Source organism: Cervus canadensis, chromosome 13 (assembly GCF_019320065.1).
Source record: "Cervus canadensis isolate Bull #8, Minnesota chromosome 13, ASM1932006v1, whole genome shotgun sequence".
NCBI lineage: Eukaryota > Metazoa > Chordata > Mammalia > Artiodactyla > Cervidae > Cervus > Cervus canadensis.
Window position 1 is genome coordinate 6,663,594 of NC_057398.1, and position 72,089 is coordinate 6,735,682.

General features: G+C 46.0%; 1 long non-coding RNA gene across 2 annotated transcripts; it reads right to left on the reverse strand.

The window, feature by feature from the left end:
* Positions 1-1,375: 1,375 nt before the first annotated feature.
* On the reverse strand, positions 1,376-60,225 carry LOC122452482. 2 transcript variants are annotated; one of them, XR_006272713.1, is made up of 7 exons: positions 60,015-60,225; positions 57,593-57,647; positions 18,939-19,070; positions 18,791-18,832; positions 18,202-18,326; positions 1,679-1,897; positions 1,376-1,517 (listed from the first exon to the last, which is right to left on the reverse strand). It is a non-coding gene; the product is annotated as an uncharacterized LOC122452482 (long non-coding RNA). The 2 variants fall into 2 exon arrangements; XR_006272712.1 differs by lacking the exons at positions 18,202-18,326; positions 18,791-18,832; positions 18,939-19,070; positions 57,593-57,647; positions 60,015-60,225 and adding an exon at positions 2,657-3,088.
* Between the last annotated feature and the right edge of the window lie 11,864 nt (positions 60,226-72,089).

Genomic DNA, 72,089 nt, shown 5'->3' on the forward strand with positions numbered 1-72,089 from the left:
GTGTCTCCCCACTGAGAAAATATAAGACCAATAATGCAATTCTGTGGGAAAGAGGGGACGTTGGTAGACCATGGCACTCAAAGGAGAGGATAACTTATTTATAGTCAAACTGGGAAAGATTTGCAACTTGACATGTCTTCTATGCTCATCTTTTAAAAGCTTTCGGTAAATGCTAATATGGTGTTTAGCTAGCTATAAAGAGAGCTATAGGAATTGATTAGTGCCCTCGGGGAGTTTATGGAAGTAGTGTGCTTACAAATTTTAACAACCAGTTCTCCAGCAGGGGGATAAATGCCCTGTTTTCTAGCTTTTGCTGGTTTCCATGGTGTAAATACTCCCTCAGTGGTTGATTTTAAGCTCCAACATGAGGAATGGGGAAGAAATAGACGCCATCAGGTTTTGTTAGCTAATATGAACTCACTCAGAACATGGACACGAACGGCATATGGTCTAACACACTAACCCGAGATAAACAGAAGCTCCTGATCAATCGACTGATCGACATCAAATGGAAAATCTTTAACCAAGACCAAGAGGGAAGCGTGTTTTAGGGGTAGCTGGGAAAATGCATGGTATCTATATCCCCCTTTCCACTTCCTTGGAAGCACAAGATATCTATAAAAAGTCAGAGCCTGCAAAGACTGCAGATAATCGAGACCCACTCCCTATTCCTCCACTTACAAAAGGGGACCTGGTTATATACAGCCTCTGCTCCAAATGTGCCACTTTTGTGGATAGATCTAATTTCCTTACCATTAGGTTGGGGGTATTGAGCAGGAACCTTGCAAAATGAACTACATTATTTTCAGAAAGAAAATCAAGCAGAACTTATTGGGGTCCTCCAAGCACCCATGGGAGAACAAGTCTGTACAGTTGACGGTGGGTGGGCGAAGGTGCCGTCAGGGTGAAGGCACTGGCTGTGTCTGAATTTGTTATTCAATGACTTGCCCTGAACACAAGCTTTCTTGCAGAACAGAAACAAACCCACAAGTCTGCCAGGCTCTGGCTGCCCTAGCCTTTGAATCATTGGTGAGAAATAAGCTCTGTCTAGGAAGAAAAAAAAAAAATACATTCCCATGTGAAGAACCCTAGCAGTAATTTTCTGGGCGGGAGAGCTACTGCTGTGTCTCCTGGGCAAATGTAATGGGATTGCAAAGTCTTTGGTGCTGAGAAAGCTCCAGCTTCTTCCTGCCTGTGATTCATGATCCCTGAGACAACGATGAGCAATGAAAAGTCAAAGGAACATCAAGTGAAGCTAGATTTAGGAAAATAACACATTACATTTAAATATCCATATATATTTAATCTGTGTTTAATAATGCAAGGAATACATTACTCAAGGCTTAGGCAGATTCCACATTGAGGTTAGTTACAGAACAGCCTGGCTTGCTAAAGTCTCCCAGCCTTGGCACCACAGGAATGAAACTTCTGGAGGAGTGAAGCATGTCGTTGCAAACCTGGGGCACTGCAGACATGTGAACAGGAGGTTTGTGGAGGTCACCACGAAGTCAAAGTTGCTGCAGAGAGGAGAACTTGGGGTGAGCAAGAGAAACCTAAAGCTCCAGTCTCTGATCTGACTGATTCTTTCTCCCACCCTCTGCAGGGCAGGGCAGGGAATGGGAGGTAACATCATGGAGGGGCAAAGGGACTAGGGTCTCTACTCCAGCGATTATTTTACCTCCGGTCTCCTCTCTCGTCCGTGGCTTTAATTCTAGACCACCAGATGGGGAATGGCTGCGTGGGCCCCAGGAGAAAGTCAGAGTAGTCCCCAGGGTGCAATGCCAGGCCTCCAAGACTCTTGCTGCCATCTGGAGCGGGGAGGCAGGTGAGTGTACTGGAGGATGAAGGGGGAATCACGAGTGTGCCCAGGCTTCATTGCCGTCATGCTCCTCCAGAGCTGGAAAGGGAACCAGTGGGAACATAGCATCACATATGCCAAGTGGCATCTGGGACCTGGAAAGAAATAAGGGGCTGGGCTGCCAAAAAGGACAAGAAATCCTTCTGCTTTGATTTGACCATCGCCCAGTATAACAATGATAAAGCCTCAATTACTTTGAGCTTGTCATGACTTCCTTATTCGTTTGGGGGGGACTCTAAGTCCTTGACAGCCTCAACTAAGGCAGTCTGAAAAGCAAAGTTACAACAGGAAAGGATCTCAAATCATAACCCAATCTCCCAATTTTACAGATAAGAAGACTGAGGCCCACAGAAGCCATGCAGCCCCTCCAAGTTTGCCTAGTCAGTGAGTGGACAAGCAGGATGAAAGCCCAAGTCTCTCACTCCAGGGATCTGTCCACGCACTCCTCCGACCCTCCTGTGAAGCCCTGCTATGGAACTAAATCACTAAGTCATACCCGACTCTCTGCGACCCCAGGAACTGTAGCCCACCAGGCTCCTCTGTCCTTTGGATTTTTCAGGCGAGAATACTGGAGTGGGTTGCCGTTTCCTCCTCTAGGGGACCTTCCTGACCCAGGGATCAAACCCACGTCTCCTGCATCTCCTGTGGTGGCAGGTGGATTCCTTACCACTGAGCCGCCTGGGAAGCCCATGGGTTTGGGTGGTCTGCAGAAAAGGAAAGCCAATGCGCCTTACATACCAGGCACTGTGCTAAGGGCTTGAGTGTATATTATCTGCAAAAGATTAAATACTAACATACCTCCACAGACGTTTACAGCCGAAAAGAAAGCTTGGCTCTGATTCTGGCTCTGCCAGTCTTCACCTGTGTGACGACGGCTCGGTCACTGTGCTTTCCTAGGTGCCCTTTCTCCCGTCACCTGTAGGACCCCCACAGGCCATTCACAGACTCAGAGTGAGGACTAGTCTGGTCCAAAACAGAAAGGAAGGGGCGAGGAGGAGGAAAAGTAGGCTGGGGACGTGGACAGATGTGACTCTCATAAACACCCGGAGGAAGCAGAACTGTGATGAGCGTCCAGCTAGGAGCCCATATGTATCCTTGAGGAAGCCGTGAAATACCTCCAAGTCTGTACTTGGGAGCATCCTCACTCCATTCCCTGTGAGAGTCTTCCCACAAATCAAAACGGTCCAAGCTCTTCCCAGAAAAAAATTGCAGGAGATGCAGGGACCTAGGTTCTTTTAACCTTCCTTCTAAGAACTGAGTCCCTAAAGATTGAAACCATCTGAAACTTCCTCATCCCCCAGGGGGCTCCTCCCTTGGAGGGAAAGCAAATTACCTCTTTATGTCATTTAGGTTAAGTACCACTTTGAGAAGCATGCTCATTCTAGCAGTTGGCACTTGGAAAAAAAAAAAAAAACATGAGTTGTGACTCACTAGTAATTTTGAGCCAAGTGTTTTGAATTGGCTCAGGGCAGGTAAATGGCCAGGGGGCTGGATAGAGAGGGGTGGAGAGGACTCACGTAGATGATGACCGAGATCTACCCAACTCAGGTCCAAAGAGGCAAGTACAGGGGAGACTCTCAGAACATATGCTCCTGTTCTTATTGTGTCGCTGCCAGGAGCCTCCTAAATCATTGTGAAATGGCTGCTTTCTGCTTGCCTCTATCATGTATTATGGGGCATTAATAAATAATGGGAGGTTGTAGGACCAAAAGGCGGGAAAACCCAAAGGGAAGGTGATGGAGAGGCATAATTTAACAAGTAAATGAAAGAAGCTATTAAATCATAGTTAAATTATGTTGGCACTGGCAAAAAAAAAAAAAAAAGTTTCCTGCTGCAAAATGCTTTCAATAAAAGACTGAAATTTCTCTCCTGGCTGACAAGAGACATCTCCCAATCATAAGGATAGGAGTCTGCGGCCTGCGGTTTCTTTAGATACAGCGAACTTGGGCAAGGGCTCTGAGGATGGAGAGTTTCATGGAGTTTCTCAGTACATACTTGTTCTAGCATGAGTCCACGTTCAACATTTGATGCCCCATCTATGACCCAACTCTTGCTAGTGGCCTCAGGAACCAGTTTGCTAGTCGATGTCTATTTTTCCATTGATTCCCTTGGGCATATTTTGGGTTTCCCACCCTAAAGGAGGGAAAATTGAGGTTACCAAAGTTGTGACTTAAAAATAACTCTTTGACTGTACGTTTAGTGTTCTACCTTCTCAATTACCATCATATCCATTAACACTTTGAGATTTGCCATAATGCTGCTACAACTCAGCAGGGAAACTATATCCGGTTTATCTCTGTGTGCCCAGAGATAGAAAACTGCACATTTTATGAAACTGAGTCAGATGAATGGAGAGATGTATCATACCTGGAGAGGTGGGGGAATGAATGAATTCTCATCTTATAGCTGAGAGGCTCGGAGAGTCTACCCGGCTTGCCCAAGACTGAATGATACAGCATGGGAGTTGTAACCAAGCAGCCACACTTTCAAACACTCAAACCTGTGCTTTTTCAACACAACACGTTGTCTCTCTTCAAGGTCACACGGTAAACTAGATCAGAGCCTGGACTCTCACAAGCAGGAAAAGAACACATTTTTCTCTGTTGGGGCTGTCTTTCTGATTGTGGCATAGACTGCTGTTGAGTATTTGAAGGACCTTGAGGGTCTCTCTATCTGAAGGAAGCTTCCAGAATCCTTTGGCAGAAGAGCCACACAGAAGCCAGGCCACTGCACAGTAAGGCTCTCCCTTTCCCTGTTTCCAGGGATGTTTGCTTGGGTGTTGGCAGGGAAACTTGCTGCCATTCAATTTCTCAGACATGCTCAGGCCCCAAGCCCCAGTGGGAGAAGTGTGTGTATCAACACGCCAGGGGAATAAAGTCATGGCAGAGTAGATTTGTTTGGACAGGCAGGCTTAGCAGTCTGACAGGGTGTGCAAGACATCCATGCTACCCTGCATTTTAAAAAGGAGCTACTTGGCAAACATATCAGGTAGCTAGGGGATAAGTTTATCCAGGGTTCCTGAATGGTCGAGGGTACAGGGGTTGGTTGGAGCATCTTTCATGAAGGGGCCTCTGAACCTCTCTCCAGACAACAGCAGCTGCACCGAACTATGCTTCGTCAGAGAATCTTTCCATCAGGGAAAAAGATAAGAAGGTTACCTAGAGGCCTGCACTCACCAACAAGAAGCTCTGCTGTGGGCTTCAGCATGGGAGAGAACCAGGCTCTAGCACTTACAACTTGCTACTTAGGTAATTTTGAACAAGTTGTCTAACCTCTCTGAGCCTCAATTTCTTCTTCTTTTAAATGGGACTATTTGAACCTACTGACTCCATTAGTGTCAGATTCAGCTACAGGTGACAGAAACTCAAAAACCCCGAGGGACTTAAGATGTTAAAGAGAATAGTAATAACCTGGATGCAAGTAGTTTCAGATGAGTAGCATGGCTCCACAGGCCATCAGGGCTGAAGGCTGCTTTTATCCGATTGTCCCACCATCCTGCCACACCGTCCTATTCATACCACATGGTTCAAGACGGCTTTGCCAGCTCCAGGCACTCTGTCCAAAGTCCAGTCATCAGGCAGAAGGGAAAGCACCATCCTTGCTTTAAGGGTATTTCTCAGAAGTTCCCCATAGCCCTTCCTCTTAGAGTCCACTGGCCAGAAGTTAGTCACACAAGCCATATCTCCATGCAAGACAGGCTGGAAGATTTAATTTTTATTTCTAATGTCCATGTACCCAGCCAAAGCTCAGAGGTTTCATTTCTTATTAAAAGCAGGAGTTCAGCATCAGGGCAACAATCAATAAAGTCTCTTGTGTCTAATTTACAGGACAAAATGAAACGGTGGCTGTAAATCATCTGCTTCAGAGCCTCGCATGTAGGTAGGGCTTGGTAAATGCTGATGTCTGCTATGGTTGAGGTTGATGTACATTCACTCAGGAATAGATTTCTGTGGGAGATGCTTGGCAATGCCCAATACCTGACTTCATCCCAGGGACACTGTGTCATTCCATGAAAAATATCACTCTGATCAAAGTGAAGGTCCCAGTTAAGTCAAAGAGTGAACTTGGAGAGGGCTCAGAGGAGAGAAATGCAGATGAGTAAAGCACGGGTAAACAGTACTTATGAGAGACAGATGAAGGAAGCCGTGGAGATTTCAACCAGAAGGCAGGGGTTTTCAAAGTTGCAATATCTATTTTATCAGTGATGGCAGCCAAATTCCACTTTCCGCCACTGATGGGAAAAGCAAAGAAAAAAATATGAAACAAGGTGAGAATTGGATGATTTCTGGGGTTCTCATGTATATAAATTTTCATGCAGGGGGAAAAGATGGAGGAGGGGAAGGGTGGGTATTGTCACTGTAAAGAAGAATCGCTTTATTGGCATCTCATGGCTGGCTATCCAATAGGTTATTTCTTGAATATAAGAAGAAACAGTAAGATTGCTAGAGGAATATGGGTATGAAGGCTGTATCGCTCTCAAGGTTATTCTCCAGAAAGAAAGAGACCCAGAGAGATGGATTGATTTTAAATCATTGGCTCATAAAATTGTGTAGGCTAGCAAGTCCCAACCTGCAGCGTCGGCCTACAGGCTGGAGACCCAGGAAAGAGTTGATGTTGTAGCTTGAGTCCAGAGGTAGTCTGCCACGGCCAGGGGAATTCTCTCTTCCTTGGAAGAGGACAGTATTTTTCTTAAAGTGTTAACTGATTGGACGAGGGCCACCCACATGACGAAGGGTAATCTACTTTACTCAAAATCTCTGGTGCTTAAGTGTTAAACTCATCTGAAAAACACCTCCATGGCAGCATTCAGGGGAGTTGGTCAAATACCCAGGTACCACGGCCTAGCCACTTTGACACAGAAAATCAACCATCACAAAGACCACTGGAGTCTGATCCAGCAACAGTCATATTCAGTTGGGTAGCTCTTTTTGCGGTTAGGTTCTTTTTGCTTGAAAAGTCTTTAGTAGGCGAACAAATAGATGACAAACAAATACTTAGAAATATTTTAAAATACAAAAGATGTACATCAACAAAGGAGTCAGGCTCAAGAAACCGGTCATGGGTTTTCACTTCAGAATTGAAAAAAAAATTAAAACCAAAAACGCAGTGGGTGGGAGGTGAGGTCTTCAGCCTGGACAGCAAGGAAAAGAATGAAATGACAGGAAATGATCACAGCCAGGAAGGGGCTGACTGATGAAAAGTCTGTGACTAACTAAAGCAGTAGATGGATATTTCATAGAAATTTTAATTGACTTTTTGTCCTCATTGCTTCCAGTGGAACCAACGTAGCTAAGGGAGGAGATATAGTGAGTGAGTGAACAGACTGAGTATGTGGGTATATACGTGTTTATGTTTGAAATGCATTTAAACAAATGAAAGAGGAATAAACAGAAGGATAAGAATATCAATACTTTTAAATTTATTTTTATCAAAGTATAGTTGATTTACAATGTTGTATTAATTTCTCTTGTATAGTGAAGTGACTCAACTATGCACAAATATATGTTCTTCCTATTGTGATTTATCCAAGGATATTGTTTATAATTCCCTGTGCTGTACATTAGGACCTTGTTAATTCATTCTATATGTAATAGCTGGTATCTGCTAACCCTAAACCCCTAGCCCACCCCTCCCCCCATTCTCTGTGTCTGTGGGTCTGTTTCTGTTTTGTAGGTAAGTTTATTTGTGCCATATGCTATATTCCACATATAAGTGATATCACATGGTATTTGTCTTTCTCTTTCTGACCTATTTCACTTAGTATGATAATCTCTAGTTGCATCCATTTGCTGCAAATGGCATTATTTTGTTCTTTTGTATGACTGAGTGATATTCCATTGTGTATACACACCATGTCTTCCTTATCCATTTATCTGTTCGTGGGATATTTAGGTTGCTTCCATGTTTTGACTATTGCAAATAGTGCTGCTATGAACATAGGGGTGCTTGTATCTTTGAATTATAGTGTTGTCCAGCTTTATGCCCAGAAATAGGATGGCTGTATCATATGGAAATTCTATTTGTAGTTTTCTGAGGAAGTGGAAGTATAGTCATTCGGTCGTATCTGACTCTTTGTGACCCCATCAACTGTAACCTACCAGGCTCCTCCGTCCGTGGGATTTTCCAGGCAAAAGTACTGGAGTGGGTTGCCATTTCCTTCTCCAGAGGATCTTCCTGACCTAGGGATTGAACCCAGGTCTCCCACATTGTAGGCAGACGCTTTACCATCTAAGCCACCTTTCTGAGGAAGGAAATCAGCATGCCAGCCCAGCCTTCCCAGTCCTGGCTCCCTGAAACTTTCCCACCTCATGGATTTTCCTGGTGTTGCATCTTTAGGCTGGAATCCTTCTTCCTGTCCCTCAGCACCCCCACGGAGCTTTCCAAACCCAGTACTGTGCTGCCTTCATCACCTAGTCCTTTCTTTTTCATTTTAATTGCAAGAAGAATGAATCTGTCATAAAATACTCATTCATCAGGAAATTATAAAGTAAAAGATTTCTCCACGCTGCCCCTCCCACTGCCACTGCAAAGAACAACAACGTGACCTGTCCCCGGTGCCAGGGATGAGGGTTCGATGGACATCTAAAGCCCTCCGATCCCCTCATTTAGGTAAGCAGGTAAGATCTCTCCAGCCTCTGAAGTGCGCTGGCGCTTAGTATCCTTGTTATGATATTTTATCTTGTTCTGCATCGTGTTACAGTTGTGCTGTGCTTAGGTGCTCAGTCGTGTCCATCTCTTTGTGACCCCATGGACTGTAGCCCACCACGCTCCTCTGTCCATGGGGACTCTCCAGGCAAGAATATTGGAGTGGGTTGCCATGCCCTCCTATTATTACAATACAGTATTGCAGTTATATATAGACTTATCTTGATTGACCTCTGCACTCACCCAAATGTAACTTATCTGAGGATCCTCTGTGTTTCGCCTTTGCAGAGCATAGGACAATCTGCTCCATATTTGGTTTAGCGCATCAAACCTCTGTGAGCTCCTGCCCTAGGTCCTATTCAGCTAAGAACCAAAGAGGAATAACACAACCCAATCTTCAAGGAATCTGCAGCTTAGGTGATCTTCTATCAGACAACCAACAAAAACGTTTGTGGAACATTTGGGTACTAACTAGAATTGAATGGGCTCCCCTGGTGGGTCAGTGGTAAAGAATCTACCTGCCAATGCAGGAGACCCTGCCTTCAATCCCTGGTCCAGAAAGATCCCCTGGAGAAGGACATGGCAACCCACTCCAGTATTCTTGCCTGGGAAATCCCATGGACAGAGGAGCCTGGTGGGCTACAGTCCGTGGGGTGGCTAAAGAGTCGGACACAATTTAGCGACTAAACAACAATACAAAAGCAATAGATCCTGTGGAGACAGTACTCCTTTGAGGGAAAAAAATGCTAGCCAAAAATAGTAGGAGTACTTAAAAAGCAATCAGCAAATGTGAACACTTGACACTAAGTTCGAAATAGGTCGGGGGCGGAGGAGAGGGGGTCGGTGGTAGGGAGCAGGGAATAAGAAGGAATGTGAGTGGAGGGGGTGGTTCAGATGGAAATTCTCTAGAGGAGAGTGGCTGAGGGGGCAGCTGGAGCACCTGGGATGTTATTTATGATGCACTGAACATTGTCAACAGCATTCTTCCGGAGAATTCTGCCTGCAAGGGGAAATCATTTAAAAAGGAGACCTACCACACTGGACTAGATGAAGCCGTCTAGCTTCTAGTGGACTCCTTCTAACCCTGGAGATAAATTTCTTTTTCTGTTGCTCTTTCCTGGTCTTTGGTCATCAGCTATTGTCTGTATTTTCAGTAAGTGTAGCATATATTTAGTAAAGAGGCTTTGATGTCAGAAAGCCCAGGGTTCGGATGTTGACTCTGAGTTCACTGGGCACCAAAGCAACTGAGAGCCTGAACTTTTCCATCTGTAAAATGGGAATAAAAGTACTAACACCCAGAGCTGTTGTGAGATGAGATTTAACTACATTTGGGAAATGATTTAGCCCAGTAGGTGGCACAAAGCCTGTGGTCAATGAACAGGAGCTATTTTTATCATTAGTCCCCTTACCTCTAACTAGAACATAGTCATTTCCAAGAGAGAGTGGGCTCTAAGCTTCCAGACACTAGCCAGATTCCCACAGGCTAAGAGCACTCATGAACTGCCACTGAGGTTCCTGCTTGAAGAAGACTTCTCTCAAAGGAGATGGAAATACACAAGTTCCTATAGCAGCTCATCGTGGATGGAGCCAAGAACTGAGATGGGTGGACAACACTCTCCCACAAAGTTTTAAAGATAGTTTAAGAGCCATAAAAGGGATGGAGAGTAGGAATGTGAATGACCAAAGGATCGTTCCCATCAGAATGAAGGCACTTGAAATGTATTGTCTCAGACTTGTTTTCTTTAGTTTTTTCAAGACAGGGTTAAATATCTTCCATGGAAAGATGATATTTCTGTAAAATGTGACATTTGTGTAAGAAACCAGACCATCACTTGTGTGCAACTATAGCTATAAGGCAATGATCTGAAATCTTGAGAGAAGTGAACTCAAATCTTTGTCCTGATTCGAAGGAAAAATACTATTCCCGCAAAGAAGAGTTGAAAATAGATGATTTGTTCCAGTTTCCTTGGGCCTTACAAATGCATATTTTCATACCAAATCTCACTCTATGTACTGTATACAAGATCAGACTTAGGGAGGACGAGATCAATATTGAAACCTCTGCCTGAGATCTCATTTCTTTAATACCTTTCTCATTTCCTTTAGTGGTAGAAATAGAGCTAATCTCTGTCTTTCAAAAAGTTGTTTTGCATTTTTTGATCGGGGAGAATTAAATTGAATTAGATGGCTCTGGAGTGGTTATTAGAACCATTAGATTTGGCATAATGGATATACCTTAGAGAAAACATTTACATAAGGAAATCAAAGCTGGACTCATATTTTATCCAGTACTCTGACCTCTATTGAATTCTGACAAGCAGAATTTAGCTGAATATTTCTTAAGATGGTGCATGTAACAAAATGCATTCCCTAAGATATTTATATAATTCAATATTTCCTTTTGCTCAATAGAAAAACTGCCAAAAGACAGAGTGGGGTGGGGGGTGGATGGAGAGAGAGAGAGGTCTTTTCAAATATTTATAGACGTATTTTTCATCTGGATCCTTATTTGAATTTTACTCTCATTTAGAATACAGTTCTGACAACTCCATCATTAATACCAGTTTTGGCAATATTCCATGAAAAGACACCAGTATAACACAAAATCTAGATGTGAAGACGATTATGATGTCATATTTAAAAAAGGAAAAGAGAATTAAAAGAAGAGTCCTATCTGAAACCATCAGAAATAAAATTCTCTTTGGGATAAAATGGTCTCTTCCAGAAATGCAGCTATTTAAAATAAGATTAAAGTGGTATTTTATAAGAACTAAAGCAGAATATAAATGATCTCTCCCTGAATGAACTCAAATTTGCATACAATGGAAGGTAAAACAGAAAGAGAGCGTTTTTAGTCTATCAGACTGAAAAAACTTCTCCACTCTGTCCTACAATTTCTCAACATACACTCCTACATCAATAACATCAGGGGTCCATGTTAACAAGGAAAATTCTAGGGCTCCAGGACCTCAGAATCAGAATGTGTTTGGGGGAGAGGGAGAGATTCTGCATTTTAAACAAGCCTCCACTGATGGTGGAAACCTCTGGTTTGAAGGGTCTCTGGAGGATCCAGGTGGACCTGGACAGAATTAAGAGCAGGCTGCTTGTCCCAAGAACCACTGTTTCTACTCAATGGTCCTGAGTTCAAGCCCTTCCTATCTCTACCAAAGTGACCTTAAACTTAATCACCTAATTAAGTCGCAAGTCAATCTCCCAGTTTTCTCATTTATCAAATGGGATCATTTGTTTCACAGCTTTGAGAAGGTGATAGTCTATAAAAGTTCTTCTTTGTTACCACTAGTGTTGTTACGTGGCCAAAGATGTGATAATCAATGGTACTGCTGTTTAACTATCAACATGGCGCTGTAAAGAGAAGAAATGTAGAGATCACAAACTAAATACTGTAGCCCAGAAAATAACTAGCTAGTAAAATTCTATACAATCATCAAATGCGTGTCAAGAGTAAACATGAATCAGTCTGTTGGCACACACCGAGATGAAAAGAATATTGATGGGAAAGACAAGGTAGAATTAATTTGGGACAAGGCCATGATGATGCATGAATAATCAGACCAGGGTGGTTGCCAGGAAGTATGTGGTTTTGTTTCTCAGAGGTATCTGGATGATGAGGATTGGTGAGAGGGGAACATGGACAGGTGAGATCTGGGAACTGAAATCAGAGAGGAACAGAGACATGTCCAAAGGCTTGTGTCTGAGATGAAGGGCATTAGATGGAGGAAGGTGAGGCAGACATGGCAGTTAGAAACCACAGCAAAGGAATAATGAAGAATCCTAAGCTAAAGTTTGCTTCTAACTCTGAAGCAAATCATCAGAATGCCATGATAGATGAAATTTTTTTAAAATATTTCCCTGATCACAGATGATGCAAGCTTGTTGAAAACCACAGCCTTGTTCTCCTTTCAGGTTTCCTACAACTGCGGGAGGGGGTGGGGGAGGAAAAGAGGGCAGGAGGCAGCTATGCTTCTTCTGGAATGGGAACCAGAAACATCAGGACCAAAAGTCGTTTCATTCCAAAAGGGTAGAGCTCTGGTTTCCTCCGTGTCAAGCTCTTTGGAATTTAAATTTAAATTGAAGATTCCTGCCCTTGAATCCCAGATACTTCACTGTTCTTCCTGGAAGTTCTGTTCCGTGCCTAGCTTTTAGTCATTGTGCTCTCTTGTCTGAGAAGGCCCTTCCTTACCCCTGTCTCTGACCTTTGAAATCCGAATTATCCCTAAGGACCAATTCTAAGTGTCAATGCATCCCCTGCCCTCCTCTTCACTACATCCATCCCTCCCTTCTCTCTGACCTGTGTTCATGTTAGGCATCTGCATGAGTCTATGTAAAGAAGGTTCCTGGAAGTCAAGGATGACATCTGATCCACTATGTGTCTCTTTAGATGCTTTCTTCCATGTAGGAGGAATGCTCAAAACACATTACAATGATACCCCCCTCATCCTATATCTTTACTGGACCTCGGGGTGTTTCTTTGACCTGAATGATAGAACATCATTCAACAGACCCAACAAAGAAATAAACAGCCATGGGGTTCTCTGAACCTTACAGCAGGATCTAAAGAAGGCTGCTTCTGTGCCAGCAAGCCAGAGGATCACAGTAAAGGGCTGCCTTAACCAGAGACCTTTGTTAGGCGGGATCATCTATTATTGAAGGGCGAGACCCTAGGACTCCTGTCTGGCCTTTCTCTGCCGTCAGGCTTGCCCTTTCTCTTGCAGTTGCGTGTGGTCAGGGTAGACGCCTCCACTCACTGTATGCTGGCAGGTCTGGCCTGTGCTTGGAATTCTCTCTGCTGGTTGCCTATTGTAGGAGCTCCCTACGGACTAAAGCCATAAAACAGATCAAATCAAGGAGAGTAAAATGTGTCAAGTGTCTGAATATGGCTCCTCTAGACTCTAGAAGGAACTGGTCAAGTGCAACTCCAGTTCATATGCTTGTTTCCACCCAGGACTGGGCTATGAACATCCTAGTGAGTGAGTCCATATTAATTGGGATTCTCAAGCAGGAAAATTTGATCTCAGTTTCTGTTCTTGGCGGGCTCAAAGATTGTCTGTGATGGAAGGGAATTTCAGATCACTCAATCCAACACCTTGTTTCAGAAAGAGACAGAAGTCAGAGAGGGGAAAGGACTTCCTCAAAGGATAGAATCTATCAGTGGCAATGTGGGACCAGAGCTCTCAAGTTTTTCAGCTTCTCCATCAAGATTTCCACCTCTAAGGGAAGCAACACTTCATTTTCCCATATAAAGGATCCCAGCGGACACTTTCACATCCATCCCTAGAGGAGTCCAACTTCCCACTTGGTTTATCAACAGGTCAAGAAAACCCCCTCCATTAGAATGTAGTGCGTACAAGGAGAACTCACTTGAACAAGCAAACGTGTCCTGCTGGATCACCACTGCTTCTCCAGCAGCGAACCCTCGTCCCTGTATGCCAGCCCGCCCCCCGCCCACCAGACTGTCTTCACCCATCACCTTCTCAGAGGGTGTTTCTCCGGTATCCTTATCCACACTGTGCCGCACAGACACACACCTGCTGGTTATATCCTATCTCCGTGATTTTTCAACCTCCGTGGTGACTTTTGTGAATTGAGATCATGGGATTTGTTTAGCTTTCTGTCTTCTCATGCCAGAATATAAGCCCCGTTAGGTCAGGGACCTTCTCTGTGGTGTCTCCCACACCTAGCAGACTGCCAGGTACAGAGCTGGTACTTGGCTATTGTCTGCTGTATAAAGGAGTGAAAGAACGAACTGAAAAAGGAAGAGAAATCTGGGCTGTCAGTTACAGATAGACACAATCTGCACACAGAGGGAGGGGAGAAATCATCTTTTTTTATGGACCCTACTTGCCAGCAAAGTCTAGAATGTTAACACAATGGCCACATTCTCTTTGTTAACTACAAATCAAAGGGGAAAGGCAGTAATGTTGGGCCAAATGTTTCAACCACCTTGTCCAATTTATTCAAAGAGCGGGTATAGAATCTTAGTCCAGGAAGGATACACCATTGTTGGCACCACACACAGGCACACAGGGAGTGTGCACACACACATATACACTCACTCATACCCTCCTGTTTCCTCCACCTACTGATACCCCAACAGTTCTCAAGCTAAAACCGACATGATGCTGTTACGTATCTCAGAGGAACCACATATTCACGGAAGTCAAGAGACCAGAGAGGCTGGGCTATTGGGGAAAAATTATATTTGTCATTTTTCACAGGAAAGATATTTGTTTAGTCCAAGAACAAGCAAAGAAATGTTGGAAATTTCTTTTGCAAGGACTTTTTGACACATTCATTTTTTTTCCTACAATTCTATCCCCTCTGCCTTAGAGATACATTCAGCACTAAGATGTAAACATATTCCAAATTTCAAAAAAAAAAAGAAATAACTTTTTTTAAATAAGGAAATGCCCACAGTGTCACAATTGTGCATGAGAATACACAATTCCCATTAAGCTCTGTACATGTCCAAATACGGTGGAGAATTCAGAGGGAAACAAATTCAAATTCCAGTTTAATTTCTGTTTTCCTGTTTAGTTCCAAGCTCAGTGTGTGCTCTTATAAGTTGACAAGGAGTAACATTGCACCTATTAGCACTCGTCAACCGAAAGGAGATTGTTCGGGTTTCAATAAATGTTTTTTGAATTGGATTTAGGTTGGTGAGAAAATAAATTAAGTCAGAAATTCTTTGAGGCAAATTACATATTGAAATGAACAGTTTGATGCACAACCCCTCCATCACCCCTGGAGGGGGAAAAAAAAAGACAGAAAGAAAGGAAAAAAAGCAGAAGTCTTGCTTTTCTGAGCTGTGAGAATTTCTTCTGCTCATGCATCTGTGAACACTTTACAAGGCGATGTCTACAGTTGGATTTTTACAGCCTATGTTTGAATGGGAGCTTGCATGACATCTGGGGCTATATTTTTGGAGAAATTTCAAAGCTAGTGATTTCCAGTTTTTAATCACCAGAGTATTTATTTTCTCCCAAAGCATAATTATCCATGCCTCCACACTTATTTTCTACGGGAGCAGTGCAAAATGAAAATCAGGCTGAATTAGTAACTTGATCTTGCATCTGTCAAGGCTCGATGGCTCTTACCTGCTCCAGAGGTTGAAAGTCAGTGTGCTGACCTCACCTCACCATGTTGGAGAAATTGAACACATGGCCGTTGTCAAGGACAAGACACTCTCGGTCATAAGAACAAAAGGAATGGCAAAGGCTAATGAGAGAAGAGACCACACAACCCAGACGAGTACAGAGCATCCTGCCCCCTCTGCTCAGACCCGGGTCATGTTTGCGGCTACAGGTGCGATGGAAAGAGAGGTAGGCTTTGCACATGTTATTTTCAACATCCTCTCCTGAGAAAGGAAAAACCTCACAATGCAGCAGGCTGCTCCCCTGTCAGGGAATAAATAAGAGCTTGCTTTTCACTGTGGTTTAATCCAACAGCCTGGTGTGCTTGGAACTAAGGCAAAGAGCAGAGGCTGTTCACCCACCAGCTCACCAGGGCTTCCCCTGCCCAGCAGTAGGGGATTTGGGATTCGGTTGTTTGGTTGTGATTGTTGATTTCTTTTCCTATGCTTTGGAAGAAGCTATTGAAACTCTCAAGAGATAGCAGCCACTAGGCTTCTATCTAAGAAGGTAAGTAAGTGATTTGCCCCGGTCACACCAATAGTTTGTGAAAGAGCTTTACACGACTCCTTACATAAACCAAAGCAGGTGAGGCGGGGGAAACCAGGAAAGAGGAGAAAGCGAGGACCTTAAATTTGTAAGAGCCGCGTGACACGGAGGGGCTTTGAAACAAATTGATGGATGGTGTTTTCAGTGCCCCCCACCACCACCCCTCTCTCTGGCTTTACTTTTCACCAAGCCCTCCTTTATTCTGAGTTCCGTCTGGGCAAGTCCTGAGCTCCTGGAATGCGTCGCTGCCTTCCTTATCTGGGAGCTAATCACTAAATAGCAGGTGGCGAAGATTCTATTTTTCATCTCTCTTGCTCTTTCCCCTCCTCTCTTTTCCTCATTTCCTCAGGGCTATGAATCTCTGAATCTTAAGCAGGAAACCTCCCTGATGTGTTCACACCTGGAATACCTCCCTTTCTTTGTTTGGTGAGGAAGGAATGGGGACAATCCAGAGAAGAAGCCCTGTTGTCTTGATAGAGAAGAAAGACATCAGCATTTAAATATTAATACACACCCTGCATGCAGCAGGGACACATTCCCATCTTTTAAATCAATCATTCTTTCTTTTAATTCCTATACTCATCTCCACTCCCAGCCAAAGTCTTACAAGACAAAGAGCATTTACTGTGTGTCATTTCAGGGATCAACGCTCCACACAAATAGGTTGACAGAGGAAACAGGCAAGGTACCTTTGCAAGCCTGTTTGGGGTTGAAATAACAACTACACAGCCTAGAGGTTCCCAGAGATTAGCTTACTTTTTGTTCCTACAAATGTTAGAAGCTGACTCTTGAAGGAAGCCGTCATCAACCTCCCTGATTCCGTGGGTGTTGGGAAGTCCCAGCCTTGTTTAAGCTCTGCGTTCCGTCCTCTTCATGGACTTTTCATGTGGCCTTTGGAATGTCAATTGCTCCCATTTTTAGTTATCATGTGTCTCTAAAGCCACAGACCAATAGTTGTGGCCTACTGAACACTAAGCTCCCCCAGGGGGAAATGGAGAGCATACTGGACCCAAGGATAGAAATTTAAATCCATGATTTCCAATCTGTGAGCCCTAGGACCCATGGGGGCACCATCTTTGTGTGAATCAGCACCTATAGTTGTACATGACTCATACTATTTAGTCAAACTATGCTGATACTTCCACTGTATTCATTTATTCATTCCACAAACACACATAACGTGCATACTTTGTGTCAAGAACCGTGGTAGGTGCTGAGTATACAGTAGGCAGTGAACAAGGGGCAAGTCAACGATGGCCTTTGGCATGTCCAGGCCAGTGGTGAAGACAGAGAGTTACAGAAACACACAAAGAAAGCAATAACTCAAATTTGGGACCATATATAGATGGCACTAGTGTTAAAGAACCTGCCTGCCAGTGCAGGAGACCTAAGAAAATTGGGTTCAGTCCCGGGATCAAGAAGATCCCCTGGAGGAGGGCATGGCAACCCACTCCAGTATTCTTACCTGAAAAATCCCATGGACAGAGGAGCCTGGTGGGTTACAATGCATAGGGTCACAAAGAGTTGGACTTGAGTGAAGTGACTTAGCATGCATGCACAAAAATTATCTTGGTGATTAATAGCATTCAAGCTCCCTTAAAGGTGATAGGTTCTGTTATTAAGTATTTGTTCTATCAATGCATTCTTAAAATGTATCTTTATCTGCAGTTCTATAGATCTTTTCAGATTAAAATATGCTCTCTATACTAAAAAAGGTTGGACCTACTGACCTAAATCAGCCCCAAGAGATGTCTCTCCTATCCCAGATGAGTCAATGAAATAGCAAGAAGTGATAGTTCACCAATATTCCAACAACTCTGGGGTGGATAATTCTACCCTAAGTTTAAGTTTGCATTGCTTCACTGCAAGCTAATCTCAGAGATCTCTGTACCCCATCATCCAGGAATGCTACCTCTCTGGGGAAACCTGGAGAAATCAAGAAAGAACATTACCCACTTGGTCATAGATCCCTCCTCCCCAGGGGGCAGAGAGCAGCCCCACCTCCACTCTTGACTTGGGTGAGGTCGGAGGGAAAGTCTTGTGGTTGAGATTGGTATGCTGGGGAATTGCAGGCCTGGAGCCGCGGGACGTGACTTGTTGCTCTATTAAACACACTAGATAATCTCCTGAAACAAAGAAATAAAGCAAAGATTAAATGGGAGGATTTTCTTGTCAAGAATTATGAATGCAAAAATAACCCAGAAAATATAGCTGGATTTGAACAGGGCCCAGGCAAGATAATGGACAGGAAGCCCTGTTACACATGAGGTCCCATTTAAATCAAAAGGTACCATCAAATCTCAGTTCCCAGTGGGGCCTCTGTATGCACATTCAAGGGTAGAAATGTTCTAGGGACATTATTACTGCATTAGACCACGTGGTGGGCACTGAACCTATAAATAACATATGGTCCTTAAAATGGCTTTTATTTTTTAGCAAAGAAAAGGTAAACAGCAGTGCTCATTTGAAAGATAACTAAACAGTATTTCAGGCCTTATGACAACGGGCAGAAGACCAGCATAGGGCCAGAACCAAGTTTAGAATCAGGAGTCTAGACTTTTCCTGGTTCTATGTCAGATTTGAGGCTTACCTTGGGCAAGTCACTTCCTAATCCTCAATTCAGTTTCCTGACCTGTGAAAGAACAAAGGGTATTTCCAGCTCCTCCAGCTCTGATCCCAGGACTCATATGAGAAAGGACTTCTAGTAAAAGCCCCTGAAATTATCTGGTCACAGTTACCTTCCTGTAGCATTCGTCATAGCAGGACAGAAAATCCACCTATTTGTGATAGACCTGGGCTGTAGAATAAGATATTTCCCAAAAGACCCCAGGAGTACGTACAGATCTTCTCAAGCGGCCCCATGAAAAGACCTGTGAAAGGAAAGAGCAGAAAGTCAAAAGGTGATGGCGATTTGGGGGGCCGCCTCTATTTAGTAAGTGGAAACATAGACACGTGTATCATACATCTCCCCAGGCCCCCCCCCCAATCCCACCCCCACCAGGCCACCAACAAAAGAAAGAACCAGCCAAACTGCTGGCACAGTTAGACCACACCCGCCTTCAGCCCGGTCTCACTGAGCTCATACCTTCTCGCTGCCAGCTAGACGTGTTGGTGTGTGTACTTGCTGCCTCTCTCTGACTCACCGCAGCGTGCTTTGCGGCAGTGAACCCCGCAGCCAATGTTCCCCAGCGATCTCTGGCCTACTTCTTCCAAAACGCCGCGGGGCAGTCATGGAGCACGGAGGGGAGGGTGGGGGGTGGATCGACGGTCCCTCAGTTAGTCAACTGGCCCTTTTCGGCCCGACTCCCTCTCCCTCTTGATCCCCTGTAAGCCTTCCTGAGAAGTTACAACCTAGAAATTCTAGTAAAATCCTCCTACCTTCTGTTAATTCCATAAGGGCCTTGTAAAGAGTGAAAACTGAGTGTCCCAGGCCCCATAAAGTGGCACACATGCCACACCCTCCAAAATCAGCTATTTGAGGAAATCAAGCACAGTGAGAAGAGTATTTGCATTTTGAAGTCAGATAAACCCTAGTCAGACCAACTCCAGGGCAACACCAAACTGCTCGAAGTTCCACATACCTTGCTGTTTCTTAATTCCATGCCTTGGTTGTGCTGCCTCCTCTTTCTGAAATGCCCCACCCTTCAGCATTTCTTCTAACTTCTGCTTATCCAAACTCTCAGCTCAAACATCACCTCCTCCAGGAAGTCTTCCCTGATCCTCCCAAGCTGCAATAGATGCCCCCTTGGGGCTTAGCCCAAAGCCCTGTTATAGCTTTAGCATTGTACCTACCATATTGCTGTGTAATTGCTGTTTTCCTCTTCTAGACTATGAATTTCTTATCAACTAGAACCCACTCAACTTATTCTTTTTTTTCTCTCCATAGCTTAATGCATAATCTAGTTTGTCTGCTGAATGAATAAATTATCTGATTTATCCACTTATTAGTAGTATGTTCTGGACAATTTAATTTACTTCTCTAGGCCTGTAATTTTTCATTTGTAGATTGCAGATAACAATCCATTGCTCACTGAGATGTTGTTCAGATTTGAAAGTAACCCATGTAAAGGCCTACCACAGTGCTGCCACATAGGCATGGAGAATTAAAGCACATAGGCCATGGGTCTCCTTAGGGGATGATGAAAAGGAAAAAGAAAAAGCAGGAATGAAGAGTTCCATGGTCAGTCCGCAGCCCCTATCTCCATGGACATGTGGTCCCACCCATTTGCTCCCTCCCTACAAGGAAGCTTTTTTTTTTTTTTTTGCTTTATCTTAAATGAGAAATAGTTGGATTGTTTGATTAGCCTAGATACCTTTATCATCTTTTCCATTGACACAGAGCCCTATAAGCCTAGGAACACACCCCCCCACCCCCCTACAAACCCTCAACTCTATCATAAATAGGTCCTCCCAGTGGTGAGGTCAGGCTTACCCAGAGAGTTTCTGGTGATGTATCCGCATACTTTAGGGATGAAAAGAGGAAGCAGCAGTGGTCTGAGCTGCTGAAGACTTGGCAAGTAGCCTGACACTTGGAGGGCTTGTTCAAAGTTTCCAGAAAAGTTTCCAAATAATGGAGAGAAGCAGTTCCAGTTTAGTGGAAGCCCGGTGATCACCATGGCAGCAAGTGCTGTAGGCCTGGCCCACAATACTATGCAATGAGGACCATCCCCATCTGCCCTTAGTTCCCCCAAAATGCACACAGACATGAACAGACACACACACACACTACCTCCCTTTTGGAACTTGAAGCCCTCTCCACTAGTCAAATCCCCCCAAATCCTCTGGTGAATCAGGCTGAATCAGGCCCTGTGAGTCATCTAGAGCCCATGCAAGCCAGGGTTAATCTGTTCAATAGTCATTTATTAAGCAAGTGCCTGTGCCAGACTCCGTGCTAGGCACTGCAGACCAATGCCTTCTAGAACATTCTTGAGGGCCTTTTCCCCAAAACCACCCAAGAGGAGAAACCACTTCAATCAGAAAGTTGATGAGGCCAGGACTTACAATGGAGGTATTGCCGATGAAGAGACCTGAACTGACCTGGACGTGAACCAGTTCACCCAACTCATCCTGCAAGGACCCACAGAAGGGCACCAAACCACTTCTAGGATCCCACAGGCTGGACACCCAAGCTGAACCCGAGGAGGGCCAAGACCAGGCAAAGAGCAAAAGGAAGGAGGATTTCCCCCAGCATTGCTGCCATTTTGAAATTCAGCCATGTTCAGAGAACCAAGAAGCACTAGAATCACTTCCCTATGGTAACCTCTAAAGTGTCCTAGGATCCCAGAGGTAAAGAGGAGGGAGCGTTTTCTAGGGAAAATGACAGAGGGGTGGTGGAGTCTATTGAATTTCACAACGTGGGCTACTGTGGAGGTTTTAAAATCAGTCTGAAAATACAGTCTTCCCTGGGAGAGATAGGTTGATAGCCTCTCCACCTGAATCTGAGTCGGCTTCTGACTTGCTGGAAGTCAATTGAATGGGGCAGAAATGATGCTCCAAGACTTCTGCAGCTAGGTGGAAAAGGCCTTATAATTTCCGCCTTGTTTGCTGGAATACATGCACTCTGAGCCCTGAACCCTGAGCCACTGTGAGGCTGCCCTGGGGCTGCCATACTGTGAGGAAGCTCAAGAATGTGGAGCGGCCGTGTGTGTGTGTGTGTGTGTGTGTGTGTGTGTGTGTGTGTGTGTGTGTGTCCAGTCTGACAGCCAATCTGAGATCTCAGCCCACCACCAGTACCCCATGCCAGTCTCGTGAATGGATGAACCTCCTAACCATCACATCCCAAAGCCCTTGAATCACCCCCAGCCTTTGAGTCTTCCCAGCTGAGGCTCCAGACGTTGTGGAGCAGAGATAAGTCATCCCTGCCCCACCCTGGGTGAACCGCTGGCCCACAGAATCCAAGAGCAGAATGGAATGGTGATTTTAGGCCACTAAGTCTGGGCAGTCTATAGTGAATAGCAGGGCCTCAGCGACCCAATGATCCTAGAGGTGAGAATGAAGAGTTTTAGAAAAAAAGACAGAGGAGGGAGCAAACTCAAAAATGACACTCTACAAAAAGGACAGTGACCTGAATGATGCTGTTTGCATTGTTTTATTTTTTAAGGTAAAAGGGAGTGAATGCAATCACTCTTCACAGGTGATCCCTGGGCTTAGCTTTGGGTGGTCCAGCCTTGCAGTGGCCCTGGGGCCCTCACACCTGGTGGTCCCCAGCCTCCCATTCCATGGCCCCTCTCTCATGGCCTCTCAGGTAAGAGTGGAGCTTCCAGCATGTGAGAGGTCACCCACAGTGGGAAGACAAATGACTTCACAGTGGGACGTCAGTCCTGCAGTGAACCCAATGCGGAAGCTTCAAGTCAGAAATCAGTTCTTCACTGAAAGAGAGAGAGATCACTTCCCAATGATGCTGGTCTGGGTGGGGGCTTCTGCAGCTTCTTTCCCTTCCCACCTCCTAGGGGTGCTTTAGAAGGAGGTGACAAGGACTGGGTCTGACCAAAGGCATCCCAGAAGTTGCCCAGTTATCCCTGAGACGGTTGATAGTCATCATCCTAAAAGAGACCCTAACCAGCATTGAAAGTGTCTGCTTCATCCCAGCTTCTGGGAGTTACCTGTGGCAAAAAGCTCTTCATACTTTGAGTTTCCTCTAGTTCCACTGCTTGGACAAAGGAACACCTCACCCCTACCCCTCCCACCAGACTGCTAGGAATATTTACCCCTGTTTAAACAGCCCCTTATTAGAGCGCATGTGCATTTTAAGAAACCCCTGTGATACCCACGCTCTAAGAGGAAAGAGAGGCAGCCACTGAATGGACCCAGACCAGAGTCTGGGAGCTCACCCAGCGGTCAGGCCCCAGGCTAGGGAGTACCCAGTGGTCAGGCCACAGGCTGGGGAGCACCCAGTGGTCAGGCCCCAGGCTGGGGAGCACCCCGGGCCTCTGGAGCCCTTGAGGACAGGCTTGTCTGAACTCAATGGAGTCAGTGCAGATGAGAGTTCCCAGATCCGAAGGAGTCACCCCTGCTTTGGTTTTCTGAACAGCTCCACCTTCCAGGGGCCCACGCATGTTGTCAGAAGGCCTTTCTGTCTGTCTTGGTTTGCTCTGATTTCAATCTCCGCCTTCAACTTAGTGGCTCAATTAGACCTGAAGTCATAGACTCTTTGAACTAGAAGGGACCTTAGAAACCACTTAGGTCAACCCCCAGGAAGGGAGAGGAACTTTCTAGGATCCCACAGCAAGGGTTCTTCAGCGTCAGAGTTAAAACCAGAACCAGGGCCCCTGGCTCCCAAGCCAGGGCTGTCTGTACACTGCCCTTCTCGAGGTCAGACTACCCAGATGGCCTGCTCCCTGGAGAGTATGGATTCAGAGAAACTGCTTGAGCCCCTCCAACCCCAAGAATCCTGGATTCCAAAGAGCCTGTCTGCAAGAACCAGTCCTCCCTCCTCTCCTCCCCACCCCAATCCCAGCCTCCCAAACCTCTAGACTATTTTGGAGGTAAGCAAAAGCAATCAGCCAAGGCAGAGTTCTCTTTAGGCATCCTTAGAATGAAAGCTCCTGGTTACTTTCAAAATTAAGACTTTCCTACCCACCCCTCTCTCCCTTTCCATTCTCCTCCCGCCTTTGCTTTTGATTTCATGTCTGCTTTTCTGTTTCCTTAGCTACGTGAGGCATTTCACGCAGCCAAGCTTCCATATGGGCCATTTCCTGTAAATGCAGACACTGTCCTGGACATACCAATAAAACTTAATTTTGATCAATGTGCTGATTGGGGATTTTTCAACACATCATGTCCTTTGAACACATTTTTGAACAAAGTGAAATACCAAGAAAAGAACAACATGGTTATTCGCAGACAATGGAGGAATCTCTTAGACGTAAATGTTATAATAAAGGGACAGGCTGTCCTATACTATAACTGTTTGGGTAAGCATCTGTTTTTCCCACTGGAACTGACTCCCAAAGAGTTTATATCATGTCTCTTTTCAATTCCACATGTCTCATAACCTCAAACTGCTTTTCACATACAAGGACCTCTATAAATGTTTGTTAAATTGAATCTATTTTTTTAATTTAGTGAGAACTTACTATGCAATAGGCAGAGGGCTAGATGTTTTCACAGCTTTTTAAAAATTGATTTTCGTGACCACCCATCAGCGATTTCTTGCCACAGTCATGATGTTTTACAAACCAATCTAACAATTCTGACTCCTGTTTCAGTCTGCAGAGGGATTTCCCAAACCAACCAAGCAATTCTGCAACACCAGCTGGAGGTCCTACAATTCAGCTCACTCCTGTCACTCTCTACCTGGAGACAGCGTCAGATCTGCAGATTGAGGACTCAGCCCCACACAACTGTCCCCATGTCAGACGTCAATCACAAGCCCAGGTTGTTACCTGGGCTTCTGACTGCCTGGCTATAAATCAGAGGTTCCCACAATCCCCTACTTGGGTTCAATGCTAGAGCTGCTCAAAGAACTCAGAGAAACATTTTGCTGACTAGATCACCGGTTTATTACAAAAGGATATAACTCAAGCACAGTCAGATGGAAGAGATGCAAAGGGCAAGGCATAAAGAAAGGGCACAGAACTTCTGTGCCTTCTCCAGGCACGCCACTCTCCCCACATATCTAAGTGTTCACCAGCTGGAAGTTCTCTGAACCCTGTCCTTTTGGGGTTTTATGGAGGCTTCATTACATAGGCATGATTGATTAAACAATTGGCCATTGGTCCAGACTGATTCAACCTCCAGCCCTTCATTCCTCCCCAGAGGTCAGGGGGGTGGGACTGAAAGTTCCAGCCTTCTAATTACGTGCCTGGTTTTACTGTCAACCAGCTCCCATCCTTAGGTGTTTCCCACAGGTCACTTCATTAACATAACAAAAGACTCCCTTGGAGCTGCCCACACTTGAGAAATTTCAAGGGTTTCAGGAGCTCTGTCCCTGGGGGCTCAATGATAAAGAATCCACCTCCCAGGCAGGAGACTTGGGTTCAATCCCTGGGTCAGGAAGACTCCCTGGTGGAGGGCATGGCAACCTACTCCAGTGTTCTTGCCTGGATAATCCCATGGACAGAGGAGCCTGGCAGGCTACAGTCCATGGGGTCACAAAGAATCTGACATGATTGAGCAACTAAACCACACAAACCAAGATCCTCTTTGGGCTTCCCAGGTGGCCCTGGTGGTAAAGAACCTGCCTGTCAATGCAGGAGACATGGGACATGTGGATTCAATCCCTGGGTCAGGAAGATCCCCTGGAGGAGGGCATGGCAACCCATCCCAGTATTCTTGTCTGGAGAACCCTATGGACAGAGGAATCTGGTGGGCTACAGCTCTATGAACAGAGGAGCCTGGCGGGCTACAGGCCACAGGGTCGCAAAGAGTTGGACAGACACATGCACATCACACACCCAAAAGTTTAGTAGCTTCAAACAGTCCCCTTCTGCTGTATCTTGTCGGTCTCCAGGGTGGCTCACAGTTTCGCTGATCCAGGCTGTGTTGGGTCAGTCTTGGTGAAGCAAGTTGATGCACCTGTGATCAGTTGGAGGGCAGCTGGGGAAGCTGATCTAAGCTGGCTTCAGTTGGGGTGGCAAGGATGATTGGGACCTCTCCCCACATGCCTCCTCATTTTCCAGCAAGCCAGCCCAATCTTATCCTTGGAGTGGAGATAGCAGAGTTGCAGAAGAGCATGCAGAAGCATGCAAGTTCCTTTGAGGTTTCAGCTTACAACAATTTCATCTTCACAGTGACCACACTTTATTGGTTAAAGTAAGTCACAAGACCACTTTCAAGGGCTGGGGAAATCAATCCCATCTTTCAATGGAAGGAACAACAAAGTCATGTTGCAATGCATGGAAGGACTAGGATTGTGGTCATTTTTGTAATCAATCCACCACATGAGCTCAAGTTTATTAATAAGATGAAGGGGAAAATGGAGAGAGGTTAAGAGATTTATAAAGCATGTTATTAAGCTGCATTGTGGCAGTGGTGGCACAACTCTATGCATTTACTAAAACTCACTGAACCGTACCCTTAAAATGGCTGACTTTAATGGTATGTAAATTATTCCTCAGCAAAACCGTTTTTAAAAACTGGAAAAAATTAAAAATTTATTGATGATCATTCAACAAATAATTGTCCAAATCTGCATTTAAACTTAAGTAATTTCCCACAAAACTCAGTAATCTTTTCAATACACTATATTTATCATACCTAAAGTATTAGATTCTCAGAATCGGAGCATCTAAGAGCTAGAAAGGTCTCCTCCTGATTATTCGCCCGTTCCTCTTTCTTCAAGCAGCTGAACATGTAACCCTTCTGGTGCAGGTGCAAGAATCCTCGTCTTAGGATGAAAAACAGAAATAATGTTTCAGAAAACCTGGACCAGATGAAAAATACACCTCTTCTCATATGCCTTTGGGATCCAGTGTGATTAGTGCTAGAAAGAACTTGACCCACTGCTCTTTTTAGAACCAGAAGCTGCAGACAATTCTTTTGATTATGGCTCCTCTCATTTTAGGATACCTAATATCCTTAGATTCTGGTAGTTACAGATGACATTTTTCTTCTATTTTTATTATTCAGTGTCCAAACCTAAGTTCTTTTCTGGGCTGAGAGTTATATTCAAATTAAAGGTTGCTCAAAAAATCTCCTTTGTGGGTAAAAATCTCAGACATGAGGACTCTGAGAATAACAACAGCTAAAGAAAAAATAAAAAGGTGGATTATGCAATGTGTTCCATCTCTTGTGAGCATTAAGGCTTCTGTGAGGGTGATGATCACATGGGAAGTAGCATGGGTTCCTCCGATCGATCCTTTGGCCTTGTTTCTGGAAAGAAAAAGAGTGACATCCCGAGGAGATGCATCCGGGCTTTCCATAAACAGAGCTTTGAAGAGCAAATTGAGCAGCTTTCATCAGTCTCACACAGACCACATCAAAAGCTGCCTGAGGGGAATCACTCACCCGATGTCAGGCAGGGTCAGGCAAGCGTTATCAAACGCTCTTTCAAGATGTTATGAATCAGAATCAGAGAGGAGAGAGAGAGAGAAAGGTAAAGAGGAGCATCAAAAATAAGACCATGAAAGGAAAGGAGGGAGGCAAACAAGGCAGAGAATGCAGTGCAGTGGCAGAGAGGGTGAGGAGGGAGGACCAAGGGAGAGGAAGGGAAACAGGAGACGAGCCAGCGACGGAGCAGTAAGGAGAGCGTGACAGACGGGACGGAAGACATTCAACAGCTGGAGAGAGACAGAGAAAGGGAAGTTCAGGAGCCTAGTGCAGAGAAACAGCCTTTACACACTGTGGAGGCCAGCCTGGCGGCCATCTGTCCTGAGGGCGCGTAGTCTACACAGACATCTGTGGAAAATTTTCCAGGACAGATCTTTTCCCCCACCTAGAGGAGCAGCATCAAGTCCCACTGAAAGCAGGTGGAATGGAAAACAAAGGAAAAAAGAAGCCCTCCAACCTTCTTCCTCTCCAACTCCTCAAATTATCTTTTATCTACAATGAAGGGCTCTTTGATCATCCCAGCCGGCTTCACTCAGGCACTGAAAATCAGAGGGAACCGTCATTAGAAACCCGGCCTGATGTCCACCCAAGCCCCCACTGGAGCGATTTCATCTTTCATTACAACAAAGCATGGGCAGTCATGTATCAGCTCACGTTGTAAACCTGTCTTCTTCAGAGATCAAGTTCGATTTTCCAACTAATTGGAGAGAAACAAATCCATTCCTGGGTCAAACCAAGCAAATTTCCCCTGTTCTGTAAAAGATCTGATTCTGTCTTAATCAAGAGGACCCTGGAGCCTGGGTGTTCCCGTAAGGAGCTTTGGGGAGCCGAGGGTCAGTGAGAGGGGGCTAGGTGTGCAAAAAGGCAGCCTTTGCAACAAGGGGGCAGAGATGATAAATGGGAGATGGAAGGGCTCTTTCCAAAGCAAACTCTGCTCGTTGTTCATTTTCACCCCATACAGTGAAACTGCAATAAGAAGCAGTGTCCTAGTAGGGTGGGAAGCAGGGATAGTTAGGGAATTTGGGATTAACATGTACACACTGCTATATTTAAAATAGATAACCAACAAGGGTCTACTGTATAGCACAGGGAACTCTGCTCAATACTCCGTAACAACCTAATAAGGAAAAGAATTTGAAAAAGAATAGATACATGCATATGTATAACTGAGTCACTTTGTTGTACACTTGAAATTAACACAGCATTGTTAATCAACTGTCCTCCAGTAAAAAATTAAAAGTTAAAAAAGAAACAGGGCCCTAGAGACAGCTTTGCTCCTGGTACTCTATGCACATTTGTTGAAATAAGGCAGGATATCAAAGGGCGGTTTGCTAGTGGTTCCCAATCCTTAACTTCAGGATGTAGACAGGAGTTGAGAGAATAAACAGTGCCCAAACTCATGGAGCCAATCATTTTACACGCCTCATTTCATTTAATCCTCACAACAAATCTATAAGGTAGACACTCTAATTATGATCCCCATTTTACTGATGAGGAAAGAGAGGCTCAGAGAGGTTAAATGACTGATCCAAAGTTCCAGAGTAAGAATGAAGAGGGGCAGAAATCTGAGCTGCAGCTAAAGCCAGAGCTGGTCTTACATGGCCGAGATGGCTCAAGAGCAGATGGAGACGATGGAAGACCGCCATGTCCTTGCCCCCTTGGAGCAGCGCACAGCATGGAGAAGAAGGGGACCCACAACAGCCTCAGCCTGGTTGGGCAGGTTCAGGCTTTTGAATAAGATGGTATCTAACAGCCCATGTTGCAAGATAGAGGCCAACCTATGATATGAACATATTTTGAGCTTCAGGGTAAATGGTGCAGCCAGACGCCAATCAGAAGGTAGCATTACTGTGGGCTGAAACAAGTGTGGGGAGCTCTCAGAATTCTTCTATTTCCCTTTATAAAAGCAAAAGACCAGAAAATTGTCCATAATTGCAGAGTCATTGGCACTGAATTGCAACATCTTTTACATGGACCAACATGACTGATGACTCCACAGCATCGGGGGTCCTAAGGTCCTTCTCCTGTGGCCAGCTCCACACTGGCATAAGCAGCCCACCCCACACGGCAGCAGAGTCCGGAGCACCGGCTGTGTGGTCAGACACACATGTGTTCAGGTCTTGTCTCCACCACTTACTACCTGAGTGACTTTAAACAATTTGCTCAATGTCTCTGAGCCACAGTTTCCTCATCTGTAAAATGGGGGCTATAAATACCTTAGACCCAAGTAATGTTAGGATAAAATAAAAGAAAAAAAAACCCATAACATCTAGAACAATACCTACCATATAATAAGCACTCTTTTTTTTAAAAGAAAAGTTATGATTATTATATTTTCCACCCCTTCATCTTCCTTACTCGAAGCTAAGAGAGGAAGAGGCAGACCAAGTGAAACTGCTTATATAAAAGTCAGATTGAGTCTGGCGATTCCACCAGAGGCAATAATTACAAAACTGCTTCAGAGCACAGAGTTCCAAGAACGAAATACACATTTGGAACAAGTTCATTAAAAAAAAAATGCTTACTCATAAAAGCCGCTGTGGTTATAGCCTGACAAATGGAAAGCAGCTCCGATAAACGAGATGCCGGTGGTAAACAAGCCAGCCACACCAAGAAGCCGCTTGATTTCTCTTCCCACCCTCCAACAGTTTCTGAACCTTTTATGGGATTATAATGAAAGCTCAGGTAGGTTTTATGGGACTGTTTACCCAGGTCCCCCCAAACTCCAAACAGATGGAAGAAGGCTTGGACTTCTCTGCCAAATTTCCAGAACTGGAATGAGGCTGCCATAGAGCCCAGGCAGCCTGCTCTCACTTCACCCAGGAGAGTCAGCTCCAAGATGTTCCACCTCTTCAGCCTATCTAGAGACACCCACACCCTCAGCGTCTCAGCTCCAGGGCTGCCCCATCACACCTCATCGGTCCATTTCAAGAAGAACTATCTCCTGGCCGGTCTGTACCCTGCTGCCTTGCCCCAGCCCAAGTAGGTCACCTTCCTGGTAGTGGAATGAACACTAGGTGGGAAGTCAGGAGATTGGGATGACAAGCCACTCGATAGCTGATCCCTGTCATTGAACTTCTCTGAGCCTCAGTGTTGCTGTCTATAAAATGGGGCTAATATCACCTCCCTCATAGTGTTTCTGTGAACCTTCAACACTTTGATGGTCATGAACTTCCCCTGCAGAGGGTCTGGTACCTGTGGGAACTGTGACAGCCAGCCAGTGACATTGACTAAGCTCCCAGATATCAGAACTCTGTGCTATGAACTTGGGGTGGGATGGCAGGAGGGATGACAATGGAAAATGAGGGGGGGAGCCCCCACCTGTCTGCCCTTGGAACACAAGGGAAATCACTGAGACTTCAAATTGCTTTCAAAGGGCTTCTAGGTGCAGATAAGACCTGAGGAAACAGAGTAAAGAGAGCTAGGTGCAATCAACACTGCCCCCCACTCCACCCGCCTTATTCTTGCCTGACTCCAGCACCTACAGACTCCACTAGGCCTTATTCCCTTGCCAAAGAAAAGTCAGTAACATCAAACAGGAAGCAGGTCGGTGCTTTTACAGGGCCTAGGGCAAAACAAACTTTTGCCAGCATTTACCAGAAACCATGACAAACCTTCTAAATCCTTAGGTAATGAAAGCCAGCGATCTCCATCTACTCCATTCTCACCCAAATCTCACGTAGTTGACTACCGTTTTTATGGAGATTTAAACAAAACCTGTGCACCACTAAGTTACACAAAGAGCAGTTGATTTAGGCTTTGAAAACTTCATTTCTTTTTTTAAAAAAGGGACTAAATAATACCTTTTGAGAACCAAATCCTTCAGAAGCAAAATTTCTGGGAGAATTGGCTTTCTGTGTGAAGGTGCTTGGAGACAGCATATGGCTGGCTTAAATTTGAATATGTAAACACCAGGCTTTTAGGCTTCCACTCAATTATTCTAAAAATCTAGAAATCATTCTAGAAACTGAATGTTCGCTACGCAAAGCATTGTTCTCAGTGCTGAGACCAAGACAGATGACTCATGATTACTTGCTGTTCACACCTGGATGTGCGTGCTAAGTCACTCAGTCCTGTCTGATGTTTTGTGACCCCGTGGACTGTAGCCCACCAGCCTCCTCTGTCTATGGGATTCTCCAGGCAAGAATACTGGAATGGGTTGCCATTTCCTCCTCCAGGGCATCTTCCTGACCCAAGGATTGAACCTGCATCTCTTAAGTCTCTTGCATTGGCAGGCAGGTTCTTTACCACTAGCACCACCTGGGGAGCCCCAGAAATACCTGGGGAGTTTTTAAATAATGTAGATATCTGGGTCTCACCACTAGATAATCTAATTCAATTGAAATAGACTGCCTTTTTATTTCCTACCTGCGAGTGAATTTCATGTGCAGTCAAGGTGAATAAACAGAAGCTAATGGGAACCGTGCATGTAGAAGAGAGACAGGAATCCATGCTGAAAAGGACCAAAGACCAATCATGGCAAGTGGGACTCATTCACTCTACAAAGAGCTTCATGCTAAGGACTGTGTTTGTGCTGAGGATACGAGGGAGCCCAAGAGCTGGCCGCTACCATCAGGGACTGCACAGAAGAGTGTGATGGGTGCAGTTCTTCTGTGTGTGGTTTCTGTGATGAACCTGAGCACAGAGATAGCTCCTGAACCACTCTGGTGAGTTCCAGATGCCTTCTCAGAGGAGATGACACCTGAACCATACGCTGACAGATGCGAGAGAGCTAAGCCAACACAGGGACAAATGTAGAGGACACTGCTAGCTGAGGAAACCACCCCTGCAGAAGTCCCGAGGCCCAAGAGAGCTCATTGAAATATGGGGATGGCAAGAGTGGTGCAGAGCAGGGCTGGAGGCAGGGAAGGGGCCGGGTGGGCAGTGAGGGGGATGAAATTCTCACGTTTCAGACCCTTTTGTCACTGGTGCCTTGTCACTGATCCCCAGCCCCTAGCACAGGATGTGACACCTGATAAGCTTGTAACAACCACTGGTTGGATAAATGAGAACAAGCAGAAGGCTGAGGACAGAGCTCTGGGGGGACCCAGACACTTAAAGGCCAACCAAGAGGGCGTAGTCGGAGAGAGAGAGGAGAAAACAAGATGAGTGGTCCAGAAACCAAGGGGGGAGAGTTTCCAGAAACAGAGGACTGGTGTCAAGGGCTGGAAGGAAGCAAAGGAAACACACAAAAGGCCAGCTGTTGGGCAACAACGAGGTGGTCACTAGAAGTCTTGCAAGAGCCAGAGGGGCTGAGGGAGAAACACAGTGGTGGGGGACTCAGGAGGGAGGGCTGGAAAATAGATTTGTCCATGATGAGGCTCGATCAGGAAGGCACAGGTATTGAACGGTATCCAGGGCTAAGAGAAGGTTAGGTTGTTTTCTATTTTTACATGAGTTAGACCTGAAGACGTTTTTTTAACATGTTCAACTGAAAGATCCTCTAGAAAATGTTAGCCATGTGGGACAGTGTGCTAGGATGAAAACAGCAGACTCGCCACTTGCTATGTGACTCTGGCAACATTAGATAACCTCTCCGAGCCGCAGTTCTCATCTGTAAAATAAGGATAACTATGCTTGACTTGAACAGTTGTTGTAGTAAGTGAATAAAAAGTGTCTAGCGATTGGCTTCTATAAGCCAATCTTCTAAAAGAAGTTTTCAAATTCTTCTTTTTTTAATCTTTAGTTGAAAGAGGAGGTTCACTTAAAAGTTGTTGGGATAGAATGACCTGTGTTCTCCTTCTATTTCTCAGGAGTTTTGTGGCCTCTCAGTTCTGTTCAGTTCAGTTCAGTCACTCAGTCTTGTCCAACTCTTTGCAACCCCATGAACCACAGCACGCCAGGCCTCCCTGCCCATCACCAGCTCCCAGAGTCCACCCAAACCCATGTCCATTGAGTCGGTGATGCCATCCAACCATCTCAACCTCTGTTGTCCCCTTCTCCTACTGCCCTCAATCTTTCCCAGCATCAGGGTCTTTTCAAATGAGTCAGCTCTTCACATCAGATGGCCAAAGGATTGGAGTTTCAGCTTAAGCATCAGTCCTTCCAATGAATATTCAGGACCGATTTCCTTTAGGATGGACTGGTTGGATCTCCTTGCAGTCCAAGGGAATCTCAAGAGTCTTCTCCAATACCACAGTTCAAAAGCATCAATTCTTTGGCACTCAGTTTTCTTTAGAGTCCAACTCTTACATCCATACATGACTACTGGCAAAACCATAGCCTAACCTAGACGGTTAGTCACTAAACACCACAACATCACTTAGGTTTCCTTGATCAGATGGAGACCTGGGTCCCTGCCTTGTGAAGTTGGGACCTTTTGATTACTGAGAACAGAATTGCAAAAGACACTTGCAAAAGTTCAAAGTGCCATTGACATAATCTGATCACTATCCAGGCAGTAAAAGAGGGGAACCTTGAGACGGGTGATTGATATTTCCTTAGGGTCAGGTTGACTCATGGATTCGCTCTTAAAAGCCATAAGACTTTAGGGAAGCTGAACACGGAGATTCTATATCTTGATCTCCAAAAGAATTAAAATGTTTTTTAAGCATATGAAGTTCTCTGAGTGTAGTAAATGTCAATAAACGTTACTTTCTTGTCTCTTAATCTGGAATTTCTAAAAACATCATCGTCTTCCATCTCCATGGGATAGTCTGGATGGAATTTTACTTGGTTACAAAGGAAAGACAAGAAAATTCAAATTCAAGTTTATGCAATGATCTCTAGAAGGCTCAAAAAAGAGAGGCAAGCTTCCTCTAAACTAAGATGCTGCTGGGGACCCTCCATGGTGATCTTTTTAGCCTTAACAACTAAAATCTTCATTCTACCAAACCTTGCCCCAAGTCAGCACCTTGATCAGAACATAACAGCCAGTCTCTCTGCTTTGACTGCAGTTTCCTTAAATCTTTAATCAGTTTTAGTCATCTTTTTTTTTCCTCCAGCTTCAGGTTCAGTACGTGCTCCATCTTTCAGAGTCACTCTGCAGCCGTGTTGTGTAGACCTGGTCTCCAGTCTCTGTGGTATTTCAAGCAGTTGCTGTTGACAGAGTGATTCAGTCTCCACAGTAAGCTGTGGTTTCTTCACCTATAAAATGGAGACACTTGTGACTTGCAAAGGTAGGAGGGAAGGACAGAGTGAGGGTTTCTAAGGAGCTGACCCTGTGACTAGTCATATCATAGGAGATCAACACATCATGGGAGCTCATGTTATTATAAGAATAGAAGCCTCCATATATATGACCACATGTCAAATAGATAGCCAGTGGGAAGCTGCTGTGTATAGCACAAGAAGGTTAGCTCAGTTCTCTGTGATGACTTAAAGGGGTGCGATGAGGGAAGTGGGAGGGAGATTCAAGAGGGAAGGGATGTATGTATACATATAGCTGGTTCGCTTTGTCGTATAGTAGAAACTAACATAACATTGTAAAGCAATTATATTCCAAAAAGAAAAGAATAGAGTCCCCCAGGCAAGGGAGCCCTGTAGATCAAAGTACACACCAGGTGATAGAATATGAATGGTCAGTCAGATTCTACAGCCAAAAAGAGGAAAAAAGGCTCAAGTGAATTTTCTCCCCATTTTTTCGGTAAAATAATATGCTCCAAGCCTGAGACCTTTTTCCTCCTGTCTACTGCCCAAAACTCATTTCTCCAACAGAGATCTGAGCCACCATAAATCCAGTCAGGGGTCAAGATGGCTGACACAATTTTAACTACAAGAGAGCGCAGCATAAATGCATCATTATTATCCCCAAGGGCTACTCTCTGCCTTTTCCAGGGGACAAAAGAAAAAGTCATATTTTTATAGTATTCGCAAATTTTTGAGGGACAGACAGATCCAAGAACTCAGAAGCACAAAGGCAAAGTATGACCAGACTTAAAGGGAACAATCTTTCTGTCTTTTAAAAAAATCTCTTTATTGCTATCCTACCAAAAATCTAGAGACACTGTTTCTAAATAAAGCCAGTTCTGCCTCCAATTGCCTCTGACTGTACAATCCTTTCTGTGCCTCTATGTTCTATAACCACATCTCTTTTAGACATAGGGCACTCAGCCCCTCACTGAGTCTATTGCAGGAAAGGGGACATTTTTCAGCGCCTGAAACTGGACTCTTGTCTAACACTCAGAAATGAATTGTCTGAAGAGACACATGTGCTGCCAAAGCAAGAGATTTTATTGGAAAGGGCACCCGGGAGGAGAGCAAGAGGGTGAGGGAACCCAGGAGAACTCCTCCACCACGTGGCTCACAGTATCTGGTTTTATGGTGATGGGATTAGTTTCTGGGTTGTCTTCTGACTCAGAGTCCTTCCTGGTGGTGCAGGCCTTATTCAGCCAAGATGGATGTCAGTGAGGAGGATTCTGGGAGGTGGTCAGACGTGTGGTGTCTCCTTTTGACCTTTCCTGAACTCTTCTGGTGGGTGGTGACTTATTAGTTCCGTGTTCCTCACCAGGACCTCCTGTCGTAAAACAACTCATGCAAATGGTGACTATGGTTCCTGGCAAGGGTGGGCAGTTTCAGCCAGTGCGCTTCCCCTAACAAGTCTATACACTTTCTCCTGGGGAGGTGTGATATTGCAGTGCAATTCTGATACCCACTACCCGGAGTCAGCTCAGACTTCATGAGCTAAGGGCACAGTCTCCAACAAGACTGCCCTCAATTCAGACAACAGCCGTTAAGTTCAGGGTCCCCAGGCTGCCTGCGTTCTGACCAACTGGGTTCCCACAGTTCCCTCAGGTTCAATTATTCAGGATAACACATAGAATACAGGAAAGTGCTTTACTTATGATTAAAATTTTATCACAAAGAATACAACTCCCCAGGCCAGACAAATATAAAGATGCCTAGGACTCGGAGGGTTCTGAAAGTGAAGTTTTTGCGTCCTGCTTGATGGAAGCAGGATGTACCACCCTGGTGGACAAGGTGAAGCCCCCGACCTGGGCACTCAAGTCACCCTGGCAGAGATCCCACCGGCACCAATCAGGAATACGCAAGAGTAAAGACTAACCCTGGTACCCAATCACCAAGAGATGAATCAAAGTGAATTTCTAATCCCCATGTTCCTCCCGTTTGTCTAGGGATCACAGAATCTGAGTAGGCAGGGCCTCAGTTGGCTTATACCCACTGTCCAAAGGAAGTAATCCTCCTCACACGGTCCCTGACAACACTGCTTATTGCTCCATGGGGGCAGCACAAGGCCCGACAAACAGGGGACGGAGAAGCATACAGGGAAGATGTCTAAACGTGCCAGCTCTAACGCAGAATTTCTCCAGAGCATGGCTCAAAAACCAGGACAAAGTAATGGACTCTCTTCTACGTCTTCTTCCCTCCCCACGTGGACTCCTGTCCCCTTCCCAGTGAAACTCTTAGCAACACATTTCTTCAGCCAAGCAGAAGAAACTTCGCCACTCCATGATTAAAGGACCATATTCAAGTAGATTGTGTTCTGGGTTCTAAAGACTTCCACTTGTAAATTTCAGGTACACAGCTTATCGGTATGAAGACTGACTATTAAACCAGGTTTGAGAAAATGTATGAGTTTCAATTTGTTTTGTTCAAGGATCCTATCAATCGAGATAGTGTGGCTTACAACTTCTGCCAATAAAGACGGATTCACAAAGGCTCCCTTCCCTTTATAACCTGTAAAACCTCTTACCCTGATGGTTGCTCATCTTACAAAGAGCTGCATGCCCATCCCTTTCTGGATTCCACCCAGCACCCTCCTGAAATGGCTCGGGTGGTGTCAGAACCCCATGACCACAACAACCCATGAGCTTCACTGCAGACTTTGGCCCCTAACTTCAGGGTTGTTGGAGTATCCCCTGGTGGCTCAGACAGTAAAGAATCTGTCTGCAATGCAGGAGACCCAGGCTCAATACCTGGGTAGGGAAGATCCCCTGGAGAAGGTAATGGCTACCCACTCTGGTATTCTTGGCTGGAGAATTCCATGGACAGAGGAGCCTGGCAGGCTACAGTCCATAAGGTCACAAAGAATCGGACATAACTGGGAGGCGAACACTTCACTTCTGAAGAATCAGCGTGGAGAGAATGGTCATACCACCCTGAACGCGTCCCATCTCATCTGATCTCAGAAGTTATGCAGGGTCAGGCCTGGTTAGTAGTTGGATGGAAGAATGCCTTGCCCTACAACATTGTAATGCATCCCTAAACTCTCTCTATACCTTACCTTCCTCTCCCCAGGCCTTGCTATAGAATCTTAAACAAACTCAGATTTATCTGTGATCTCGGTACAGCTTTCCATTCAGATTTCCGATAGTAGATTTTCCTCCTCTTTACCTTTTTGCTCTTCTCTCCTTATCCAAAAAGAGCAATAAAAGGAATCAGAGAAGAACTCAGTTTCTCACCTTGTCTTGCCTCAGTCTAAACAAGAAAATGTCTTATTAAAAAAAGGGGGGTGGGCTGGGTGGGGAGAGAAAGGTGATATTTAATTTTATTGGGGAGAATGGATCATTGCCGGAGAATGCCTGCGGCTAAATGAGACCATCAAACCAAGAACAGAGCGGCGAGCCGTGCGCACAAATATGAAGTAATATCTTTCTACTCCAGGGGAAACTGACACTCAATTTCAGAAGCTTCAGGCAGGCAGCTCAGAGTTGGGTGAAATCACAGACGCCTTCTTGGAACCATTTACAAGGCTTCTACTCTCTGCAGTGAAAGCTTAAAAATGCAAATGAAATGGGGCCATTTAAAGAAAAATATCCCTGCTAACTGTGCTCTGGGAAAGAAAAAAAAAAAAAAAGCCTATAGCTCAGAGGGCAATCTTAAAGTCAATGAAACTCAGCAGTGCTGGATGATGCTTCATTCTGATGGATAATGTGTGCTGTGCTTCTCCCTCATGAGTTTAGAAGTATTTAAAGAAAAGGGGGAAAATCGCCCTGTTTAGGAGATTAATTTCTTTTCTGAAAGAAATGTCTGTTTCTGCTGTCACTTTGGGTTTGATGAAGAGTAAAACCAGAGCTTATTTTAAATGTTTGCTGCTGAAAATTACCAAGGTTGGAGGCTGGGAGGGGAGGACCCTGACGAGGTTAAGTCCTGCCCCATCTCCCCAGGCAAGTTCATGTTTAAATTATCCAAGAAACCATTATAAAAGTATTTCATCAGGAATACAGATTCTAATAATATGTGCAACACTGTTGAGCACTGAGTGTCAGGGATTGAGCTTAGCACTTTTATATGAATTATCTCATCTTCTCAACCCCCTCCCCACACGCACACACACGCAGGAGGTCCTATTACTCCAGCCATTGTACAGATAAGGCAACTGAGGTTAGGGAGATGAGATAACTTGCTAGGAGTTTCATAGCTGCAAAGTGGCTGGGCAGGATAGAATTGAAGCTCAGACCGGAGCCCAAGCCTACACAGAGCTTTGAAGCCCACAATACTCTCTCAAGGCCAGTTCATTTCAAAACAATTTAGTAAGTCTCATCAAACAGTGACATTGCTGCAATTTAGTAAATTATGTCTTGCTTTGAAATTTCTTTCTTTGAAGACTGCATTTTGAACATAAGGTCACCAGTACTGGATGAGCAGGCACTATAACCCCAGGGCTGAGGGACCAAGCAGCAATAGCCAGCTGATTTTGGCCTTTCCTGCCCTTTGTGCGCTGTGGATGTAATTGGAAGCCCATCTTTCTTTTTTTTTTTTTAATTTTTATTTTTTATTAGTCGGAGGCTAATTACTTTACAACATTTCAGTGGGTTTTGTCATACATTGACATGAATCAGCAATAGATTTACACGTATTCCCCATCCCGATCCCCCCTCCCACCTCCCTCTCCACCCGATTCCTCTGGGTCTTCCCAGTGCACCAGGCCCGAGCACTTGTCTCATGCATCCCACCTGGGCTGGTGATCTGTTTCACCATAGATAATATACGTGCTGTTCTTTCGAAACATCCCACCCTCACCTTCTCCCACAGAGTTCAAAAGTCTGTTCTGTACTTCTGTGTCTCTTTTTCTGTTTTGCATATAGGGTTATCGTTACCATCTTTCTAAATTCCATATATATGTGTTAGTATGCTGTAATGTTCTTTATCTTTCTGAAGCCCATCTTTCTTAAGCCATTGAACTCAAAAGAAGAACTCACCGATTCGGAATCAAAATTCTTCTTGGTGCAACTCAAGTACATTTTCCCACGTGATGGGATATTAGAGCCAAGGTGTCAATCTTATCACCTCTGTTATTCTTAGGTAAAGACTGTGGTATTTGAAAAGATGCTCGACATCACTAATTATTAGAGAAATGCCAATCAAAACCACTTCACACCAGTCAGAATGGCCATCATCAAAAAGTCTACAAACAGCAAACGCTGGAGAGGGTGTGGAAAAAAGGATACCTTCCTACACTGTTGGCAGGAATGTGAATTGGTGCAGTCACTATGGAAAACAGCATAGAGGTTCCTTTAAAAACTAAAAAGAGTTGCCCTGTGATCCAGCAGTCGAAATCCTGGGCATATATCCAGACAAAACTATAATTAAAAAAGATGCATGCATTCCCATGTTTCTAGCAGCACTATTCACAATAGTCAAGACATGGAAACACCCTAAATGTTCATCTCCAGATGAATGGATAAAGAAGATGAGGTACCATGGAATATTTCTCAGCCCTAAACAGGATGAAACAATGCCATTTGCAGCAACATGGATGGACAGAGAGATTATCACATTAAGTGAGTGAAGTCAGAGAAAGACAAACATCATATGATATCACTTATACATGGAACTAACACAAAATGATGCAAATGAGCTTATTTACAAAGCAGAAATAGACTCACAGACATGGAAAACAAACTTAAGGTTACCAAAAGAGAAAGGGAGAGGGATATATTTGGAATTTTGGATTAGCAGATATAAACTACTATATACAAAATAGACAAACAGCAAGGACCTACTGCATAGTCCAGGGGATGATATTCATTAATTCATTGTCTTGTAATAATCTATAATGGAAAAGAATTTGGAAAAGAATATATATCACTATTATATATATATATATATGTGTGTATATATATATATATAACTTTGCTATATACTTGAAACACTGTAAATCAACTATACTTCAATTAAAAAAAATGAAAGAAAAGACTGAAGTCTGAATCAGACATGTACATGAAAAAATGAGAGCTGGTACACTGCTGGTGGTCACGTAGATTAATACAATCATTAGGAAGGCAGTTTGGCATTATCTTGAACATTTGAACATTCGGGGATGTGAGTAGCGTACAACCCAGAATTTTTATTCCCAAGTATTTTCCTTAGATAACTTCTAGTACACAAGTATGGGAAGTCACACATGAACGTTCCTAGCAGCAATGTCTATAAAAACTAAAAGCTAGAAACAGCCCAAATGCCCATTAACAGCAGAAACAATGAATAAATGGTGGCATATACACACAAGGGAACAGTCTGACCTATTGAAAATGACTTAATTATAGCTGCATGCATGTATCAACATGTGAATCTTATTAGCATAATAAGCTAAAGAAGAAAGTAATAAATTAAAACATGACATGCATACCATTCAAAAATAGGCAAAATTAAGCTATGTTATTTAGGAAAGCGTAATAGGTAATAATAGGGCTTCCTTGGTGGCTCAGACAGTAAAGAATCAGACTGCAATGCAGGAGAGCCAGGTTCAATCCCTGGGTCGAGAAGATCCCCTGGAGAAGGAAATGGTAACCCACTCCAGTATTCTCGCCTGGAGAATCCCACGGACAAAGGAGCCTGGCGGGCTATGGTCCATGGGGTCACAGAGTTGGACACGACTGAGCGACTAACACTTTGACTTTTCACTTTCATTTCACTTATCAATAGGTAATAAAGCTTTTTTTTTTTTTTTTTTAAGAAAGTAAGGAATAAGTCATCACAAAAATCTGGAGAGAAATCATCTTAGGGAGGACAGAAGGGATGTGATTGGGAAAGGGTACCTGGCACATAAGATACTGACAATGTTCCAGTGTTGAAACTGGATGTGGGCTAAATGGATATTCATTTTTAAATATTCACTCAACAGTATATATTGAAAAGGATATTTGTTGTAAAACATGGTCTTATGTTTGTATGATATATTATATATGAATACTCATGCATGTTATTCAGTATTAAGAAGGTATGCAATCTGATTCAATCTGTGTCATGAAGAGTTACAGAAGTTCTGAAATCATTGGCATTGATCCCTTAGAATCATGAAATTCCCTCTAGAACACACGACACGAAATTGTCTAGCCCCCTGCTTGGCTACCTAGAGTTATGGGAAGTTCTGTACTTCTCATCGCAGCCCTTTCATCCTTTGTTCTTCTAGGGTTGCTTCTGTAGGCAGTGGAGCTCTTAACTTGTTTTTTTAAAACCATGGTAAGATATACAAAACATAAAAATTCACCATCTTGATTATTTTCAAGTGTACAGTCCTCTGGCACTAAGTACATTCACATTGTTCTGCATCCATCACCAACACCCATCTCTAGAAGTTTTTCACCTTCCCAAATTGAAATTCTACTAATATTATACCCACTAAACAACTCCCAATCCTCCCTTCACTCATCTCCTGGCAACCACCGTTCTACTTGCTGTTTCTGTGAATTTGACTATTCTATATACCTCGTAAAAGCAAAATCATACACTGTTTGCCTGTTTGTGTCTGGTTTATTTCACTTTGCATGATGTCTTCAAGGTTTATCCATGTTTTAGTGTGCATCAGGATTTCCTTCTTTTTAAAGACTGAATAATATTTCATCGTGTGTATGTACTCCATTTGTTTATCTATTCAACCATCGATGGACAATTCAGTTGCTTCCACTTTTTGAATTTGTAAATAATGCTGCTAAGAACATGGGTTGGAAGCCCATTTCTTCTCAACTACCAGTAAGGGCTTCCTTATACTCAAGTTAAATATTTTTCTTATAACTTCTGTCCATCAGTTTACATTCTAGTTAAGTTCTTATAAGGTGAACCCTCTCCCCTTTTCCCACAAGGAAACCTTAAATATTGGAAGACAGTCTTGACATTTTGGTCACCTCGTCTTTAACCTAATTATTAAAAAAAAAAAAGTGTTAGTCGTTATTCAGTCATGTCTGATTCTGTGTGGTCTCATGGACTACAGCCGTCCAGCTTCCTCTGTCCATGAAATTCTCTAGGCAAGAAAACTGGAGTGGGTAGCCATTCCCTTCTCCAGGGGGATCTTCCTGACCCAGGGATTGAACTCAGGTCTCCTGCACTGCAGACAATCTTTACCATCTGAGTCACGAGGGAAGCCCAATTATTGTAAGGGCTTTTGTTATTTCAATCATCCCTTCATAAGATGCATTCTCCAAGGCTCTCATCAACTTAATGTGCTTGTCTGGAGCATCTCAGATAACAATAATTTTTATGGAAACCACATCCCACTGATGTTTTATCTCCTGTTTCTTGTCCAATAAAAAGTCCTTCACCTAGAAAGCCCTCTTCCTTTTGATGTTAAAGTCTATAAAAACAATCCCTTAATTCTGCGGCTATGCAGTTGATTTTTTGTTTCAATACAACAGATCAACATTTGTATTTGGTAAATCTCATCTCTCAAATTTGGTTCAGACTCCCAGGCTACTGGGGTCACTTTAATGTTACCCCATATGACTCTATATCATACAAAGAAATTGGAAATTATACTTGTTACTGTGTTCCTTCAAAGTATTGATATATGTATTGAACATGACATGGTTAAGGCAAAGGTAAATCACTGATTTTCCTTCCATATTATTATTTGTTAACATTCTTTAAATATTAATACACAAATTGAACCAAATAGAAATTCAGTTAACTACAATACTTCTTAATAAACCTGCGGTAGTCTTATCCACCAGGATATCATGGAAGACTGTCAAATGTTGTAGAAATCAAGATGTCCTATGTTTATGGACCTTCACAGGTTTGTCAAAGTAGTTGGCCCAAACTGGGTCAGTTTATGGGACTGTGCTTAGTCGCTCAGTTGTGTCCGGCTCTTTGTGGACAGGCTCCTCTGTCCATGGGGTTTCTCCAGGCAAAAATACTGGAGAAAAATCCCCTCCTCCAGGCGATCTTCCCAACCCAGGGATAGAACATAGGTCTCCCACATTGCAGGCAGATTCTTTACCATCTGAGCCACAGGGAAGCCCCATTTTATGGTAGGAGTATCCATATTGGCTGCCAGAAATCACCTCATTTTCTTCTAAGTATGCATAAAGCATGAGTTTAATGTACTGTTGAAGAGTTTTATTAGATGTAATGTCAAGTTTCCTTGGAGTTAGGTTATAAAACTACTTTTCCTCTCTTTTTCAAAATTAGAAGAATATTTTCCTATTTCTAGTATTTTCTATTTCTAGTATTCTGGGAACTTTCCCATTCTTTATGATTGCTAAAAATGAGTTTTGAGATTTCATCTGTAAATGTCTTTAGTACATGAGGGTGAAACCACTTGGCCTTGGAACCTGTGATCTGATTCAAAATGACCGCATGTTAATATTTCCCCACCCACTCTTAACTCTTACTTTAACATCTCTTCTTTGACTTTCCTATTCTTGATGAAGATTGTACTTAAACTCCCATTGGGCTTCCATTGCCTCTCATTCATCTACTAACATTACAGTTTTCTCAAGCTCAATCCCTTTCTCAATGGCTCATCCATTCTTGGAAACTGTAATTTTCATTGTTTTTGCACTTTTAAGCCCATTAGTTAGCTAGGAAAATAAGATTTGTGGGCCCCAGTGGATAGGAGGGGAAAAATTAGATATCCAAATACCAAAACTTATACCAGGCTTTGATTGGTTCTCTGATTATATAATTAATGGAGAAGATCTCTTCACATTAGTGGTACAACCACTGTTAAAGTTGGCAGAAGGGAATAAAAGGAACTAGATCAAATCCAAGCAAGATCTGTAAACCAGCTCCATTCATTGTCATTTTATTGACTTGGAGGATACCAAACCTTAGTAACGTTATAACTTAAATGATGAGCTGGACTCAGTGTTCTAAGCAGAAGCATTCCTGCCACTTTGAACAAGGAAATTCTCAGTTCTGTGAAACAACATCACACCATATAGCAGGTAAGCACATGGAATGCTTAGCATCCTTTATTTCAGAACACTGAATTTAATTACGTGCCACAGTCATTGTGACATTCCAAAGCAACCAAATACATTTCCAAGTGCCCTGGTTGAGACTCACTGAAAAATATCTTTAAAGTCTCTTTCAGCTGTGAATTTCTGGGTCTATAATTCTTTGCAGACAGAGACACCGGAGTTTCAAATCATTAGTAACTTTATGTTAAGTTTTAGTCAATAACACATTACACCATTGGAAGTTGTTTTCAAGATGAAATAGAAGCAGTCTGTTCAATTTCAGCAGACATGTAATATTTATCCAATTTTCTTTTAATTACCAGGAGTAACTAATTACAAATCTGGACATTCAGAAAAACTAGTACACAATGAATCATTTTAAGTCAATTGGAGGAACAGCCTAGATGAACAGAAATGATGACAAATTCTTACCAGAGTATCACAATAGAGCTAAGAAAGCTGCTAAATCTACATGTCATTTTCCTTTGTTTTAAGGGAGTAAAAGCTTAAAAAGCTTCTTACTCTCTGCTGTACCTGAAAATTCTCCTGCAGATCGAAAGAATTTCTCCCAATCCCAGAGAATTACCTTCCTGCTCAGAACTTGTCTCAGAGCAAATAATTTCGCCTATCAACACTGTGCCTTCCAAGAAGGCTTACTTTTCATCCTTCCCCTTTCCAATTCCTTCCTGGACCCACCCTCACCCCCAACACACGTCAGCCCCATCCTGCACCCCCGTGATCACCACCACTGGCGCAGCCTCCCTCACTACCCAAGGAGGGCCGGAGCCTTGGCCAGCTGGCTGCCCTTCAGCGGAACTGACACAACTACGCCTGTGCAGTGAAGGGTCTCTGCGGCCAACAAGTGCAGGGCTTTCCTCTCCAAGCAGAAGGCCACATTCCTACAAAAACGTCTGGCACCTTCCAAGGCGTCTAAGCTAGTCCAGACAGAGAGAGATGGTTGTGAAACTGAAGACGCCTCTTTTTCTTTTTCCCTTGGTAGTGGGTAACAATATCAGGAAGGAGTCCTTTTCAAACAATGCATTCTGTCAAGGCTTCCTTTCCCTTCCCCACAGTTCTAGGATCCAGCATCAGCAAAACATGTTAGATCACGTTCTGGTGTGGAAACAAAGAGAAAAGAGCATTCACTTCACAAGGGTGGGGCTTTGAGACTCTCGGCTTCTCTTACTGTATTACTATCTCCTTTCTTCCCAGATGTGGGGAAAAGGAAAAGACTGCAAAGGATTGGGTGAGCTGCCCAGAAGAGTGGAGGGACAGAGTGTGTGAACAGTGGAGCCATACATGGCTACTGTAAAGACACCAGAAGTGGAGCCCAAACCTCAAATTCAGTTTTGTTTTTCTGCTAATTATCTGGCATAGAAAGCCAGCCCTGAGGCAGCTCTCCTCCCAGCAAATGGATTCAGGTCTCCAGCCTGGATTGGAACCAGGCTTTGGACAAAGGTTGTATAATCCCCATAGCTGCTTCTGCCTCATACAGAAGAAATGGGATGAGTTATTCTTCCTTAAGGACAGAGCCAGTGAAAACAGGTTCGTACTGTGGCAGTTGGGATCCAGCTTAGATAATGAAGTTACTGGCAATGAGTCTTGCAGCAGAGGGATGTTATGAAACATCTCATCCGAGGTCTTGATCTTTGAAGTGTCCCTCATCTCCCTCTTGTGTCTAGCCTGTATTTTTCAGGAGAGAGTAGTTGGTAATATTCATGTGTCTTTCCTTCCTTTCTCTGATTCATGATTTAGCCAACATTTCTTCCACATCTATCCTGTCAGTCTCTCTGCTTGGAACTGGGTGGGGGCAGGAGGTGGGGGGAAACCTTCTCCTTTTGATTCTAATCCAGGTGATTCATACCTGTGGTCTGCACCAGTGTGGTAACAATGAGAATGGACAAAGATGGTTGGATTTAAGGCCTATTAAGATGATGAAATTGACAGGTTTTGATGACCTGAAGAGTAAGGGAGAGAGAAGAATCAGGGGTGACTCCTAAATTTCTTACATGAGCAATTGGATGAAAGGTGATGTTGTTTACAGAGAAAAAGAATACAGGAGTGTTTGAGGGAACAAGTTTTTGGGGAAATACGATGAATTCAATTTTGACATATTGACTTTAAATTGCAGATGCTCAAGAGAAAGTTGGACAAACAGGTCTTATGTTTAAGACAAAGATCAGGGCTAAAGACACAAAATAAGGGAGGCATGCCTTAAAGCAATTTGTGAAATGGGGGAAAAGGAAGGGATGGAGAAGATATGTGTATCTTCCCAGCCCCTAAAGAGAAGATTCAAATGGAAATCTCATGGGCCTTTGGGAGTTGATCACTAGCCTAGATTTCAAAGAAAGATGCTGAACTAGTGGGAAATCCCAGAAGTCACTGAAGGCATCCTTGGTTGGCCAAGAGACTCAAGCATCTTTCCGTAACAGACAAACTGATCCTTGATCCTTGGGCAGATACAGCTGGACAAAACCTCCCTTTCCACTCTGCCAGGCCCAGCCAATGATGGCATGACCTTTCAAATGACATAAGATCCTGGTAAAGAAGACTGGACAAGCAATAGCTTGTAGCTGAATAGCACCACCAAACCCAGCTTCCCAAGAATGGACTCACAGGATGGGGATTTACCAGCCCATTCAATGGTTTTTAAAAATATTTTTCAGGAGAAGTTGACTTGGTTTTATCTCAAGAGCTTTGAGATCTTCCCAACCTGTCCTGTATTCATCTCCATCCTTGCGACAGCCCCACAGTAAGCAGAGTTTCTCCCCAATTCTAGCTCCGAGGTCCCCAAGGGGGCATTTTAAAAGCAGAGAACCTCTGTGGGTGCCCTTGGAAAGAAGGCCGTTAGTAGTTGGGGTGGGGTGGGATGACATGGCAGGGGCCAAGCTGAGCACAGAGAAGGGAGAGGTGGGGTGCCTCCGTGCCCGAGCGGAGCCAGGGCGGGGCGCAGGCTGCCTGCCAAGTTAGGAACCTCCCTCCATTCCAGATGCTTAGATGTCAAACCAAGCCCACACCTTCAGGGCTAAAATCTGTTTATTCTTGGCTGAGGAAGATTTTAGGTTTTCAAAAGAGTGAGGAAATGAGAAATCAGAAGAAAATCCTAAAGGTCTTATTAAATGACATTTAAATACTTCTGTCAACATAGAAAGCACCAGAAATATACAGATTTCTTGTAATATCCCCCCGACCGCACAAACGCGTTTTTAAATTACCAGAAAGAGTTTGTATTTGTTTGTTTTTGTTTTTTACAGAAGTGGCCTTTAAAAAATTAATTGATAAAAGAAAAAAAAATAGCAAGTTCATTTTCAAGGTTGACTCAAGACACATCTCATCCCAACTTTCTCACCAAATCAAGAAAACACGCCAGCAAGAGGCTCTCAGCCTTTTCTAAGGACAACAGAGGTTTCAAGAGTAAAAGAGGTTTTAAGAGTAAAACTTGTTTTTCCTCTCTTTCATTTTTCTTTAATTTTTGGATTTTTAATAACCTTTTTATTTTTTCATTTTAGAATAGTTTCAGATTTATTTTCCTCCTTTTAATATCCCACATTACTATTTAAAAGAAAATCGAGTATTGATTTCTCAACTCTGATGAAGGGTAGTTAAGAACCACCAACAGGGCTAACTTTGAGGAAACCTGGATTTCAAGGAAAAGCTGAGTCTGACACAAGATACCAGCTGCAAGATTCATATGGATGTTTGTGGCTTCTGAGTCAGTTGAAGCTAAACTCTGGGTGTTTTTAGAGCTCAGAATTGAAACAAAAATATTCCTGAGCTTTCAGCACTTTATGATTGACCAGAAGAACTTCTCCAATTTCAGTTCACAACTCTGCTGGGCTACCATGCTGTGCTACAGATAAGCCCAGAGAGGTAGAGAAACTAAAGGAACACTAGAAAAAGCCAGAGCTAGGACTAACATATGGATTTTCTAGGTCCAAGCGCAGCTGTCATATCCCCAGGTGCTGAAAAGGTCAGGAGACCTGCATGACCGGGCAAGGAAAGAAACAAAATGAAAAGAAAAGCACATGGTCTAGTAGAGACATTCTCCTAAGCCATCAGCAGTGAGCACTTCCACACTAGAAACACAAATCCCTCTTTGAAATGCTGTGTCTCCAACATTTCCAAACACGCGTCCGGCAGGACCAACTGGTATCCCATCTAGGTCCTCCTCAGCTAAGCCAAGGACAAGCCTCACTGTTTCCCATAGCTGGTTCCCCATCCAGGGGACAACTAATTCACTGAAACATAGGAAACTCAAGACAGAGACGCGACCCACACTTTCAACCCATTGACCAGGCCCATGTAAGACGATGAAAGACACGATACTCCCTTGGTGCTTGTGACCCCTAGCTGTGTGTACAGACCAGTGCTTCTCAAATCTGGGGATCTTGGGAATCTGAGGATGTGAGTTCTGATTCAGTAGCTCTTGAAGAAGACCTGAAACTGCCTTCCTAACAAGCCCCCAGGTGCCATTGCCGGCCCAAGAACTACACTGTGAGGGGCCAGATGGTCAGACCCAGAAGGACCATTGACAGCATCCTTCTCAGTGCTCTTCAAATTGGGTTCCTGGGGAGTTCTGATGATGTATTTTCGGAGGATGATTTGAAAGACCAGAAGGAAACCAAGAACCCCTCTGTATCCCAGGATCAATCAGAATGACTCTGCTTCTCTGTTATAGAAAGTGAAATTCTTCACAAGATTTCATGGGATTAAAGTGCTGCTTTGTATTATAAATTCAAAATCTACTGCTTTAATCTGACTACCTCACTTTACAGAAGAGGAGTTTGAGAATGAGAAAGGATAAGTGACTCACACAAGATGACACAGCAAATCGCTGGCCCAAGCCAAACCAGAGCCCTGGTCTCTTCTTCCCCACCCTGCTCTGGCTCTCTTTGGAGGAACACTTTTTAAAAGAAGCCGTGACTCAGTGGTTTCTCCTCTTTCTCCTGGGTTTACCAAAGTAAACCCAGCAGAATCCCACGGTGTTCTGGCTCTCAAAGCAAAGAGTCCCATCTCTCCCCACCAAGGGCTGGCTCTTTGGAGTTGCTCTGACATCTACACCTGACAAGTCAGGGCAGCCAGCGGAGGAGGGAAGCAGCTTACGGGAGCAGGGTAAAAGTAAGGAGCGTTCCCAGAGGCAAGATGGGGGTTGGCTGTGGAATCGTTCCACAGATGGGCAGGCAAGTGCCTGCAAGACCTCAGAATTCCTTGTCTCCAAGGAGGGGCCCAGTTGACTCATCAGGGCACTTACAGACAGCTTACTTCAAGCTGATTTGCAGCAGGCATGCTAGGGCAGCAGCAGGCCGCAGCTGAAAAGGAAAGTTTGTCATGGGCAGGAGCAAAGCGGGAGCTGGGGGAAGTGCGTGGAGGCAGGGGGGATAGTCTCCTACAAAAATCTGTGACACTCTGAGGCCAACAAGCTTGGGTCAGGGGATGATTCAAGAAGACATGGTCCCTGGCTCCTAGAATCCTGCAATCTGGAGGGGTTGTGAAGAGGTAACAGAACAACATGAAACGACTGGGCAACAATACAGAGCATCTGGAATTAAAACCCAGACGGAAGGGTTCAGAATGTAACGGCCCCAGCAGGTTGGAGCCGAAGAGATCACCATGGGTTGGAGCAGCTGGAGAAGAAAAGAAATAAAAACATGACGAAGGCCATTCAGCAGCATAGAGGAAGGGTAGAATAAGACAGGAGGAGAGGAATAAGTCAGGGATGCTGATTCATGGAGTCAGAAGAACCGTGGGTGCTATACGCAGCATCTATAGGGCCGCAACATGAATACCTCTTTAAGAGAGCAAGGGAGGGCATGGCTGCCTTGGAATCAGAGTCCCAGCAAAACCACGTCCGATCCAGTCTAGTCTAGACTAATTCAAGTCTGCCTCTCCATTTCCACAGGGTTTTCCTAATTTCTCAATTTGTTGGGCAAGTCCAAGAGCTCTGTAGGATGCAGACAACAGAAGAAATGCCAAACTCCAGTTCTAGTGGTCCTGAGCCAAGTTCAAGGTCACATGTCAAAAGAAAAGTCAATATTCATGCACTGTCTCTGGCTCTGGTTAAAGCCGCCCTCCTCAAAGACTTGGATATGCTCAAGGAACAGAATTAGATTAGCCCTAAGAAGGACATCAACCCCAGAGATTCGGAGAGACTAAATGCTATGCTGGAAACCACTCAATCAGTTATGAAAGAGAAATCCATCACTTCTTTCCTCCTTGCTCCTATCTTTGGTCTGACCCCAACTAAAGAGTGAGTCTTGTTAAAATCTCATCCCTGACCCACACACAGTCTTCCCACATCTACATTTCTGAGGTAGGTAAGTGAGTGAAACCCAAAGATGCACTGCTCGGTCTCTAAACCTACGGATGAAATTGCAACGCCTTCTACTTGCTACCTCACCACCTCATCGCCCATCTCCAGGGCACCATCTTCGGACCCCAACACTGTGTTCCACCAAAACAACTCAGCAGCCTGGCATTCTTCAGGCTCATTGGGATTCCCAAGGATTGTAAATAAAAAAATCATGGAATCTGATCCCTTGACCTCTGTCTCTCTCTGGTACATTCTAGGGTCATAACCTTCCTCCTATCCCTCAGAAACCTGATTTGGATTCTTTCCAAAGTCTATCTTCAACCTTTTGAGAAGTTAAGTTATACATTAATAGTCATCTAAGACTGTTGCAACTGAAGGGAACCTTAAGAGTTTGTCTTTCTACCTCCATCACTTGACATACGAGAAAACTGAGATCCACAGATGTGAAGTGATTTGTCCAGGGTCACACAGATTCTTGAGAGCAAGTGTGGGGCTGGAATCCTGGTCTTCTAACTCCCAGACCTCAGGGAGTTTGAATCATTTTATGAGAAGGTGGCATCATTACCCAAGACCGAACCTGGCCTCCGCTTAACCATATCTCTGGGGCCATTTGCAAGTGAAGACACGTGTCTGATGGCCACATGGTCCCAGGGATCTTGGTGGTGGGAGGGAGAAGAGCCTGGGTCAGATATTTGATATCATTTTTACTTCACTTTAGGACACAGCCAGAGACGCTGAGTTAAGGTGCTGACCTAGATGACACATCTTTATTGCATAGTCACCTCAAAAAGGAAGGTAAGGCAACCTGCATTATTAAAGAGTGAAATGAAATGGCAGAGCTTTAATCGTGTGATTAATTCAGATCCACTCCCTGATGCTTCTTTTCAGACACTCAAACCACTCATTGTCTGCAACCGTTTTCTCAAGCCCCAAGCAACAGAAATCCCACGCTCACTCCATCCTCGATTCTGCTGGAGAGAATCTGTGTGGGTCTGGCAGGCTGTCTCCAGTGAAATGAGGCCTCGGCTAAGAGCCCAGGACACCTGAGTTTACTTGTTATTCGCTGAGTAACCTGGAGCAAATGGGTTTGCCTCTCTCTGCCTTTCACCTGCGTAGGAGAGTTAAGTCAGAGGCTGAGAAGTAAATAAGACAAACTTCCCAGATGCCTTTCAGTGTAAGGATGTCTGTGACATTGGCTGGTAGCAATAGCCTTCTCTGTTTCCATTTAGGGCAGAATGAGAGCATGGGAAACTAATATTTACTGACCATTCGCCATGTGCCAAGGATTATGCTAGAGCTCACACCTGTGACATAGTATCAGGTAAGTCCCAGATGTGGAAACAGTCATCAGAAATGTAAAGTTGTTCATCCAAAGTAGCACAGTTAACGAACAAGGAAGGTGGGGTTTTAATAAGTTCCTCCAACCCGAAAGACCTTATTTTTGGCATTACATCACACTGCCTTCAATAAAAGATGATTTCATGTTACTGAGAGATGGAGGGGCAGGGTGGACGCAAATTGAGAGAGGGACAGAAAGAGACCCAAGGATACAAATCATTCAAATGCCAGCAGTCAAGAAGGTTAAATGAGTGATGAGGACTGGAGGGTGAGTGGTAATCTCATTGCCTTCTTGAGAGGACCTGAGATTCAGTTCAGTTCAGTCACTCAGTCGTGTCTGACTCTTCGCGACCCCATGAACTGCAGCACACCAGGCCTCCTTGTCCAACACCAACTCCCGGAGTCCACCCAAACCCATGTCTATCGAATCAGTGATGCCATCCAACCATCTCCTCCCCTGTTGTCCCCTTCTCCTCCTGCCCTCAATCAAAGTATAGTAAACAAGGGCTTCCAGCCCAAAATTGACAGATTTTTTTTTTTCAGGAGAAGCTGACATGTGGAATTTTATGTGGAACCACTTAATTTACATCTGTAGCCCTAACCCATTCCCAGGTTCAACCCACAGACCCCGGTTTATAAACTCTGGACATTGAGAATAAACTCCTCACCACAGGAGTGAGAAAGACTGAGTCATTTCACTTTGGGACCTTATAAAGGCCTCGTCTCTGATTTCCTTTTCAGAGAAAGTGAATCTTCTGGAATGTTCAGAGCTAGGATTCAAGGGCGCTGTGATTCAACCAACCCCACTAAATCGCTTGGGCTCATACCAGCAATTGTTTTCTCCCTTGGGGAGTCGAGGGGAGCCGTATATGCCTCTAAAGCCAGTACGAGTACCCTTTTTTTCTAATAAGCAACAAATTATTTGAGGAGGACTTGGTTGAAAACTAGTTCTACCCCTATAGTTAAATCCAATTATACCATAATTACAGGGAGTCTGCACACATCAGAGCTTAGCTGGAAAAGAATAGGAACACCGCAGGTCTTCAAAACACTGGCCGGAGGTAAACCTATAATTTCACCTACCGTCGACCTGGCAGAACCTTCATGGGAAAGAAGACACACTTAGCTCTGGACGCTCCATCAGAGGAAACCCAGCGGGTGCCTCTTGGCCCCTGTGTGGCATTCGCTCTGACAGTTCAGAAAAGACAGGAGTAGGGAAGTGTCTCTTATTTCCTTTTTAAACTGGCTGAGAAATAAGAATAAGACTCATATCTCCAAGCCCAAACAGAAAGAGGCACTAGGCTTATGGAGAAATAGAAAAAACTCTCCTTGTTAAACCATTCCCATTCCCTACCTTTATTATGTTTTTTTTCTTGAGGTGGAGATGAAGGGGGCCCTTAAATACACAAAGAAATAAATGATAAATAAATAAATACACCTACAAGAAAACCTTTGGAAGTGCCCCTTATTCACTGCAAAAAGTCCATTTACTTGTTCACTCTCACATGGACCCCCTCGTCCTCACAATTAAGGGAAATGTTAACCTGCTATCCTGGCTACAACATGATCAAGAGGCAGAAGACCTCTACTGAGGCTGAGAAGGTCTGACCCTGGCAATATAACAGCAGCATACGTTGTTAATAATATTCTTCTGCTGCAAGTCCACAGATGTGTGTCCCTGTTGAAGCCCTTTCTGCGGTCTTCACACACACTCCAGGCTTCACTCTGAAGGGAACGTCTAGCTGAGTACCCAGGGGGTGGGGGCTGGAGTGGAGATCCTCAGGACTTGGCTGAGGACAAGGCTGAGTCTGTAGAAGTAATACCAGCTATAATTCCTCCCTAATCCCCACCTCATTTTTATCACAAAAGACGTGACTGAGAGGAAGGGACGTTTTAGTCAATTCATCACGCAGACATTAAACCCTGACACTGTACAGGACATCGAGCTGGGTTCTGTGGGGAAGAGGAAGATGACAACGAAAATAAATGCGCTGGGAAGAGTAACGGCAAAAGCCCTGGCCCCAGGTCAGGAAAAATCTCTTCTCAAATCTCAGTCCTCACACTTCCCAGTTAGGTTACGTCATAGGCCTACCGAACCTCCGTTTCCACATCTGCGCAATGTCTGTGCCGTGTGGCCGATAGGTAGCCCTGGCGTAATTACCGTAAGAGAGTTATTCACGGAGGGAAGAGCGTGATCAAAAGCACAGAGTTAAACAAACAGACATTTGGATGGCCCCTCCTGGCAACAGGAAGCAGCCCAGGGGAACCAGAGCGTGAGCCTCAGGACCACAACTGGGCCCGCGTCAGGGCCCTCCCATCCCTGCCCCAGCGTGCTGAGCGTGACTGAGGAGAAACGCGGGCAGGGAAGCCGGCCTTGGGGAGGTAACGCGGAGAACCAGTGAAGGGGGAAAGGTGAGGTCAGGGACGGGCTGGGAACGGCTTGACCACCAGCTCCCAGGAGGACCCTGATTTGTAGCGAGGTGTCAGCGCTCCCGCTGCGGCTGATTTCAAGCGACCAACACACGTAACAGCCAGATGGGAAGCTACTTCCTGAAATGGTAACAACTGGCTCTTACGGCTGCGGCACATCTCTAAGCTGAGTTAAAAACTGGGCAATTCCCGCCGGGCCCTCCGCGTCTAACACAGAACCAGTAACAGGGCCCACCTAGCAACCTCCTGAGTCCATACCACTCTCTGCCTTTAAACGCTCGGGGACCTCAGGTGTGATAAACACTCTTAGTGATTCTGAAGTCCTGCTTGGTTTCAGGGAGCTGTTCCCAGGCCTTATCCAGGCGTCACTCTTACGTCCTGTTAACAGGTCAGGACACCAGAGTGACCTGTCACTTGGGTAAATTGCACAATTAGCAGTGAATGGAGCCTGACCCCTCAGCCCACCTCAGACGAGTCTCCGCCTGAGACCTGGCCCAGCCCACTTCAGTAAGAATGGGTCCTTCTCCAGCCCCCCTCGTCCTGTGCTTCCAATGAGGCTGAACAGACTGAGGTCATCCGTCCTCCTAGCCTTTGAAAAGTGAATCCTAGGGTTCCCGGTGGAGCTCAGGCCCTCTTCTTCCTCATCTCCCCCTCATCCAGCCCTCCCCCAGTGTCATAAACCCCGAACTGCTCACAGGCTTCTCTCCACCGGCAAGGCACTGCAATCTCATCACCTCCACACAATTTGCTCCAGTCCTGCCGCATGTTCCTGCTTATTAAATTGTAGGATTATCCCCCTCCGCTGCAGCGACAGGGCTCCCGAACTGGTTTATTGCTCTACTGCTCAGAACTGCTGAGCTCAGCACCGGCGTGGGCTTCTCCAGCACTCGGCGTGATGGATGAGCTGGCACCCGCCAGCGTCGGGTGAGAGCTGAGGCCTGTGCTCTGAGCCCCCAAACAACTCCCCAACCTGAAGGGTTGGTCTCTTAATTGTTTCATCTAAGAGTTGCAGGTATGAGAGGAGAGACCCAAACTTGGCTCACTGCGCCCTGGAACAACTCACTCAGCGAGGGTTGGAACCTTTCACAGAAAAGTTTCACAACTGTCCAATCCACCCCCTTTTTTCCTACCTCCTTCATTTTGCCCACCTAATCGCCTTTCTGTGACTAGTACGTAAACCAGGCTAAAATGCCATGATGTTATTAATTAGCTGCAGGTACCTGTGTGCACACACACACCTATGCACGCACATACTTATGCACGCACCAACCCTTCCCAGTGCTGAGCTAAGCGTTCTAGAAGCCTCAGGTCTGCCTGTCTCCATTTACCAGCTCACCAGTCAGTTTCTCCCCATTAAAATGTGCCCCTCTCCTGCCAATCTTCCCTCTTTATTTAGCAGATTCTAACTGGCATCTCATGAAACATACAAAAACACGCACTGAGGCAGCCAGCGGAGATTGCCAAATTTGATTACCTGCGTCAATCCATCTCGCCGAGGTGCTGATGAAGTCTAGCTTAGAATTTTTTTTTCCTCCTCCACAGGGTGGGCTCTTTCAATCCCCTCCCACCCTTCACTCCAGACCCCCCAGGTAGTAAACCTGCTGTCTGGGCAGTGACCCAGGGTATAGCTTGCACTTTTTTTATCTTTTACTTTAGGAGAAAGGCATCCTGCCCACCCCTGCTCAGCTCTGCCGCCCCGAGGAGTCCCCACACCAAATTCTCTCTTTTCTCCAGTTGGCATGTGTCCTCTAGCATTTCTGAACTCATCAGGGTGGCACCTCTCCGTGACGTCCTCCTGATCTACTAGGCGGAGACAGAGGCTCCTCTCTCTTGGTCACTACTGGCGAATGCAGGGGCTACCGTCCTGGCCCCTCCCTCCTGTAGACCAGATCCCCATGCTGGCTCCCTCACTGCACCGGAAAGCCTTTGTGTCCCAGGGCTAAATCTTAGTCATCCGTCAACTCCAGCATCTGATGGAGTATCTGGCACATAGTAGGTGCCCAGTAAAGGTTGAGTGAAGATCTCAGTTAACAAATGACACCTGTCTCTCCTCAGTTCTCCAAGCCCTCTAATTCTCCAAATGGTGAGGGTCAGAAGTCAAGGACAGAGGAAGATGCAAGCTCTCTCTAGCTCAGTGTTTTTGGATTCCCCTCTTGGTGTCAAAGGGGCTTCTCAGGTGGCACAGGAGATGCAAGGGACTCAGGTTCAATCCCTGGGTGGGGAAGATCCCCTGGAGAAGGAAATGACAACCCACTCCAGTACTGTTGTCTGGAGAATTCCATGGACGGAAGAGCCTGGAGGGCTACAGTTCATGGGGTCGCACAGAGTCAGACATGACTGAGCATTGGTGTTGAACACCCACGCTTGGTGTTGAATAACCTGAACCGCTTTAGCTTATCAAAGCCTATTCTATTAAGAATGCTCCCCCACCCCTCTGCTTTCTTAAAGTAGTATTCAGATGTTGACAGAGAAAAATAAATCTCTAACAAGCATTCTCCAGGGAAATGAATTTCCCCCAACCCACAAAACCTCCAGGCAGGTTGGAGAGATGTTTAGGGGAGCAGATAACTGCAGGAAACGTCCAGAGTGGTGGCTGTGCTGTGCTTAGTCACTTAATCATGTCCCCTCTCTGTGACCCCCTGGACTGTAGCCCGCCAGGCTCCTCTGTCCATGGGATTCTCCAGGCAAGAATACTGGAGTGGGTTGCCATGCCCTCCTCCAGGGGATCTTCCCACCCCAGGGATCGAACCCAGGTCTGCATTGCAGGCAGATTCTTTACCATCTGAGCCACCAGGGAGACGAATGACTCGGCTCTCACGTGCTATAAGGTCCCCTGGGCCCTCTCTTCTGTCCAGGAGGGGCACAGGGGCAGGCCTCGAAGTCGAGTCTCTCACCTGAAGGACTAGATTAGGCCTTGGGAGGGAGGGTCTGGGAAAGGAGACCCACAAAAGGACAGGCTTCAGCCCCTTTTCAATTTCTGGAGAACACACCCACCTCTGGAATGAAGGCCCTCCACCCAGAAATAGAAGAGTAGACAGCAAGCTGTCAGATCCCCTAGAGCAGGAAAACAGCTGGTCCTGAAACTGGGACCATACTGGAGTGAAATCCAATACAGTTCTGAACCATACTGGAGTGAAATGGGGCCAGGCGGGTCGGGGAGGGATGTTAGCTCTGGACCCCAAGTCTCCCGTTCAGAGCTCGCCCCTACTTTCACCCGGCCAACAAATGTTTACTGAGCACTTACCGCGAGCCAGGAACTTCTTCGCGCTGGATTTCCTTTCTTTTAAGAGGTTCATGATCTAGAGAGAGAGAAAGGCAAGAAATCAATACCCATAAGGTGACGTGTTATAGAGGCGTGCACCAGGTCACAGGATTGTGTGTGCGGAGTGGGGATGTGGCCTCAGGAAACAGCCAACATTCAAAGGGCTGGCTAGTGAGCAGCAGCCCCAAATCACACTTCTGGGGACACAACACTGGCACCAGGCAAGTCAACTACGGAGATACAATGACGTGGGAGGGAAAGGTATTCACGACGGCAGAAAGAGGCCTCAGCGTGATTTACGGACTTGGGTTTAGCCCTTTGGCTCCACCTGTTCAGACAGGTGTTCTGTACCTCCTAGTGGTGTATGCAGAAAGCATGCCTCGTCCTTCCACTTTGGGGTGAGACTTCACCCTCTTTCGGGGGGCTACACTGACTCCAGAACCATCAGGTTTCCTTTGCTGCCTGCCTGTGCCCCCTGCGGTCTGTTTCTAAGAAGGTACTTCTATGACGAACTGGTAATAGAAAAAGTTACTCCTCATTCTACCCCGTGAGACCACTGAGAACAAACATAAACCCCTTTTACATGGCGTTATCTTCAGGTATTTGAAAACAGCAATCATATCCCTCCCTCCCTCCACTCCCCAGCCATCACTTCCCCAGACTAAATAGCCCCTGTCTCTTAATCCTTTCTCAGAGTGAAGTGACCTATTTTCAAATCCACTCACCATTCTGATCACTTTTTTCTCACTTTCAGTCTTGTGTTGACTCCTCTTAATATGTGAAACCATAACCAAACCTAACAAACCAAGTATAATCTAAGCACTACTGAGCAGAGTAGAAATATCACCTCCCTCATTTTCCATCTCATATTTCTAATAATACAACCAAAGATAGAGCTTGCCCTTTAGGCAGCCACATCACAACGCTGGGTCCCACAAAGTGAAAGTGTTAGTCGCTCAGTTGTGTCCAACTCTTAGCAATCCCATGGACTGCAGTCCACTAGGCTCCTCTGTCCAAGGGATTTTTCAGGCAAGAATACTGGAGTGAGCTGGCATTCCCTTCTCCAGGGGATCTTCCGGAACCAGGGGCTCGAACCCCGTCTCCTGTGTTGCAGGCAGATTCTTTACCATCTGAGCCACTAGGGAAGCACCAGCTTACCATAAACTCAAATCCTAAGTTTTGTTTTCTGTGTACGTTGCTGCTAAGTCATATCTTCTCCACCCTACATTTGTGCAGTTACTTTCTGAGCCAAAGTATAGAACCAGGCAGAAGCAGGTGAGTTAGCATGTTTTCCTCTGGACTTTGGGCCCTGAGAAACCTCTCAAGGAGGGTTCCTCCCGGCGCCTCACAGCGTGGAGCAGAGCCGGAGCTCCAGAACCAGTGGAAAGCTGGTAACAAAGGCTCCAGTCCACAGGCAGCCCAAGGGGCACTCAGATAGACGGCTGGAGGTCAGAGCAGAGGGAACCCAGACCCAGAGAGGCCTGTGGGGACCAAGGTCCTACGCAGCAGACCAGCCTTGGCTCAGCGTGCTGACGGGAGATGAAGTCGGGATCGATCCAACCAAACTGTGCGGCTCAACTGGAGAAAGTGAGCAAACAGCGTTACAACAGCCAGCTCCCGAGTGCAGACGACGGCCCCATGCTCTGAGCTCAGCAACTCTGCCGTCCCATTCCCTTCTCACTCTGCCCAACACTCTTGGGCAGGCAGGCAGGGCAGCCCTTGAAACGGTCTGGGGAAAGCCTCTTAGAGACGCAGAACTAGACATGTGGGGGAGAGCGGATGCCCGGGGCTTTTGACTCTCAAGGAGACTCTGGAGGAAAGGGCCAGACCCAGAAGCGGGGGACAGGAGGCTTCCCGCCAAGCCACCCTGAGGCGCTTCCCATGGAGTGGGTAGTCTTTCCCTTCTCCAGGGATCTTCCAAACCCAGGGATCAAACCCAGGTCTCCCGCATTGCGGGCAGATTCTTTACCAGCTGAGCCACAAGGGAAGCCCAAGAATACTGGAGTGGGTAGTCTATCCCTTCTCCAGCGGATCTTCCCAACCCAGGGATCGAACCGGGGTCTCCTGCATCATAGGCAGATTCTTTACCAACTTAGCTCTGAGGGAAGCCCCACTAATAAAGGGCAGGTGGGACTCTTCTGGCCTTGTCAGCTAGGTTATCATTTGTTTCCATTTTTCTGAACAAATTTAGAGGTCAAAAACGCCACTGTGAGGGAAAGAATCTGACGGGCAGGATTTGTGCACATTTTCTGCCCTCCGTACCCATCCTTCCCTTCCCAGCACCCCACATTTGGGGACCAGCAGCCAGCCACCTGCCTCTAGTCCTACCCGGAACTAGGGCGAGCTTCTTAACCAGAGGGGGACGGCTCCTTCCTCGTCACTTCCGTTCAAGCCAGGTCCTTACCGAGCCCCTGTCTCCACCTCATCTTTTCAGAGTCATCTCAGATGGCACCTTCTCTCTGGGACCATCTCTGAATCTCACGGACAAAAGTTGGCAGTTTCCTTTTGGAGGTCATTCGTAGTGTTTTTCTCAGCCTGTTTTTTTTTTTTTTTTTTCCTGTCTGTCCATGTATGTGCGTCGCTAAGTTGGGAGTTCCTCAAGGGTAAGCACAGTTCCTCAGTCAGCTGGTACAGAATCCATGCTGTCTGGAGGGAGGCGGGGAGGGGGAGAGTGAATGAATGAATGAGTGAGTGAATGAATGAAATACAGGGAGGGAGGGTGGACGGGGCACAAGGGTGTGTCATCTTGGTCATCCCTGCTTCTCTCTCTACATCACTAGTGGAGAGAAGGGAGAGCTGAGGCTGTGATAAGGTGAACAGGGTCCAGTTGCCAGGGAGTTCAGGGGCCCTGATCGTCGAGGATCGTGGAGGTGAGACATAAGAAAACCCTCACCTGGAAAATCTACACACACCCCCATCCCAGTGGAGCCTTCTCTTCTTCCAGAAAGAGTGTGGAATGCTCCAGACAAATGCAAGACCCTCCAGAAACGGGGAAGACGATCACGGAGTGTCTGTTCTAAAGAGTCCTTTAATGGAGGGGATCTGAGTAGATTTGAATCTTAACCCTACAAGTGAGACAGAAATTCTCCCCTCAGAGCCTGTTACCCCATCTGTTTGGTAAGAGGCTTGAATTGACTGATTGTCTAAAGAGATTCTGAGCTGAAAGAATTAGGGTTCTAAGAAGGGCTGTGAGACAGTGTGGCCCTGCAGTATCCTATCAATCAGGCTCTTTAATTCCCCTCCTTTCCCTCTGCACCGGGAGACCTGCCTTGTGAACAAGCGGAAGTCAGACCAGGAGGCTCCACAAAATACACCATCTCTGCTGCTGCTGCTGCCAAGTCGCTTCAGTCGTGTCCAACTCTGTGCGACCCCATAGACGGCAGCCACCGGGCTCTGCCGTCCCTGGGATTCTCCAGGCAAGAACACTGGAGTGGGCTGCCACTGCCTTCTCTGACACCACCTCTGAGGAGACTTCTACTCTCCTAACCAGGGGGAGAAGAGGGGAGAGGGGAGCAGGAACAGGGAGGAGAGGAGGGGAACTTAAAACAACCAGGAGTTGATAGACCAGCCGCCTTCATGTTTCCTAATGAGCTGGCTGGCTCTTCCTGCAGTTCCTCTTCCCAACTTCCCCAGACAGGAGGCTGTCTCTTCCCCACCCTCTGAAATGAAAGAGAAACAGGTTGCAAAGCCTCTTGGATTATAAAGCCACTTACTCCTCTCAAGGAGCAGAGCAAACTCACTCTGTACTAAATGCCGGGAGAACACATGGGGTGGGACTCTCCTCAGACCCAAGGGTCCCTGGATGGGCTGACGGACCTCTGCTGGATTCCTGAAGTGCCCTGCGTAGAGCTAGCACTCAGGGCGCAGCTAAGAGCTCTGAAAGTTCCAGAGGCCAACCAGTCCCACAACCTGTATTTGTCCTGGAGTGTGCATGAATGCGTGCGCGCGCGCGCGCACACACACACACGCAAACACACACAGTCTCTGCTAGCCAAGATAAGATCTGAGCTTCCCTTTCTTCCTTCCTTGCCCAGGTCTCTGGGAGCCCAGGGCCTTCACAAACAGCGCTCAGCTCACCATTCTCTGCAACCCAGAGACCTCCCCTCCCTTTTCCGGTGTTTACAGAACAATAAGACAGCCAGGGTAGGTGCAGAAAGGCGTGCCAGTCCAGGCCTCTGAGGGTGTGGGTGCGGAGAGGAGGAGCCGGCAGCCCAGACCTCTCCCCATTGGGCAGGCTCCACAGGTAACACGAAGCTCGGCCAAGCGGTGCATAAATAAAGTGGGGGACTAGCACCACCTCCTTGAAAGGGGCCGAGTCCTACTTCTTCACCCTCGCCTTAGGAAAACCAGCTCCTCTCTTTTGTATTGTCTGTGCTCAAAGTTCAACTGAGCCCCACCATAACTCCAAAATTTTTCTTTCCGGTTGATTTTGCTCCCTGGTATGCCATCTCCCCTTTCCTCTGCTATCCTATGCTTAGAGTGACTCCTTGGGACCGGGCCCCACCTGCCCTCAGGGACCCATTTCTGCTTTGCACAGGGCCTGCTCAGCTGGACACTTTATACAGTAAGTGCTTCTCATTTCTTATTCCCTGTCCTCAAATCTTAGGAGTCAAAGAGCATTGCAAGACTCGGATTCCTTTTCTTCCTCTCATGCGTATGAGTCTCTGGGCCTGTGCGTTAGTCGCTCAGTTATGTCCGACTCTTTGTGAACCCATAAACTGTAACCATCCAGGCTCCTCTGTCCACGAATTCTCCAGGCAAGACTCCTGGAGTCTCTAGCCATTTCTTTGTTTGGAATTATCTTATGAAAAAAATCTAGGCATTATTTTGACTCAAGCTCAAAGGAGGCCCTGCTACCTGAAGGTACAGACACTCAGATGGACAGGTGAGTCTGAATTCTCTGCATCTTGGGGGGACTTTGGAAATCTAAAGCCAAGAGGCTCCATCAGGAGAAGCACTGGGCAAAAGAGGAGAAAGCAAGCTGTGGAAAATGCCACAGTCACTAGAAGTTGATCATCAACTTTCTCCAGGGCTAAAGGGACTGAGCTTGCCGCATTTCTACCAAATCCCCAGTCAGTTCAGGGTTTTCTTGATCCCCGATTTCCAGGGATCTCAGTAAGTCTCCCTGATAATGGGAATAGGTGTGCTGAGTTGGGTGCTAATCAGTTAAGTTCCCTGATTGCAGTTCTGTCTGGTTTCATGGATATTTACCCAATTAGAGGAATAGGGGGCTGGCTGGCTTTTCAGTCCTGGGCTGGAGGGTAGAGCGCTAACAGGAGATTCTTCAGTTCTTGGGTCCAAGTTGGTTTCATTTGGAAGTTATTTAAGGCACAGTCCTGCAGGCAGTTAGACAGCATAGGAAGACAGTCAGTGGATGAACTTACTCTATAGCCAAATACATGTGCGGTTTGCTTCTCTGAGCAGTCCCCACTCTGCAAATGAGCAAGGCAGAGGTCACTGGCACATCAAGTTGGTGCAGCCACGCTGGGCAGAAGAATCTTGGCTGAGGGATGGGACCCAGAGTGGGTCAAGGCTCTGGATACAGGTTCCAGCTCGTCTTTTCCCGCCTCTGTCTTTTAGCTACAGGTCTGTAGGGCAAGGAGACGGTGATAAGGGAAGGGCTTGCCTTTTCTGGGCTCTCTGATATCAGTGCTATGTCTATTTGCACAGCCTTTCACAGTTAAAGTGCTTTTACAGACTCTGTCGTCGATGGAGTAGCCGCCGTAGAGGTTAAGCAGCCCGTGTGAGGGTGATGCTCTCTGCACACTCCGACTAAGGATTTGAAGATCTGGTGGACCGTGCATGTTAGGAGGGGTAAGAGTGGGGTAAGGAGGGTCTGGAAGGAATCATCCCTGTGCTCTCTGAGTCAGGCTGAAATCCAGAGAGAAAGCAAAGAATCCTTCCATCCCAGAACCATTTCCTCCTGTGTCTGCCATCATTTAGCAGGGCCAAACAGGTCGGTCCCTTTTCTCCTTTGACTAGGAAATGGCTCAAAGGCAGTGCAGGGGGACTTTATCAACTAGATCACTCACAAGCGGGGCACGCTTCTCTCTCATCATTGAGAACTCTGAGTGTTAACAAAGAAGGCGGCTGGGAAAGGATGGGTCAGCCTCCCTCCTCCCAGCACTCAGATCTGCACTCCCAGACCACCCCCAGGGTCCCTCTGACCAAGGAAAGCATGGCCCTGCCTCAGCAGTACCTGGAACCCTGGGCCCTGGTTGAAGAGCCTCTTTGAGATGCCGGGTGCCCAGGGGCTTGGATGGAGGGGGAGGGGAGCCACATTCTAAGTCACTACCTCCCTGCTTCGGGTCAGAACAAGCCCCAGGAAGAAAGTATTCCAAACAACAGGGTGGATCTGCCCTAACTCACCCAGTCTGCAAGTCGGTGCTGAGAACAGCCTTTTACGGGCTTACACGGAGCCCGGGGCATGTCTGGACGCAGCGAGGAAAGGGGTGGAGCAGGAACTGCAGGGCATTTCTTCAGGAGGACGGGGAGCTCCCAGGGCTGCCATCACCTCGGCTCAGTTCAGTCCCTGAGAGCAGGTGATGGCCTTCGTCCCCACATCCCCCCACCCCCACATGCCCGACAAGATGTTAGAGGTGCCATTTCCAGGCAGGTTTGGGAAAGGATGTGAGGTCACCCAAAAGTGGCCAACCTAGGTGAGTCGATAGGAGCAAGACCAAGGACGCTTGCCCTCCTGCGGCCATCCCAGACCTCATGAGTGTGCCAAGCCGCAGCTGGCTGCTCTTCTCCCTGTTTCACATCCACAAACGGGCCTGCAACAGGCTGTTCGTGCTCTTTGGAAAGTGCTTCTGGAAAGGAGCACTTCCACCCCTGCTTCCACCGCCTGTGTAAGCGAGAGCACAGTAGACGGGTTTTCTGAAGTAGGTTCAGAACACCCACCTTCTGCAGCCAGGACCAAGCTCGGCTCTGGCACATGCAGAGGGACACAGACGTGGGCAGACCGACCAGCATCCCAGCTGGGTAGACGCAGAGGCGTTTCCACAGGGACTTGGCTGGAATGGCTGCTTCGAGGGAGACCGACAGCAAGGGCCCCAGCTCCTGCACAGCATCCCCACCCCTGAGCACCCTCGGTGCCACGGGCACGGTGGGGGTGGTTCTTGGTGAGCTGGTTCTCTCGGCTCCTGGAGGAAGTGATCCTGGGGAAGGTGTGAGCACTCGGGTCTCCCACACCTCCCAAGTCTGTGATTCAAAGATCCTGAAGGCTTCCAGCCAAGAAACAGCCCCATGGGCAGAGGCCGGGGTTGCCACGTGGCCCGCCCTCTGAGATCAAGACCTCAGATAGTCCATGTGTTTCTCTTGTCCTTCATTCCACCGGAGTCTGTCTAGTACCCAACCAGATTTCAGTGGAGTGAAGTTCAGGAGGCGTGGAGCTGACCCCGGAGCCGCCCGCAAGAGCAGGCCTGAATTGGAAAAGGAAAGGCTCAGTGAGAGGCATGAGAGATGCAGACACCTTGTATGTGTGTCCATCTGCACAGGGGACTGGACCAGCAGCGGACAGGGGACAGCACCGCAGATGGGATCTGCCTGTTACTTCTAAAATGGACGTGGGTGTTTTCTGTAACTCACAAAAATTAAAAGTTGGCTGTCTCTGTGACTCATGCTATTGCATGCGGACTCCCTGGCCTTCTAAGTCACTTCCCCTTTGGGCTAAAACAGAGTTGTGGGCTTGAACAACCAACACAACTCCCCCCCGCCACCACCACCACCTCCTTGAGTTTTCCAGACAGGTGACTGGAACTCTATTTGCAGTCAGCAAGGAACCCTATTGCCCTCAGCCTCCCTGTAGTGCCAGCAGGACCTGCAGAATGGGGTAAAAAAACTCTTTAAGATTTTTAAAACCCATTTATATTGTAATAAAATAAATGTAAATAAGATTTAAGTGAAGGCAGATTGCATATATTTGAGACACTATACAAGATATATCTCATAGAGTATGGATGTAAATTCTGTAAAGGTTAATGCACTTAAACACATTTGACACATAAAAATGTCAGGACCAACATTAATCATTTACCAATTGTAATTGCCTTTATATGGGTCTCTTCTCCCCAAGACACATGATTAAAACACCAGGCTTGGTGGAAATCTGGGAGGGAGGAAAAACAAATAATACTTCTCAGCTGTCAGGGTCTATGATTTGCTTTGATAGATTTAGCATTGATTTCATCGGTTTTACCATACCGTGTAAATTTCTTTTCTCTATCCACATCTCCCCTTTAAGGAAAGAGAAGGTTTGTGGGGAGGAGGGTGGGCCCCTTAGTCCAAAGGAAGCCTCACCCAGTTACTGAGGAGATGCCCAAGGCTTTCTGTGACTTGCCCCTTCCTCAGGTAAACTGGGGCTTCCCACATGGCGCTAGTGGTAAAGAACTTGCCTCCCAATGCAGGAGACATAAGAGATGCGGGTTCAATCCCTGGGTCAGGAAGATCCCCTGGAGGAGGGCATGGCCACCCACTCCAGTATTCTTGCCTGGAGAATCCCATGGACAGAGGAGCCTGGCGGGCTACAGTCCACGGGGTCACAAAGAGTTGGACATGACCGAAGCGACTTAGCACGCACACGCAGGTAAATGGGGGCTTCTCCAGGCAGCCAGTCTGCTAAAGCAGCAAAGTCTGAACAAAGCCTGGTTCTGACAAGACTTCAGAAAAAATGGCTTTCACCTCCAGAATGTGCTCCAGATGGTAAGAGTCAATAGATGCCCCCTGGCCGGGCTGAGTGGGGTTTTCTCAGGAGGCTGCATTCAAGGAGACTCCGACTTTGCAGATGGGTGCCTGTCACTTGGGTATCTGAGCCCCCTCCCCCAGTCAGTGACCTCTGCGGGGAGGGGACCCTCCACCACCCCCACCCCTCCCTGGGACTCTGCTCCTCAGGAAGAAAGAGCTCCCAGACTGAGGGCAGGAGCCAAGAGGAATAAGCATTTCTTCAAAACATTTTCCCGCTTCAAATTCAAACAGATTCAAAACCTCTTCCCTGTCACCCTCACCCCTTCATTCCGAGGCCCAGACAACAAAAGGGCCAGGAGGCCAAGGCACAGGCAGATTTTGAAAACATGTTTACCCGTAAAATTACACAGTGACCGGGGGTGGGGACGGGGTCAGAGGACTCAGGGCTAATGAACCAGCAAATATCTTCCATTCAAGGCTCTGAAAGAAAAAGAGCACAAAGCCAGAGTGATGGGGGCATTTTCATTTGCAGCTTGGTTTGAGCTCTACCACCTGGAATGCCTTTTAAAGGAAGAAAGATAGGGGTGTGTGTGTGTGTGTGTGTGTATGTTCATGCTTGCCCAGAGGGTCAACTATAGATGGGGTGTGTGTGTGTGTATGTGAGTGTGTCAAACACCAGCTAGGACTCAGTGTTGTAGCTCTCTGTGATGCACTGTTGGGTTCCCACAACCCAAGTCCCCCTCCAACACCATCTTCACTGCAGCCATGCAGGGTCTGAACTGCCCCCCTCCCCCCCCCGCCCCCCGCCCCCCTCCCCCCTGCCCCCCGCCTCCCCCCCAGCCCGGTGCAGCAAGGGCTGGATGGCGGATTCCCGTTCAGGAGGCTGAGCCAGCCCGGAGCAGCCTGCCAGGGAAGCCAGGGTGTGCTGTGAGCCGGCATGAACCACCCCATCCATCTTCCTCGCCCACCCCCCACTATTTTATGTCCCGTATCTTCACTGCAAAGCATGGCTCGCCACAATACAGCACAGAGAAAATGATTCAATCAAAATTCCCTTGCAACAACAACAACAAATAATATTGCCCTGCTTGCTTTATTCATGATCTTTTATTGAAGCGAAAGGCAAATATCATTGAGCCAAACCTGAACAGACAAATATATACAACACGGGTAATTTCCTATTTCGTGCTAATGGTATACACTGTAGATACAACCTGAGAGGAGTAAATTACAATCCTATCAATAATACATCGCATCCGGGCTCCGGTTTCCCAGTTCACGAGAAAATGTGTATTGGCAGAAGACTCTCCAAATAGTAAAAGCCATGCATATAATGAGACGGAAGCTACACGCTCCCCTAGGATGGTAGTCTGGTCTTTATCAAGGTCCTTTATGGAAGAAATTCCCCACGTTCCTAAAGCCAGGGCCAGATGAGTTGTCTGGGTGAAGCTTCAATCTCAGAATAAACTACAATCTGGGCCTCTGTTTGCCAGACGGCTCAGAAAACTGCATCCATTTGGATGTCTCGGGTCTATGGTAAATGTCCAGGGTCTGCGGGAGTGACCTACGACAATGGCTAGAGGTCTCCAGATGGCCCCAGTGCAGACGGCAGTGTCAGAGGGAAAAAACCACCTGGCTTCAGAGCTCTCATGCTGACCCTAATCCTGACCCTGTGTGTGGTCCCCCCAAAAGAAAGGAAGAAGGAAGGGAGGATGATAGCAGGCGAGGCACCAACCACCTGCAATAGATGTATCCTGGAACTTTAAATGTCCCCAGTTCTTAAAAGTCAGTGAATCCAAATTCCCTTCTTCCTCCCCGTTTCCTACCACCCGTAGAAGCGAATGACAATTTTATTTGAAAGTAAGGAGGAACTTCTCTGTCAAAGTAATACTACTATCATGGACGAGTTAGATTACTGTTTACACGAGGGCTAGTCCATGCTACAGCCACTCACTAATTCCCATCTTTGACCTCCCCTGATTAAGGAAATAGTGAGGGGTCAGACCAGATGGGCCGATCAGGTCCGTACCTCCCTTATCTCTCTCTTTTTTTAAATCAGACCCTGAAGGAAAGAGCCCACCGAGGGATGAGAGCCTGTCAGTGACTTTCAGGCAAAACGAAAACAGTGCGGCCAGCAGCCTCAAACTCAAGCTCAGAAATGGGAAGGGCTGGCCAGACACCAGTTCATTAGTGGAACTAGAAGCTGCCTAAACTGTAGGGAGCTGACAAGGCTTTCTGGAGAGAGACACCTAGGCATCAGAGAAAAACAATGCAAAAGATTCCCTTTGTCTGGAGGCTAGGAGCAGTTTCTAGAAGACCTGTCACAGTCTCCCCACCTCCTCCTCACAACGCCTCTATAGTCAGTCGCGTCTGACTCCTTGAGACCCCATGGACTGTAGCCCTCCAGGCTCCTCTCTCTGTCCGTGGAATTTTCCAGGCAAGAATACTGGAGTGGGCTGCCACTTCCTCCTCCAGGGGATTTTTCCGACCCAGGGATCAAACCCGTGATTCCTGAACCTTTTGCATTGGAAGGTAGATCCTCTACTACTGGGAAGCTCTCCATCCCCCTTCAATTCCTTTTTCCCATTTGGAGGGGTGAAGCAGGCCATTTCTCCTTCATGCACTTCAGATAGCAGGGCTGGGTGGGACACCCGGTGGGGAAGAGGGGAATTACACCCATACGGCTCTGAAGCATCACTAGCTCTAGGGAGACTTGGGCACCCTCTGAGATCATGGGAGATAGCAAGGCAAGCAGCTCCCCAGGGTATGTGGTATTGAAGTGGACTTTAAATATAGTAGCAATTGGGTAGACACCCACCTACATTTCTGCTATGTTCAACTTTACCAGGGAAGAATTTGGCTAGGAGTAAATATAAGTAACTGGAATCTATAAACAAACATACACTATGATGTGCAACACAACTCCCTCAGTATTTAAACTTCATTATTTAAAAAGTCATGTTTAAAGGAGATATCATCCCAGAGGCCTCATCTTGCTGAACAGCTGGGAGAAGTTCCCCAAAAGATAATCGATGGATGAGAAACTCTCACCAAAGATAATCGAACATTGACTGCTCAAGCTATTACGATTTCTTATTTGCACCCAAGTGCATTGCCTGGCAGCAGGCAGCAGTTTGCCAGTGTGTGAAGTAGTTAAGAGGGGTCAGATTAGATCCAGTGCCAATTTGATCTGGCCAGGGGACTTTGGGCCAGTCACTTAACCTCTCTAAGATCCAATTTCCCTATCTGTCAAGTAGAAATAATAGTAATAATGGCAAATACTTGCTAAAGTCCGGGCATTGCATGCTCAGTGTGTATTAAATCATTCAACGTTTCCAATCATCTTATGAGTTATGACTAATATTTCAGTTTTTATCATCATAAAACTGAAACGGAGAGAGGGTAAGGGACTTGCCCAAGGCCACCAGCTGGTGAGCAGCAGAGCTGAGCTCCAGGCCTCAGCTCCCTGCCCTGGAGTTCACATGCAGGACTCTATTACTCTCTCCCATATCTTAGAGCTGGAGTGAGGATGAGATAGGATAACACATGCAAAACCTTCAGCAAGTGCCCAGTAGAACCTAACGAATCAAAAACAGTGTTTATTGTTGTCATAACAAGACAATACAAATATCAAGACAAGTACCTTTGAGATGCTTACCCCATGTTCACCAACCAGGAATAAGTAACTAGCGCATCTTTAGCTGTCAGCAACCTAGTGTTGAGTTTCCTGTGCCATTTAGTCTCAACCACGATCCACCTCAGCTTCTAGAACATTTCTCTCTTCCTCCTATCACCTTCATTTTCAGGGAGTTTTCCCTTTTTAGCTTCATATTCAGTGCACGTGTCATACCATAGGGACCTGAAGGATTTTCCTCTTTTGCAAAGTAGGCGTGGCATAAATCAGAAGTAAGTAGCCATTTTTCCAGGTTAAGTGCCATTTCAAATTTTCACTCTATTTTCCCAAGGGCAAGTGCAAGGTGCAAGAGAAGAAGAAACTGGTGAAGAGCTAATAAAGAAAGAAATGGTTTTAACTCCCAAGAAAGTGGAACATTCAAGAGATGAATCAAGAAAGAAATCAGGAAATAGCAAACAGATCATCAGTGAGGGGACTGCAATGGCTCTGAGCTCAGTACCCTGAAGCCAGAGGCTGAGGTTTAAAGAGCGGCTTCGAGCAGAAGCCAGGCGGTGGAGATCTCAGTAAAAGAGACTGCAGCTCTGACAGAAAGTGTGCCGTGTCCCCACCCCCCGACCAAGCATCTGGACTCCATTCCCAGGGGTTTTCAGAGATGGAAGTGGAGCTGTTACACCATTCAGACCGGACCTGCCAGGCGCTTGGCTCTCAGATCACTTCACCCTTCTAGGTTGCCATGTCCTTCTCCAGGGTATCTTCCCAATCCAGGGATTGAACCCGCATCTCCTGTGTCTCCTGCATTGTAGGCAGATTCTTTACCCACTGAACCACCTTAGAAGCCCCCTAGAGAGCCCAAATGATCTCAGAGGATGAGGGTCCTGGCTGGAGACTGCCTACCTGGTAGGTGCCAGTACTGGGAAGGTTCTCATCCGCAGCTGGACGAAGAAAAGGCTAAAAGAGAAATGGAAATGTTTACAAAAGCAGTTCCTTTTGTCTCCTTACCTTACCCCAGATCATTTGCTTTCTAAGAAAGAGCCTGTAACAAAGAAAATGTCCCCTTTTATAGCATAACCATATCAATTACATTTCATTGCTACACCATTATGGCACTTTGTGTCATAATCCAACTGTCAATGGCCTCACCTCAAAAGCCTCCTGCACTCCCCTTTGCCCTCCTGACAACCTGGCTTTTAGCTAAGTCACTTTATTTACTGCAATTTGGTCCAGAGTCCTTCCTCCTTCAGTTAAGCCCATGCCAATAATGGCAGCAACTTTCCTGGGCCCCTCCAAGAGGGCTCTATTAAACATGTCCTGCATCTTGAAGGTTAATTTTCAGTGCTTCTGTGGATTAATAAACCAGCCGTGCTTCTTTAACTTGAGTGTGCACACAAGTCACAGGGAATCTTGTCAAAATGATTCAGCAGATGCGGCGTAGGGCCTGAGAGTCTGCATTTTTAACAATCTCCCGGGCAATGCCGCTGTGGCCCCAGGCCTACACTTTGAGTAGCAAAGAACTGGAGGGCTTGAGAGTCCAAGCCAGTTCCCTCCACGCCATGCCTGCCCTTGGTCAGCAGAGGGCTGGGGCCTCCGGTCTTTCCTTGGCTCCTTCCCCTCTGGTCTTTCTTTGAAGCCCTGGCACCTTAGCCACTCTGGGGAGATGTGAGAGGCACAGAATGCAAGAGGGCAGTTCGGGCTTGTCATGGCTCTGACATGTGATGAGGAAGCTGGTATCTTTTCTGGGCATAAGAATGGCCCACGTGATCCCAATCTGAACTCACAGCACTTCAGAATAGCAGTGGTACCCTCAATGTCTAATATATGGGCTTCTCAGGTGGCGCTAGTGGTAAAGAATCCGCCTGCCAAAGGAGGAGGACGTGGGTCAGGAAGACCCCCTGGAGAAGGGAATGGCAACCCACTCCAGTATTCTTGCCTGGAGAATCCCATGGACAGAGAAGCCTGGTGGGCTACAGTCCATGGGGTCACAAGAGTCGGACACAACTGAGCAACTAACACCTTCACACCAGCATCTATGACCTTAATAAAATAGTAAACCTATTTGTGCTTCAACTGACAAAAAAAAATTACAAAGTAAATCATGTTCTTTATCACTCAAGGTCATTGTAGGTACAAAAAACTCAGTGAATGATAAATAAGAATAGGAGT